Here is a 72089-nt window from a genome sequence, read left to right as displayed (position 1 = left end):
AGACCAGTAGCAATTCAGTAACTTTATTTGATTATCCTGATCAGGATTTTCAGGTCTAACGATTTCCATATCTGAAAATATACACATTTAATTATTTATATTTTATTTGCGCTCCCACCATATTTTTACTGAATTTTTGAAAAGCAAATAATAGTCTAGAAAACTAAAAAACACAAAATAAATAATAGTTTAAAAAAACTAAAATACACGCTTTTGTAACTAGCTGAACTAAGAGGTAAAAAATAATTTCTTTAAGTTCAAAAAAATCATTTTATCGTAAAAAAAGCAGAGGGTGCTTTTTTAATGACTTTATAATGACTTTACTTTTACCAATATCTTTCTATAAAATATTTACAATAATTTAAATTTAGCACCCTACGCTTTTTTACGATAAAATGTTTTTTTTTGAGTTTAAAGAAATTATTGTTGTGAAAATGAAAAAGTCTTCTAAGTGGCTGTGGAACTAACAAATTGGAATTACATAAAATAGACCACTAATAAAATTTGTGAAAAAATAATATGTTAAACATTACATTATATCAAAGTTTTCAAAGAATTCACCGAGTGGTGTTTTACGTGGAAAAACGTTACAATATTATACTACAATCAAAAAGCAAATCGTCAAAACAGAGAAATCCAATAATTAGATTTCAATAAATTTGACACCATTAAAACATCAGTTAATTTATTGCTAAACTTTCGTTTATCAATTTGCAGAAATTGGTGGCAGATACAAAGAGTCCTATAAATTTCGTTTCATTGTGTGCTCACGGTCTTCAGGGAGTATATTCGATATATGTGACTTTATAGTGTATATAGTTAAAGCATATAACTGATGTATAGGTACTTAATCTTGTCAGCATTAAGTGATTTTTCAATATCATTTCGGCTGCCTTTATTTTGTGTTTACGAACACACACAACATCCAAAAGAGATTTTTATTTTTATATGTTACACCAAAAAAAAAAGATTACATATTATGCGTTTTATATATATCTGTTATATGAAGCCCAGGATAAAATGGCTTATGTTTTGGGGAAAAAATATTACAGGTAAAGTAGTAGAACATTCGACGGCTTCCTTTGTTACATATATCAGAATGAAGAAATAGAAACTTTATAGATATAATTGAAATAGCGGGAGACTTCTTACTGTTTTGGCCTTGGGCAATTTCTCTTGGATTTTCATGAAAAACTGTTACAAGGCCCTTAAAATTTACTTAACTGCACGTAAAAGTCAAAAACTGTTAAAATCTGAAATTCAATAAAAAAAACATTTTCTCCCGAAAATTGAAGATTTTGTAGAACGTTAAGCTTTTGTCGGAAGATAAAGGGCCTTCTGACGGAAGAACGTTTCCGAAGGACGCAAAGCTAGAAAATTAAGACTATATTTGCATTTGTGGGCATACACTGCAATGGGCTATGTACTCTTGAGTGTAAATTAGATTGAAATGCTACTCAAAAGTAGTTTAATAAGAATACTTGATTATCTTCTTGGTGATATTAGCCAATAGTAGAAAGGCTGGTTAATTGATTTAAAAAAAAATGAAAACATTCCTCAGAAATGTATTAAGACGAGTGCGTCAAGTTAATCTAGCCCCTCCTGAAATGGGTTTCAAAAACTGAAAAGGTTTCAAAGTTTTAATACGAAATAAAGTGTCAAAGTAGCTTTAGATAATGAATTTATAGAACCAATAGGGAATATTCATGTATTTTTTTATATTTTTAATTCATTGTTTACACCGTTATAACAAAGTAAAAATATAAATACTGCTTAAAAATGCTGTATTTAAGTGTAAAAAAATATTTAAAATACATTATAATTTTGAGATATTTAAACGCAGTTTTTTAGCGCTCTCTATTTACACTTTAAAAAAATGAATTTACAACACAGAATTTACACTCGTTATTATTAAGTTTCCTAATAAAAAGCCGTAGAATAGTATAATTTAATAAAATACCATATAAAATGTCAGTAATTAATATCTGGATGACCGAGCTTTGCTCGGTTATTCGCCCATAGATGTCAGCAAGAGTCATATTTTTCACTTTAGACTACTCAAACGCCTCCTTTTTGTTATGTTATAATTTGCATTGTATTACATTAACTACGTTATACACCAATAGATGTCTGATGAATTTTTCATGAAAAGACGGATAAAACGACATTTCTGATAAATGAAACCTAGCTAGATCGACTTATCGCCCCAAAAAACCCCTACATACTCATTTTCATGAAAATCGTTGGAGCCATTTCCAAGATCGTTGATATATATATATATATATATATATATATATATATATATATATTTATATATATACAAGAATTGCTCGTTTAAATATATAAGATACAGTATGTCAACAAACTTGACAAGCCCGTACTATGAAGTCACGTCCGTATAAAAATTTGAATTTCCGTTTTAGAAATTTTTAAATGCCTACACTGAATTTGTACTTTTATTAATTAATTTTAAGTAATTAAAAAGATATTAATTACTAAAATAATGGTTTAGTTGAAATGTCTATTCATTAAAGTTACGGAAGAAAAATATTTCAACCAAATTTAAATTTCATGAATATTCCCTATTCAAGCCCATGACTTGGGTAAGTTTGGAGCTATTTTCTAAGAGTGATGGCCCTTAACCATTCCAAAATTTGTTATGAAAATTAAAGTCTATCTGAAATTATAGCATTCATATCAACTAATAAAATATGTTTGAACTTAAATTCGCCCTCGATGACTTGAAAGAGAAATACAAATATTTTTTTCAAAATATTATATTCTCCTAATCTATAAGTGAGTATTTTAATTTCAGAATATATAGAAAAATATTGTATTTATTTGAGCAGTGACATTATATTTTTTGTATTTGTAAGTTTTTAATTAAAGGAATTTTGTTGAATACTTAATTGATTTTTGTAATAAAAAATGATTTCCGTATGTTATGTTAATTATTAATTTTTTGTTAATAGGTAATTATAACTTTTCTGAATTAAAATCGACGGATATATTCAATGCTAACATACTTAATTATCAAATATCCGGTAAATTATTTTGGTTTATTGATTATTCGTTGAAAATAAATTTAAAGAAATAATAAAAGCTCTTTTACAGATTTATGCTAAAAAACATACCGCAATGCCTTGCGCTCTTATTGTATGAAAAATCTTAAAATAAGTAGGAAAAACATGCAGCTACGAATCAAACAGCGAATTAGATTAAAATCTGCGAAATAAATTAAATTCACTTAATGATAAATTTTTGTCCAGAATGCACTACGTTATCTAAGGTTTATCCAAATAACTTTAAATTTGTTAATATTTGTGTATCTTAACGAAATTAGAACAAAATACTACGTTTCTTTTATTTGTCTATTTTTCTGCAGTATATCTTTTATTCTTCTAGACAAGGTAGATATTTTTATATACAAGTTACCGTCCGTCCGTGTGTAGTGTTTGGTTGGGGTTGGAACTAAAACTGACAGTTGATTAAGTATTCTCTAGTGGTAGTGTAAATATCCTACTTGAGGGCTTGAACTCGCCATTTTAAGGTAACTATAATAATATAATAGTTTCTATACTATTGTCATTGTGTGTATACTCACCTATATAAAATACCGATAAAAAATATTTAACTCTGTAAGATTCTTTTTACCCCTATATATTCTTTTGTTCAGTTTGTAAATAAAGTCCTTTTTTTCTTTTCTGTTTTGAAATAGATTAATTACTACTTTTATGTCGATAAAATTTAGTTTAAACATGTAATGGAAAATTATTAAAATGGCCTTGAAGTTTTAAAAATACAAATAAATGTACTAAGGAAAGATTATTGCAATTTGGCACAACCAATTTAATACGGCAATATATTATCGTACAATTTTATTGATTGTAATTTTTTGCTTTAACTTTTGAACATCAAAATTCAAGCCTAAGGAAAATTTGTAACAACATATGAAACGAGAATAAATCACTGAGGAAAGTACCCAATGAAGTAATTTATATGATATATTTATTAATGATTATTAACGTTCCCTGCTTCCATCACCTTGTCAGATAGTTGTTGGAAAATTGATCTAATTGAAAATTTTCACTTTCAAAACTAAAATTTTATACCGATAAAATAAATAAAAAAAGTTGTAGGTACAATGGCAATTGTTTAATTGATTTTCAAATTTCTTCACAGAGGTTCATTTCCGTGCTAAGCTTAAACATAAACAAATTCATAAATAATTGTTCACTGACATCGTGGGCGGTTTTCTGTACCATAATCTTTTCTAAATTATAGAAACAGTCGGAAACAAAAAACAGTAAATCCATTCAAAAACAAATAGAATTAAAACATAATAATAACTTTTATATTTAAAATCTTCCACATCACGTATACGGGAGTAAGTCAAAAATATTGAGTCTGAGCCTTTTGTAAGTTTGAATTGAAAGGTTATTTTAACAGCACGAACACTGATCTGATGGTTATACTTTATATATTAAAGCCATATTTTTCTAAAAAAAAGGAAATAATATTTCTTTAATTGTAATCTTACAAGTGAATAACACAGTTAAGTTTAAATCAATAACTGATAAGTCAATTTGATTCCCGATGGACAAATTTTAAGACCGTTTCTTGTAAGATTGCTTTTGATTTCCTAAGTAAAACTTCGAATATAATCATTATTAATTTATCTAGTTAGTATCAAATTTTAGAGTTTTTTTAAACCAAGAGACATACTTTGCTCAAATTTTTCTGACTTAAGCCTTTTATACATGATGACAAAGAAATATAATAATAACTTTTATATACAAAAATATATAAAAATACATATTTATTTCCTGTTTCAAACAAAAATATTAGGTAATAAATACCATATACTTAAAGTTACATTCAATTTTTTATTTTATTTTGGTGAATACTTACCAGAAATAAGAAAAGGTCAATGTCTTACAAATGTCCTATTATTGTTCTATGTGGTGTGTAATGTACAGGAAAATTATTGTGAATGTTTTCTTAAAAAAAATTACATATTCAGTTTTTTGTCTATGTAGCCCAAAAAAATAGTACTCAGTGGTTTTTAATAATAATATTTATGACAATATTCGGAAAGTGGACAAACTATTTAAAGGTTCTGTAGATAATGGAATTACAAAAATTTATCTGCACGGACTCATTAAATGCGTTATTACCCTAATTGCAAATCTTAACAAACATCTTTCTCGACAAAAAGTTATGACTCACCGGTTTTTTTTAAAAGTATCCATAGAAAATAATAATTATTGGAAATTGGAAAATTTTTTTAAGATAAAATTGTATTTCAAATGCCTTGCATAATATATGTGCCGTTCTTTAACTTCCAACTATAGTAAGTTATTGTAAAGTTTCAACATGTCTTTACGTGTCATGGTTGGGACAAGGCATATCGACCGAACAAAAAATGAAATCGACTTCGTTGAGATGCCGATCGAACTTTTGATTATGGCGGTAAGTTATTTGCGTGGACATTCACAGTCGCCCGACTCTATCCACGTTTTATTACCGTTCCTTTTCTTATCTGTCTGTAGACTTACACTATCACACAAGCCCCAATGGATGCAGGTTTTAGTGCAAATAAACAAAATTAAATATGAGGAAATATCTTACTAATAATAAAAAACTAATTGGTAATTTATATCTTAATAAACCTGCATATATACTTTGCCATAATAAAATAAATTATGTATACAGTGACTGGATTTCCATATGCATCAGAATGTTCTACAAATTAAATGAGAAAAGGTGCCCAACACACATATATTCTTTAAATATGGAATCCTTCATACCAAAATCTTAAAAATATAACTATGACAAAACAATGATGTGATAATTATATCCAAATTAAGAAAAAACATTTACCGAAATTCTAAATTTGTTTTAAAAACTTTCTTCCTTTGTGTGACACACAATGCTAAATTATGTCTAAATTATTTAAATCATTAAAACTACAGTATAATAATTATTGTTTAAAGTTTCATTCATGAATTTGACTTTTTTTTTCTATAGAAAAAGGTACAAAGTTTTAATCGTCTTAAAGTTAAAGAGAAAATATAAATTTTTCTAACATAAAACGATTATTATTAGTTTGCAAAAAAGTTATGGTTTGTGAAAAAGCGTTCATACTTCCCACGTTATACGAAAAAATGCGCCAATTGAGACTAGCAATTGTATAATTTCCATTTGAATTTCTATCGAGTTGATGACATTTTCAAATTACTTGATGATATCGGATACAGTGGAAGATGATATCGAATACAGTGACATTATTTCCTAGAAGAACCACAATTAATATATGCGAAAGTGGAAACAGTGTTTTCAGATTTATGTAGCAATGTTGAAAAGTAAACATGATAAAAAAACTTCACGATCAAGAGCTAATTAGGATATTTTTTACTATTGTTTATATTTTATTAAAAGTGTAGTAAAAGTTTATAAAGCACAATTTTCCATGTTGAAACATTTGGTATTTGATGATATGGATGATACGTTCGAAAGTTAAAACTGAACTTCCTTATAGATAGTATCACATTTGATCAACAGATGGTAGCATATTGCTTGATCCTAGATCATTGCAATCACCTATCTTTAAAATATATGAAAAATTACACTGGCAAAGTTTGAGAATTTATAAATATTTCAAATAACATTGCATTTAAACATTAATTCAAAATATTTTTTTTAACATAAAACTTTTTTACGTACAATAATTAATAATAATTACCAAAACAAACATACATATTATTATTATTATTATTATTATAAAACATATTTTAATAACAAATGGATTTAGAAAAAAAAAAAAGGAACAAACAAACACTTCTTTTAATTCGGTGAATAATTTTTATTCTTATATACAACAAACTTTTGACAAATCTGTTTCTTCCGTTAATAATTAATTATATTATATTCATATGTAAAATATTTATGTAGCCCAAAATCATGAACCTTAAAAAATGGACCTTTTCTAATCTTACTTTTTAATAATAAAAAATATTAATAGATTTCGCTTTTTCTTTCTCATAAAGCGAAAATATGTGTTTGAAATTCAACGAAAAAAATATCAAAAGTGATGATTTCGTATCAAGAAAATCAGTTCGGAAAGAAGCCGTTTGATTGGGGCCGATGCCCCAAGAAAGCATTAAAAAAATAGAATTTACGTTTTCGGGTTTTAGTTGTTGTTACAATCAATACTATGCTTGCAAGAAAACCAATTATATAGTAAAAGCCCTGCTATATATGATAAATGATTCACAAGAGCTAATAACACTTGAGGCATCATTCAAGTTACAAATATCTTTAGAAAAAATCATATTATTTAAATTTGACTGACTGAAGTTTGTGTGAATAATTTTCAACTCATGACTGAAAATCATAATCAATTTTTTACAGTCTGCCAATGATAAAGGACAAATAAACATAATTAATGCGTAGTTAAAAGTTAACATTTGGTTGTAAATCAAAGACAAAAATCTTTTTACTCTCTGCCATTCATTTAAGTATAAGCCATGACTGTTTATGTGCAATCATTTTTTTTTTACCTACATTACGGACCAAGATTTCGCTTATATAGTCGTTCATATACCTCCAGTCAAATATTTAGTAAGATGTTGCCTTTTACCAGGATAGAAGACTAAGGATATATAAAAATCTAGAATTGAAAAAGTTACGTAAATATCAAGTGATGATTCATTCATGATTCACTGCGAAGCTCAGTTATTCTGGTTTATTCGCATGTTTGATAGTTTTGTCATACAAAATGATAAACAGTTTTGTATATAATTATTTATTCACAATTGTGTATAATAACTTATTCTCAAGTTTTTATTCAAAGTAGGTACATTTTAACTTTTTACACCATTCTTAATAATCAAAGAGATTAAATTAAATTTTTATGTCAATGAGAAAGAAAAATGTGCGATTATGGTAATATTACATTGTACTGCCTTAATGAATGATATTTTTTCAAAAAATTTCAGTAAAGGAATTCATTGAATTGATCGTTGAATTCAAAGACAGCTGCCAAAAAATTTAATCTAAAACATCGATTTGGGTCCGATATTATTTAATTTTCTTCCTTCATGCAGAATAAACAACAAATTATTAAATACTATCCTAGTGCGACAAATAAGTTGTTCACGCTTCATTGTGAAAAATTTTGCAAAAAGAAAGAACTTATTCTGCATTCGAACGAATATTCCAAAAAATTAAATTGTCAATTACACACTTGAGTAGTAAAAGTAGGCAATCGTACACAGAAAGAACATAAAAAGACAAAATTTTTTAAATCAAGGGAAAATTTTTGATTTGAGCATCAAGAAATTTTTCTGATGCCTGGTATATTTATCTCGCTTCAAAAATATTTTTTCACCCTTTTAAAAAGGAAATATTTTTTTGTCTAAGAAAAAAAATTTCTTGCGACCAAACCGGTATATATTTTTCTGCGCATGGTTCGTACTTCTTACTCCAGTCTCGTGTGCATCTCACAAATAATCGCACTTCTGGTAAAATTATTAATTAAATTATTTAAAGAAGCAATTTCAGATTGTTGGATTCAAATCATATTTCTTGTTATTCGCAACGTGCATGAGTTTTATTTGAGGAGTTTCCATGGTAATGACACACTATTTTATTAATATAATTTTATGGACGGACATATAAGTCTATGATTTGTATGTACGGTTTACATTCAAATGAGTTATTATATTTATTTAGATTTAAAAAGTATGATTTATGCAAATTCATCTTTTAAGGACACAATTTCTAATGCTTAATTAATTGTTATTATTCAATCATTTTTATTTGACATTTACCATACCAAATTACATGCAAAAAATTGAAAAATAGTCAAACTTTATAAAAACGTGTCATTTATTGCAATATTCAGCAACGCTACGATCGATTCAGTTGTCCTCGCCCCTCGACCTATTTTGATCCCAACGTTTATACCTACATATTTGAGAAAAATTCATCAATTCAATAAAAATTAATAAAACTGTCCCAAGAGTAGAAAAATTCTAAAATTAATGATGATTTTTTTTGCATGATTAGAACAAATAATAATTAATATCTATACAAAAATAACAATTACCTTTATATACATAATTTAATAAAAAGGTTTATTTCATCACTCATCAGATTCACGCATATTATTAATTTATTTAATATACACCGACGGTTACATACTAAATAAATAACTATAAAATAATAAAGAAATAGTTATAATTATGTAAAATTAACAAATACAAAAATTTGCATGTGTTTATAGATCGTGAGCCCATGATGAAGCGAAATTTCGATTTCAATTGTTTGTCATTTTAGTAAAAGAAAATGCGAGTCGTGGCTCGAGTGGCAAATTTATACAAATCGGTTTTTAGGAATTACTTGTTTCTTTACCATTTATTGTGTCGTCCGTAAATATTCAAGAATTTTATCGATACAACAAGTGAAAAATCAAGGAAATTTGGCACCGATTGAACGCGTTGACTAGACAAATACAATCAGTATCGCATTTACCGTTTTGGCTGCCTAGGCGGCCTCTTTGGGGCCTGCGCCAAAAAGTAATTCCATCATTTTTCCTGAAAAGAATTAGGCGTAATTGATTTAAGATATTTTATTCAAGAAATAAATTTTGATGAATCAAATTGTAAAAACAAACGATCTTTTTCAGTCGATTTAAAATAAACTTTTAATTTACAATTTTTCTTCTTTTCATTTATAAGGATTTGAATTCTCTAATAAGTGGGCCTCCACCAAGACACCACCCATGAGAAACAAAAGTTTTAAATACGCCACTTAATACAAAATAGAAATTGTAAAACATGAAAATTGTAAAACCGAAAAATGCCTTTCTCAAATCTTTTAAACGGTAGACGAGAAGAATCATAGAAATTTCGTTTTATTATGTACCCACGGTCAAACTCTTTTATATTAATAGAGCTATATTATATTTTTATTACTTATATTCACATGGAGTGAAGAAAAAATTATTATTTATTTATTATTAAAAAGAGTAATTAATATTTTAATAAATAATAATAATGATTATAAGTTGTACAAAGCAGGGTAATACGGTGAACAGATACCTGGAATTGTGAAAATTTCTAATAATTCTTCTACTTGCAAACGATTAACTGACTTTGTAGACCATAACTTAATTAAATAAATACGTTTATTAATTTATGAATATTATTATTAAGAAAACTATTTGTATTTTTTTTTCTTTTTTTAATTTTGCAGATTCAATTTACCTTTAATCTTGGGATATGCAAATTAATTGCTAAAATACTAAATATAAACTATATACAATAAACTTGTTTGAAAAACTGCTCAAATCGGACAATTTTATGATATTTTTCATGAAAAAATATTTCTTTCTTTTGTATCAAGTCAGACCAGTTTGTAGCGGAATATGGTCGATATGGAAATGTGTTCAATTCAAACACGCATAATTAATATACAATACCTATTGTATAATACTGTGTCCAAAAAATAAGGTGACATTTGAATTTAAACTGCGCGAGTTTGTTGTGCATTATGAATTGTCCCCCCCCCCCACCAAACAGTCAACAAGTAATATTATTTGAACGTAATGCGTCATTTGCGTAACGCTATCCGCCTAAAAAGGCCGGAATTGTGGAAAGACAATTCATGGTTTTTACACCACGATAATGCACCATCCCATACTGCACTCATAATTCGTGATCATTTCGTCGAAAACTCAACCCATATCGTTTCGAAACCACCGTATTCATTTGATCTGGCGCCGTGCGACTTCGTGTTTTGATACAATGGAGGAGTTTCAAGCCGCAGCGAAGCCTAAATAAAAAATTTTCAAAATAAATACAATGTCACCTTATTTTTTGGACACAGAGTATATTATTTTAAAATTCAAGTGAAGCAAAAAGTAGTCTTTTTTGAATTTCTATCGCCTGCAAAAATTTTTTTTTCTCATCTGTGTGCAGAAAGTGTCAACCTTTGCCCGCTGTGAAAAACGAAGTTGTCGTTTTCTGCCTCCGATGGGAAGAAAAATAGTATACACACCACGGGAGCAAGTAAAGAATGTCTCAGATCTCATGTTTATTCTTCCTTAGACGTGTAATATACGATTTTCTGTTAAAAAAAATAAATGCTTTATTTAAGTCTTGTAAAAGCTCTGATTCGAAGCAAAAGATATTGTTTTAGTTTAAATTTAAAAATAGATACCCGAACCAAGATATTCCTTTCGAGGTATTCATATTATTAACGTAATGTGTCGTAATTTATTTATTAAAAAATAATTTATTTTTAATATTAAATTTTTCTTTATAAATTTTTATATAATACATCAAAAAAAAAAAAAAAAAATGTGGAAAAATAAAAAGTAAAAAAAAAAATGACGTAAAAAAAAGAATAGTAGAGAGGCATTATTAAAAAAATATAAATGAAAATATATACCTCAAACTGCAGTTAATATTCATAGAGGAAATATGAAAAGTTTTGACAATGAATAAGCAATGTATGTGACACAAGTCATTTATAAATGTTTATAAAACACATACATACATAGGTACTACCTTTCTACCTACCATTTTTTTTTATTCTTTTGGTACCTCTATATACAGACTATAACAGGATCTGTGCATAGAAAATCCGTAATCAAACTTCTTCTTAATGCGACCATTTCAATTATATATGTCCTCTAACATGAAAATGTGTTTCTAGTGTTGGTAAGGTTAGGTTATATTGGCTCACCACGAAAGACACAATTAGGCTATAGAGCCCATTGTGATACCATATATGTGTTTTATCACTTTTCCGCTGATAATTTCATTTATCAGCTCCTCAATTTCAGAGGCTGGCGGCACCTCCTTCATGCATATACCATGCACTACACCAGTCCATCACAACTATTAATTAAATTAAATTAGTTGCAACGATGGTAATCGAACCCTCTACCCTAAGCATACCGCGGAAGGAATTGGTTACGCCTTAACCAACTGAGCTAATAGGGTGACTAGTTTATCTTTGTGGTCAAATGGTTCGGAGCCGTATGCTTATGGAGTAACGATTTTATGGTTAAAGATTAGTATTATGCAAGTTTAGATTGCATTATTGAATACAAAAATTTCAAAATGACTTTTTTATCATTCTGCTTCTTTCAGTGATGAATTAGCCCTCAAACTTTATCGTTAATAATATCATCGTTTTTCTTGATCAATATTTGGCCAAACTGTTTTGTGGACTTCAATCCACGGTAACACTTTTTCTGTTTTCCACCAAAATCTGATGTCCTTTCAATACGCGTTGACGGTCCTTTAACACCTAGGAATACTATTTTGAGAATGATTGGCTTAAGTCCCCAGTATAAATATAAATTAACACTTGAAATTGGAATCACATTGAAACTGAAACTGAAATTAGACTCACATTTTCATTTACAGAATAAAAAAATTAGTGTATGAACACAAGTTTTTTTATTTGATCTCAAAATTTTTCTTTCGTTCAGTCTCAATTTCATTTATACAAAATTTGTTTATTATAAACAAATTTTGTATAAATTAAATTGAATCTCTTGAGAATGAACGCAAGTTCGAAAAATTTTACAATACAAAAATAATAAAATAATTTTTTTTTATATTTTAATTATTTATTATAATATAGTATGTACTACCAAAAACCAAATAGAAATTCAATTTATACTTAATTTTCGATTATTTACGGCTATATACAAACATATTGGTTATCTCCATTAAATGGAAGTTGTACGGCTGTTTACACCAGATTTTTTAGTATCATTTCCATGTTTTTTTTCTCTGTGTAGATATTTCTCCATAGCTCTTGCTGGTTGCTTGTGATGTAAAATTATAATATACAAAAGAATAAGAGTAAAATATTATAAGTGAAAGACCAAATATATTTACTACGTAGGTAAGTAAGGTAGAGGAAAAGTGTACGTATCTACGTACATCGTATACACATATAATACGTATCCAGAGTATTCAAAAAGTTCGAACAACCTCTGAATTTTAGAAAATAATGACTAAAAAAATGATCAAGGCAAAAGTTATAGGATACTTAGTTCAAAATTATTATTTATTCAGCTCTTGTTTATTTGAGTTTTCACATAATTTTGTAAGAAATTAATGGAGAAGCAACCCGTAGTGCTCCAGAACAAAAACTCGGTGGGAACAATGATGTGAAAACATCTGACTATTAAATATATTTCAGTTCAAAGTTATCAAAATCATTCAGCAATTTTAATCTCGCATGATTTTACAGTGAATTCACTCAATCTTTAAATCATTTAAGAATATCATTTAAAAAATCGGGTTGACCTTGAAGTGACAACTTTCATGGTCAAAGTTTAGGTCAAATTCAAGGCCACTTGAATTTGACGTAGAAATTGTCTTTTGTCGTAGAAATTTGTTTCATTTACATTTTCTAAAATTCAACGTGGGTCTCAACTCTTTTAACCCCCGGTATAGCCGCTCGTTGTTTGATATACCTATTAAAAGCGTCCAAGTTTGTGCTTTTTTTGTGATGTTAAGTACAGAGTGGCTTTTGAAAAATTAATTGTTATATACACATTTTAAAAACCGTATTAGTAAAACCAAACAAACTCTGAGTTATGCCAATCTCAACTTCGATGATTTTCTTCTGATGGGTAAACTGGATACTTTCAATTTCATAACCAATTAATGTACTTAATGACACTTGCGCTGCACTAATTGAAATCTAGAAATTTGCTTAGAAATGAAATTTGTATGTTTAATAGGGCTGAATGGAGAAGAGAAATAGTGATTCATAAAATTGAAATTTGGTGTAGATAGCAGGCATTTTCCAACCAGTATTTTACTTGACACCCTCGAAAGGTACATCTTTGACAATAATCCAACCTAACTACTGGTTTTCAACTCTATCGCTCAATTTGGGGTGAATAAATCTAAAAGACTACAGAGAAAGAAAGGCCAACTAGCCCAACTAGCTAGAAAATGAGGTTTCAAGTCTCAGATATATTGCTTTAACACACTTTCATTTGTCTAGTTTAGATTATAAACCAAAATTTAGTTCCTTCATTAATTAATTTGAATGTAGAATCAACGTAGGTAAGGGAATCAAAAATTATTTTAACATATTTCGAGCTGAATCAATAAGACTTTCATTATATTTGATTAGTGAGAGTGCCACCCTATCTCATATATATATCCACTAGAACATAATATTTTAAATATACACTGTACTGTAACAAAACAAAAATAAATTAGTGTCGTAAATTTTATCTTTTAAAGACCAAACAACTACTGTTGCTAAACACGTGCTTATGAGTATTAATTTTTTGTAATTTTTATATTATTTTTTTATTTTATAATATATATATGGGAGTAGTAAAAGAGATATATTATTAATAATATTATACAGAAAGTATAAAGAAGATGCGAACACTTTTTTTTATTTCTTCATAAAATAAAATAAATTATTTTTTTACTTAAATGTTGCACAAAATCGTTTGATATTTTGTAATTTTTATTTATTTTGTACTTTTATACTCAATGAAATTATTCGATTTTGACACCTCAAAGTAAATTTTTCATATGAAATAAGCCAAATATTTTTGAAGATCATCTTAAATTACTTTCTCGATATTTTTTTTTTTTAGATAACAAGTTAAAAAGCTTTTCAAAGATGGCACTAATTATTTTGTAATAATGCAACTCTATAAGCTCGGTTAAAAATTTGTATTTCATTGTACACAATTTACAAAACACTGTTAAAGAACTCATAATTGAAATGATAAGTCGATACAAAAATCATCATTGTTTAAATTTTTTTCTATTATACCATGTATATGGGATCTACCAAGGTATACTATGTTTAGTCCCAAGTTTGTAACGCTTGAAAATATTGATGCTATGAACAAAATTTTTTTTATAGGTGTGCATAAAATCACCTAATTAGTCCATTTCCGGTTGTCTGTCCGGTTGTCATCACGATAACTCAAAAACAAGAGATACCAAGCTGAAATTTTTATAGCGTGCTAAGGATAAAAAAGGTGAGGTCGAGTTAGTAAATGAGTAACATAGGTCAATTGGGTCGTGGGTGCCATCTTGTAGGCCGTTAGTATAAAAGTTTAAATGTAAAAAAATGTTTCTTATAAAAAAGTAAACAACTTTTGTTTAAAACATTTTTTCGTAAACAAAACTGTTTATCCATGAGAGCGCAAATTATGCACAAATTGTATAGTATGTATTATATGAGAATATCAGTTATATGTATATGTGTGACATATATGTATGTGTAATGTGACAGAGTAATCAATACTATCTATACATGATATTTTAACAATTTACTCAGTCAATTGTTTGTTTTCGCCTGTTTTTATTTTCTTCACATACAAGTCATATACATATTCATTCGTTCTTAGGAATATCTAAGCCCAAAATGTATTTAGAAATGAAAGCTATAAGATACGTGAAGGCTTTTAAAACGAAAAAATTTACACTTTACGAAGAATATTTTTCCACTAGATTGTTTTACAATTCTACAGGAACATAACAAATTTTGTCTTTTATTTTTGACAAAATAAGTTGCTTTCGATGGTGACAACACAATTTCGTGTTTGCAATTTCTGTTCAACTTGCTTAACGAAAACAAGTTAAGGAGTTCAAAATTTATCTGAATAAATCTGTTTCCGTGAATCACTATACAGTAAATTGCCAATTTCCAAAACAGTCTTTACCTATTTCATTTAAGTCTCTGGACCGTTAAACTGATTTCAATAGAATTTTTTTCAAAGCTGGTTTAATCGGAATGGTTGTTTAATGAAACTCTGTTCAACTTGCTTAACGAAAACAAGTTAAGGAGTTCAAAATTTATCTGAATAAATCTGTTTCCGTGAATCACTATACAGTAAATTGCCAATTTCCAAAACAGTCTTTACCTATTTCATTTAAGTCTCTGGACCGTTAAACTGATTTCAATAGAATTTTTTTCAAAGCTGGTTTAATCGGAATGGTTGTTTAATGAAACTCTGTTCAACTTGCTTAACGAAAACAAGTTAAGGAGTTCAAAATTTATCTGAATAAATCTGTTTCCGTGAATCGCTTCATAGTTTCTTGCTTTTGTGTACGTACCTTCTAAATATTAGTTTATTATTTTACGTTGTGCATTTTTAAACTTAGCCAATTTCTACTCTAAATATTCTTGAAACAATTTTCAAATCAATGGATACCATCAAAATTTTTTTCAAAAGCTACACAATGTATGAATGAGTGAGTGAAAGTGGATAGAAATCAATTTTCTTTCTAAGTTAAAAATTTACTGTAACTGCCAATAAATTATGCATACTGGAATAATGTATAGACATGTAATAGCAAGGACAATAAATGATTGATCGCATATAATTCTACATAACACGATAGATGTATATCGAAGAACCAAAAATGTTTTCTAAAATTACAATAACTTACCGAAAAAATAGTGAACCTATACTTTTCTAATCTTTAAAAATGTATTTTTAATTAATAGTTCCATATTATAATACATGTAGGTATTACGTATTCTTATTACATAATTTAAAAAATTTTACTTAATTTATTTTTAATTAAACTTCAATAATACGTAATAAATTATCATTACATGATGCATGAAACCCTGTAATACCAACCTAAAAATAACAATCATAATTATTGTATTATAAGTTCAAGACAGGACCGCATTAAATTATTGTTATAACATAAGATATAGGTGTAGGAGCACCATTTATAGGAGACATGATTTATAAAACCATTTGCCAAAATGAAAATAATAATAATAATTGATTAAAAATTAATAATGCAAGAGCCCGGTCAAAAAAAATTCGTTGAATTTACTTAAGCTTATTATTTGAGGATTGGTTATAGTAGTTGTGTACACGCACTAACTGCGGTCAGTCAATCGTACGATGAAACAGGGATCAGATATATGGAATCGAAACGGTGAAAATTTACGTGATACTAAAATTAATTTAATAAAGCTGAAAATTGTTATACAGATTGTATATTGCATATAAATAACAGTTATAATTGTCAGTCAGTTAGGTGCTAAAACTCATTTAGTCACAAATAAGAGCTAAAAGCCAGCCCTGTTCTAACGTTGAAGTGACTGACTGTCATAACTGTTATCTATATGCAATATACATGCTGTATAACAATTTGCAGCTAGAATAAATTCATTTAAATACCACCAAAATCATAAAGGAATCTTATATAGTTATTGTTCATAAATAAGGGCTGACTGACCAGGACTGTTCTAACGTTGAACTCCGTTAGAACCCTCTTATAACGTTGAGTTATCCGTCCCCTGAACCTGAACCTAAATCAATATCTGAGGCAAAAAAATTCTGGTTTGCTCTCCTGTAAACCAAATTATCTGTGCGTCAAGTAAAAGTTTAGTAAAGTTTTTCACTTTCAGTTATCAATATTCATTAATTAAGAATCCATCCCTGTTGTAATTACACAATATTCTTTTTAAAATATATAACTAGGTCTCAATATACTAGCGTGATAATTTTATTTTCAAAAAAACAACCAAACCTCTATTCCACTCCACAATGTATTACATTATTCATGATATTATAAATAAAGATTATTAAATTCTCATTGATAACAAATTTTTGGTTAATTTTCTTTGCCAGCCATTTTGTTTTTTATAAATTGTATAGTGCGTGTTTTTGTATTTACTGCTGCGTTATACATATTCACAGACAAATTAAAAACCGTATATTATTGTTGTTGTTATATGTTTGTTATCAAATGTAAATATAATGAGATTTTAATAGGTCCCCCTAAATCTATCTTATAATAAATACACACACAAAAATAAAAAAAATTGTATTTATGTAAATGTTATTAGAGAGTAGAGCTGAATACATATAAAAATATGATACGCTTTTTAAATGGCGTTATTATTTGATGGTTCTTTTATAAATGTATCTTTATCTTGTATAATATGGTTTTTGAGATTATTATAATATAGGGTGGAATTTTTTTTTGTAACGTTCTGAAAGAAAGTTATTGTTTTAAATCGAAAATCAAAACTAATAAGTACCTATAACACATAACTTAAAAATTTCAAGAAACCCCCGACACAAAATCAAGTCTGAATTGAAATTTGATCGAGAATGATGCTCTCTGTTCTTTGGCAGGAATTTGAAACATACCTAAAGAGGAGCTACGATAACACAGACAGACACACAGGTACGCAGATAAAAACATAAACAGACTCACAGACACGCTAATACACAGACATACAAACCCGTTAAATTTATAACCCTCCTGTTTATTAGTCGGGGGTTAATAAAGAGTAATCGAAATGGATTCTAAAAAGCAAAAAAGCCAATCTGCTTGGTTGAATTAGGCAAGTAAATAGTAACCCTTAGCCATAACATATAAAATAGTTGAATGGCTCGTAGATAAAATAAAATATCTTTACCAGATTCAAATAATTTTCTACAGTAATTTTAAACCAGTTTTTCATTTATTTGTATTATATAAGGTAATTAAGACTCTATAAATACGAAAACTTGCCTAATTTGGCAACTCGATGAATATTTTTCAGGATATTTACAAAATTCATCAAAATCAAAATATTATCGGACGGAATTTTAGATAATATCTCTACAACTACTCATTTGGTCGCTAAATGAATCCGACTTTTGTAGTTTTTGGGTCAAACTTACCCTGTGTAAGAAGTTTTATCAAATTCTAATAGTTTTTGTCTCCGATATGGTTGAAAATTATATTCTAAATAATTTGACTCAAAAATAACAAAAATCGGATTCACTTTGTTTGTATTTCTCCGAACTGTAGATTGAATTTCGGAATAAATGCTCGTGAAAGTTAAAAAATTTCTCCAAATAAGAGAGATAGGTCACACGTGAAACACATTTGCCTTAAATGGAAATTGTAAGCACAGTGGTAGAAAATTAAACAGCAAAAGATAGAAAGCTATTGCATAGGGCGCCTAAACTTCATATTCACCACAACTCATGTTTTTTTTTCATGTTATGTTCATGTATTTTATTATTTTAATGATTTGTAACGATTGATGTTGATAATGTACTAATGATAATTTTATTTTGATTATAATATTATACATATATTTGTGATGAATACGTAATTATAATTATTCATTCTCTTATTTGATTGATTTGGTACTCAAAAATGTATTAAATTACTCACTTTCGTTGAATCAGACCTATAATCTTTTTAATTTATTATAAAATTTTTACAAAACTTATACCAAATTTACAAAATATTCGATACCACATTAACAAGTCAGCTTTGAACAGCGTCATTTGCAAAAGAAATTAAAAAAGATCAGATAATAATAAATTTTTACTACTCAATAAATTTTTATACGCAAAGACCATACTCTATCTGTTGACTTGTTTATCGAAGAAAAAAAGTAGTAAGACTAACGACTATCGTATTCTCTATTAAGCTCACCTTCTAACAAATCTCACAATCATTCAATATGGAAGTCATAAGCAGTCTTAAATATTATAGAAGTGGGAGTTGCCTATGAAATGACAAGACCATTTAAAGAGTGGGGTATTTTATATAAGACAGTTCATTCATATTTAAACAATTATATTATAAATTACTATGCTTTTTGAATATCCACCTTTCCATTTAACATTCGCTGAAACCAAATCAAAGTCTGTTATAGTAGTTCTATTATGAACCACGGATTTTACTAAAAGCTTTTTTATCTTTGAATTGGATGGCTACGCTTCCGCGATAATTTAAAAGCCAACTCCAATTTTGTCTAAATAAATACTCCTTTTTATGATACTAGAAAATTCACAATCTGATATATTGATGTGTTTAAATCGAAATTTAAGACTTGATTAAAAGTTAATTAAATTAATTTAAACAAAAAGTTTTTGACATTAAAATAACTTTTGCAAATGAAAAGCATTCAAAAAATTCACATATCCTAGGAATCGAACCGGGTTTTCTTGGATACATGCGGAGCGCATTATATTGTAATTTTTTCAACTCAACGAATGTATGTTTTTAATCCAAAAACATTGATGTTTAAATTTCTATACAAAAAAATTTTGTAAACAAACATAAATAAAAATTTTTTGAAAAAATGACAGTTGTCTTATGGAATTTTATAATAGGTACTAACTTAGTAAACTCTTCAAGTTGTTATTCCAATTTTCCGATTCTTTACATTTTCGTTATAATAATCTCATACGTTATAATATAAATATGATAAAAATGTACAGAATTTTAAAATTTGTACGTACACATGACATGTAGAATGTAGGTACACATTATACTTAGGTATATTCTATACATAAATAAATAGTATACACATTTATACATTTCATTAAAACCGTTAATAAAAATGTTTGTATTTAAATATTTAAATTTTTATAAAAATTCAAACATAACAAACTATATTATAATATAATGTAAGGTACATACATTCATTTTTTACTTAGTCCCTAAGCTAAAGTGTACACCAGATAAAGTATTAGTCAAAAACCTCTATGTATAGGCTAAAAGTGTATATTTTTTAGACTTTGGGGGAAACTTCATCGAAGCCCACAATTTTTATTAAATAAATAACTTGCAGACCCTAAATGTATAATATCTATATTATAGCTTGGTTCATTTACGAAAATACAAACAATCAGTAAAAAGTTTTACCTCTGATTTGGATTAAAACGCTTTTTACGCTTTTGACGGTATCAGTAGTTTCATAGATATGGGTTGTACAAGCGGGGTAATATCTCGATGAAAATTATTCAATCAATACAACAAAACTCGTCATTTAATCGCAAAATCAAGAAATTTAAATTTCGCAATTTAAAAGAAAAAACAAGAAAATCCAGCTCATTTGACGAGAAGGTAATTTTTGTAATATATTCAGAATTATTCCGAGATAAAAACTTTTCTAACAGGATTTTGTCGATAAACTGAAACAAAAACTGTACTCCCAATGATTAGGGAGCTCTTCTTTTTAAAGAAAAATTAATAAATCTTATAAAAACTCTGAAAATGTCCTTCGATTTAGATAAAAAGGAGAGGTGACGTGGGACATCCGGTAGGAACTATGCTCCTATTGTATCTCCGTACATTTTAAATACAGCGCTTTCTTTTATATTCAGATTATGCACATGTTCACTTTTGTAAGACAATTTTGTGCTTTTTATACCATGTATATATGAAATATACATAGTATATTAAGTTTAGTCCAAAGTTTGTAACGCCTAAAAATATTCATGCTACGAAAAACATTTTGGTATAGGTGTTCATAGAATCACCTAATTAGTCCATTTCTGGCTGTCCGTCCGTCCGTCTGTGGACACGATAACTCAAAAACGAAAAGAGATATCAAGATGAAATTTTTATAGCGTACTCAGGACCTAAAAACTGAGGTCAAGTTCGTAAATGAGCAATATGGGTCAATTGGGTCTTGGGTCCGTAGGACCCATCTTGTAAACCATTAGAGATAGAACAAAAGTTTAAATGTAAAAAATGTTCTTTATAAAAAAATAAACAACTTTTGTTTGAAATTTTTTTTTTGTAAACTTCACTGTTTACCCACGAGGGCGCTTATTAGATGCAAATTTTATAGTATGCATTAATATGGGAATATCAGTGTGTGTGTAGCTATTTAAAAGTGGATATCTTTTCTTATTAACGTGACGTCAAAAAACAAACGATTTCTTCATCAACACTGGCTATACATGGTATTTCAACAATTAACTCAGTCAATTGTTTGTTTTCACTTTTTTCTTCTGTCATAGTTTTTCAAATGTTCAGTGTGACTTGTAATCGATTTCTATAAAAAAAACACATATTTTCAAAATTCATGGCAAGCTGAATCGAAGCAATATTATTGAATAAGTTTTAGTTACCTGGGTAACATATATATGTTTGTTTTTGGGGTTGTTCTTAATTATTGCACTTTTTTTGGTTTTACCTCCTATCTACCAAATAAATGAGAACGTGCGATAAGGAACATAATTCCAATATATATTATAAAATAGTTAGGACCCCAAAAGGCATAAAATAAAACTCATTTGACGAATATAATATTATTTTTCAGGATCTCTTCAAAGCCGCTTAGAGATTAAATATTACCGATGAATTTTCTCCCTTGATTCTCAACCGCCCTTTTTCAATAAATGTGGCTCGAAAACGAAATGAGTCGATAGAAATTCCATGAAAACTTTGTGCCCCAAAACAATGTTCGTATATCCGGACTACCTCATAGAGGTCCTACGTTATTCATAGGTAAAAAAAGATGATATTAAGTATGTAACACATATATTGAAAAATATATGTGATTGCTTGCTGGGACATTATTTCTGATGAGCTCCAAGTGCGCGGCGGCCTTCGGATTATTATAATCAGGCACATACATTTTTTTTTTTCATTCTGTGTATATATCTTGTGTGTAGCATATTATACTATTCTTATTAATAATACATTCTGAAATAATCTTCCTTCTTATAATTTTATATTTATATTTCTATCCTTTTCATATATGTGAATAAACATTTTAAAAAAACGAAGAAAAAAATATCAACATAGTTCGCTTTACTTCCTTATAAACCATCAACCACACATAATGTATTCATTGTATTAATATAATTGTAGTCTATGAAATAAAAGTGTATGATTTTGTAAATAAATTTACGTCATGGTATACAATAAATATTAACGTTATAGCCTTTCATTCTTCTTACAGCTGTAACTAATATGGTCGCAAATAACCAGTCATGTAGGATAGGTACTTGCTTCAATTCTTTTTGAAAACATTAATTCTAGCCTGACTATGAGATGGCAAGAAGCGTAGAAATTCGCTATGTTTATTCAAAATTTAATTTATACTTGAAAGAAGAATAAACTTCCTTTAAAAATCTTTTAAAATCAGTGTTTTCAAATGGTTTTTGATGTCATTTTTTCGGATAGAAGAGATGATGGAGAAAATTAAGAGACTAAATAAGAACCAGAAAAAACTAAGGTTTTCGACCTTAAAAATTATCATATTTTGTCCTCTTTTTGATCTATATATAATATGTAATGTAATAAATAATTTGAAAAAGACCCGACTGCGTTAAATAACATCTAAAAAGAAAGAAAGAAGTTCAGTAGTTTATATAGCAACTTTAATAGTCGGTGCTCATTATGGGGAAGCTTTGATTCGGAAGATTTTAATGAACCCCGGCAGTTAAAGTCACTCTGTAAACTACTGGACTTGTTTCTTTTTAGATTTTATTTAACGTAATCGGGTTTTTATTTGTTTAGTCATTCATTTTATTTTAAACCTTTTAGTGTAGCACTTAAAAATCCCTCTTAATAACTATATTAAAACTTTAAGGTCAATTCATTATTCCTAATTAAATTTCTATAGGTTTTGTTAATTTTATTAATTAACGAATTTCTATTTGCTCATGCTATAACCTTGCTGTATCTTTTGTTAAACGGATTGAGTAAAAAGTTTAAGTCTATTTTAGAGGATCTAAAAATCTCTATCCTTACCTAAAAAACTAGGCAACAAACTCTAGAAACTGCCAACCATTTCCACTACTAATATTTTGATTCACAAGAAATTGCATATAAATTTCAGTACACCCTGTAACAAATATTTACGTAAATTTATAAACATGTCAAATCAAAATTAAATCATTTTTTAAACAAAAAGAAATTTTTTTTAATTCTAAAATTCAAAGTTTTTCAAAATTCTGAAATTCAGTCAAAAATAATAATTCCCCATGATTTCTTTTTTAATTCAATTATTTATATTAATTTTTATCGCTGCTAATGTATATTCAGATTTCATGTTGATTTGGGAAAGTTGTAAAACCGAGTTTAAAAAATTAGAAAATAATAAAGGATCAGAAATTAATAATGAAGCTTGCAAATGTTACGACACAGCAGCTGACGTTCCTAAACTTGAAGGAGACAAACTTTCTGGTGATTTTGAAGGTAATGATGGTTATGAGGCAGATATTGAATATGAAATTAACAGTCAAGATTTGACAGGTAAAAAAGAAACTTGAAATTACTTTAAAATGAATTCAATAATTTTTAATTCAATAAGTTTTATTTTAGATGATCCGTACTTAAAAGATTCCATAAATTTTTGAAAAAAAAATCAAAGTCTATTCAGAATTAAGCTCAGAAGCAACATGACAATTTGACGATAAAATTGAAGAAATGAAATTTGAATTAAAGAAAAACAAAATTTTTCGGTATCTTCGCATACGGATTCGTAATATATGTAAAAAATGCTTGAAAATGTTTTTTTTCTCGATGTTCTAGGATGATTTTTAAGAAAATGTGCTTAAACTGAACTTTTACCCAAAACTGTTTAGGTAAGCTAACGATCACTTCCCGATAAAACTATGAAGGGTGTAAATCAGTGTATGAAGAGGGTATTTTATAAACAGAAAAATGTTAGTTTTTAAAATTTTCGAAGGTTTTAGGGTGCAGAAAAATGATGATTACTTTTTGGACGCGAACTAGCAATGAGGGCCATTGTTAATTCAAACCAAGTCAACTCCAAATAAGCTAAGACAGGTTGGGTAAGCGCGAGTTTACTTTTCCTTGGCAGTTCACATTAGAAGACTCATATTCATACGAAATATAATATACATACATAACTTTTTAACAAGGGATGCCCGATTGCTAATTCGAACGGATTTACAATTAGAAAAACTCCTGCTATCATATTCCACGCATCAGCTATCACAGAGAAGTTTTACACCACTTATTTATCTAATCAAATTTTGCAATATATATCCCAAATATTTATTTCCCCGATTATATTAAATATAACAAAATATTATAGATTTAATATAAGTGTAAGTGAGATAGCATTTCAATATAATATTAAATATACGTTCCATCTTTGTTTAATTCTGTTTTTCAGTTTTGTACTATAGTAGTAGTAACAACAATATAGAATGTCGACTTGGTTTGGCATTGACGAATTGAACGACATTTGTCATCCACCCAAGCAAGACAAACAGGCAAGCAAGCTGTGCGCTACCGAGTTCGTTCATCGTATACATATTCTACCACCGCATACTACCGCCTTCTTTCACGTACATACAATTCTCTCTCTAGTCGTCGTCATCATCGTCGACGGGGTCTGTAAGTCTGTCAGTGTTCCGTACACATAGTATTCATCCCCTCGGGGTCGAACCCGGACCCCCAATTCTTCTCTCTGATGTGTCAACTAAACAATATATTGTATACGTTAGATGTATATATTATGAGAATATCCCAGAATGAAACCTAATGTTAATGTATAGCTGAGAGTATGAGAAAAAAAATTTTTTTTATAGATTTTTTCAAAATGAAAAAAAAAAGATTGGGTTGAAGGAAAAGATTTTAGTGTGGTTTTATATATTTTTTACAGAAATACTACTCACAGGACATAAAAAAAATACAAAAATGGAAACTTTGATTGATATCATTATTATATACCCTGTGTATATTTGTTGCAGGCAAAGTGAAATTTGGAGCAATAAACTAAAAACTATCATACGCAGTAAAAATAGTACATAACAAGATAATATATCCTTTTTCCTTTTTTCTTGCGATATTCTTGAATCAAGTTTTAATATCTTTGGTTCAAGGAAAATTTACTTTGTTATAAGAACATCAAGAGCCAAGTAAGTGTGTTTACTTTAATCCGTTTTTTTTAACTGTATAGCAAATTTTCTTAAAACTCCATTAATAATTTCTCTTACATCCTACGACCTTGATAAGTCAAGATAAGTCAAGGGCTTCACTAGAGTAATGCATCAAATTTAAAATTATCTTGCTCATATTCTGAAACAACCACGTTTTTCTCGGAATTTTCATGTTTGATTTTATGATAGAACCTAACATTTAACGGTTGGCTAAAAGAATATAATTGATAGAGGAATTGAAATAAGGACGAATTGAAAGTGTTTTAAAGAAAGTAATTGTCTATGGTGGTTTCCAAACTCCTCCGAAACGGTGCCGAGTTAATAAGGAAACCAAATCATTATCGCCTTAACGGTCTGTCTTGTCACATCGAAAATCTTCTATGGACATTATTAGTAAGATTTTTTTGTTTTTATATAAATCAATTACCAAAAAGGAACATTTCGCTGTGTATATTTTTTATTATTAGCGGATTATTAGCGAAAAATAATATGAGATCAGTTGCAAATATTGAGAAAAGAAAATACAGAATATGTTGGCGATAAACTATGGAGCCAATTTACACTGAACAAAAATACTTGCCAGAAAATATGTTCTTTACATGGTAGCAAGTAAATATTTTCTTGGTTCAAGAAAATTTATAAGCAGTCAAATACTTATTATAATGTAATTTTACAGATATATCAAAAAAAATCCGAGAAGTGCAGCTAAAAGACATGACTTTCAAATTGCATTCGGTATAAAAGAAACTACCCATCGGCAATTGTTACCCTAAATTTGTATTTAAAAACTTATTCGAGCAGTGAATTTTGTTGAAAAAAATTAAAGATTGCATATAAAAAAAAATGTTCTTACCGATTAGAATTATTTTTTTGTAGGTAGATACTATTGATTCCCAACAAACCTTATATTTTTGTTGATTAATTAGTGTCAATTAATATCAAAGATTTTTCGTAACGTTATTTAGTTTTTAATATGAATTGGAAAAAAATGATTACCCTATGGGAGGTAGAAACATGTTCCCTCAAAAGAATTAAGAGATACATAATAGTTAAGGTCGTTTGTGTAGCACATATACTCGATTAACAAAATTTCTAACCAATTTCAAAACAATAACTTTGTTTTTCAGATGTGTCTGTCTGTAACAGAGTTACAGACAGACACACATTAATATTGTGAGAGAATCAAATAACAATGTGCAAGAATTTGGATGAAAAACGCAGGAAATGAAGTTGGAGGTGCCAAATACGTTAGCGCTTTATCAGTTAGTTAAGATATTTAACAATTCAATAGAATCCATTTTGATCGTATGCAGTCCTTTGGATCTATTTTGACTATAGAAGGTTAAAATGCTATTATATTCAAATTAATATTCAGAAAAATCACTTTTACACAATACGTGAAATGGAATATCCGAAAAGCCCGAATAATACAAATCGCCGATCTTTCCCTTCTTTTCGGGTGCGTCTTTTCGCGTGCGTTTTACTTAGGTATAACACTTAGGTGTACTTCAAGATAAAATTGCTTCTTTTGATATTATGTGTACAAAACCCCAAAATCAATATAAAAAAAACATCTGAAAATCAGTGAGGATTCTTTAAAGTTTTAATGAACCCTTTTATTGCACCAACTGCCTTAATTAATAGAAATAATAGAGTGTGATCCATATTATTTATCATTATATTTACCAGTTGCAATCAGTGGAAGGAAGTAGATATGTTTGTATAAAATTCTATAACACATATGTTTTAATAAGTATTAGTGTAGTCTACTCTTTTCTGAAATGTTTTTCAATTTTAATTAATGTTTTTTATATCCAGGATTATTTTAGATATAAACTATTTGAATATGTTCATATTTTCTAAAGGATGATTCAAATTGAGTTTCCTTATTTCAATTTTTTTTAAATTTTTGATGTAATATTATCTTAGTTATATTTATCATATCTCCAATACTTACATTTTGCTGGAACCTGCCCACAATGATACGAATTGTTGTCTCAATACAACGATTGACTTAAGTATAATTTTCCGGTAACAGTCTGTACACAAGCTTTACAGAATTATTAATTATGTAGAACAAGTCAACAATTAGAGCATTGAGCGTTAATTGTACGATTCAAATCGAAAATAGATTGTTTTAAACTAGTATTCACAGCAACTCTCTCATTTACAGAGTTGCAACATAGAAAACTAACCTTGGATTACCCTTTATAACGTCGCCATATGGTCAGTAGGTATGTATGTTTGCGCGTTTATATTCTAAAAAAAGATATCTTCTTCAATAAAACATATCTATATGAAATGTACGGGGGTAGAAAAATCAAACAGTATTTCGTTTGCGATAAACTGAATTAATATAATTTTCCTACTAGTATTTCTGAATTATTTATAATTAGCGCAGAATCTCCTTTAGTTAAGATTTAGTCGAAAAAATTATATTTTACTCAAATACTAAACATTCACTTTAATCAAGTGTAAAGTTTTGAAAATTAAAAAATTAATGGTCGAATTTTCTTTTGAAAACTTTAATATATTATTATATTCTTTAATATATCAGAATCTTTAATAAATTTCGTAATATTGTCTTCCAAGGGGACGGTTACTCTTAACATATACTCAAAATTTACTCATATAGTGTGGGTTTACGGATATGCTACCTTATTAGACCGATTTTAGTTAAAACTATTGAAAGATGTCATTTAAAATGTAACACATTTTTTATGCTTATCAGTAAATATACAAGCCAATTATTATTAAGACATTAATCAATATTTTAAAAATAAAAAAAACACATTCAGAAGTGTCTTCAGTTCAAAATATAATTCATATGATGACATATTTGTATACCTAGAAACGCAAACAAAATCACCTTCAAAATTGAATAATAATATTAAAAAAAACTGTATGTAATTACCTTAAAATTCCATTTCCTTTATTATTTTGCCAATTACCAAACACCAGAAATCAAAAATTTATTAACTAACGTACTAATTTTTTTGTGATTCACATAATTATAAATACATTTGTAATCAAGATATTTAAGACGAAATACAAATTACAAAAAAAAAAAAATTATGTATGCTAATTTAAATTTAATTACACGTCTCTCTCTTAATCAACCAAAAAATTTTTTTTCGATAATACACTAAACAAAAAACATTGATTTTTTTTATGTAAAAAATGTATTAATTTTGTTGTTTGTTCAATGTGCAATGCTTGATCCACCTACAGGTATGCCTCTCTCATTTTTGAAAAATTACAAAAAACCTTACTGGAAGTTCAAATTTGTCATTAAATTTTTGTAATTTGTGAAATTCACCGAAGTGTCATTCAACAAAGATTTAGAAATCAAAAAAACGTGGCTTTTTTGGGAAAGAAATTGGTTAATAAATACACGTATTAATAAAAGTAGAAAATAATTTTTTCTATGAGTCATTCATACATGACTATAGTGAAAGCTTGAGGCGCTTAATATAAAATATCTTATAGAGCACCTCATCCACTCCACATACGTACTTATTTTTCGATTCATTCTTGATATTGAGGGCCTCAAATCTTTTACAAATAGAAAAATAATGAGTATGAGTGACTCATAGAAAAAATTTTTTTCTACTTTTTAGTGCAAAGTTTGTTCCTTAAAAAGTATTTTTTATTAAAATTTTTAAGACTTAAAAAAAACTTGTAAAAATAAAGATGTATCAAATATGATGGAACCGATGGGAACCCGGGACGCCACTTAACTTATCATGCATTGTCATCCAAACTTAGCTCAATCGGTTGACGATAACTGCTTCAAAAAATTGAGTTACAAGATTTCACCCGGGCAACATACATTCATACATACATACATACATTTTAAGTAAAATAAAAGCTTGTAATAATAACAAAGAATATTTTTACGACTTAACCGATTCCCATCTAATTTATAATGGTAGAATCAATTTACATTTTTATAGTAAACGTTTTAAACGAACTGAGCATTTTACTTTTTGTGTGTAAACGTCATAATGTTTAACGACATATCAGCTATAGCGACCAACATTCATTGAAATTGTATATATCCGATATATCGGATGTAAGGACCAAAATATGTATGTGCATACTTTTATTCCATGTACATAATTACACCATAATTTATGATCTCTTGAATGTCGTTAAAATCGATTTTGACCGATTGACATTTTGAACATAGATTTACTTATTTTTGGCATAGAAATGAAACCCTACATAGCTTTGCTTTTAAAGCTGTGATTTTTCAACATGTTATTACATAAGTTTGTACTAAATAAGTAATATTTTTATAAAAAGTTCATTAACATCATTATTACTTTGTGTGTTTGTACATTTCGTATGATAATTTAAACTAAATTAGGAAGTTAGCAATGCGTCCCTGAAATTATTATAAACTTTCTTATTTACAGTTATTAAAATATGTTCAAATGGCATGCTATATGTAAATTAACAAATTTAGGTGAAAAATAATATTTTGAGAAAATTAATTTATTTTTGTTTATATCTAATAATTATTGTATTAAATATCAATTTTTTTTCCTTTAGAAGAAAAAATTACCAGAATCGTATTTTTTTACTGAAATATATAAATTAAAATTTCAATTTGGACCGAACTTTACATCACAAAGTGTGCACAATAAGACAAGGACGAATAAACAACAGACAAGGACGAATAAACATAATGATGTAGTAGACTGCTTTGGTCTATTATGATGACGTATTAAAACAAAATTGGTCAATCGTTTATGAATAAGAATTATGGATACTTCTCGGAGCTCTAAGACAGTACCGAAGCGACATTTCTGTAATTTTTTTTATAAGAAAATTTTAGCCATGTTTTCCAAATATGTAAAAAGAAAGATTAATGATACTATTGGTGAAAATTTGTGGGTAGAAAGTCTTCAACTTGAAAAAAATTGTAAAAAAACAATAATAATAATTTTTAACTTTTTCGACAGTTGATATCGTCGAAATTTTTATGGAAATCTACGGGGAATATGGAATTTAAGGAGGTTTATTATCAAATATTAGAGTTTATTGAATTATTGATAAATACAATATAGTTTTCAAAAATGAATGTTTTGCCAAATTTTTGAGTACCTAAGTGTTAAAAGAGGATAGTATGTTGTACATAGTAAACAAAATTGGATTGAAGTAATAAAGACTGTTGACTGTTTATGTTATTAAAATCGGTAAATATTTCTTGAGTCAACGTTCTCAATACTTAAGCCAAAAAAGTAATAATTTGACTGCTTAAAAATTAAAGCATAACATTTCACTTGTAACCTTGTTAGGACCTATTTTCTGCAATGAGTACTTTTTTTACGTGCCTTCTATGTATCTTTTCACTGTAAGATATACAAGATCTATCAGAGACATTTTAAAATAACTCATTTTCATTTCCTCATGTGTTTAAGTTTTAGACTGCTATTCGATGAACTGCATATGCACCGTCGAATGTAGGCATTTGTCTACGAAACAGTAGTCAAACACACCTGGCTGAAGCGTTGAAGTTTGTTAAAGTTACGACTACAGGTAGTTTAACATATTGAAAAATTCTATGCAGTCCATCTGATGATATCAACCTTATTTTTAATTAGTAAGATTCAATCAATTTTATTTTACAATGAAAATCAAAATACCCAGCATTATATACCACCAAAAAGTAATAATCCAGAAATAATTATTTTGAGGTCTTGGTAGAACATTGTTTCTGTAGGTACATAGAATGTATTATATATTGTGGGTATTATTTAATAATAAAATAAAACGTATTTAAATGACTTCGTAAAACCAATGTAATTATTGAATGTAATTAAATTGATGTGTCATTAAATGTGCGGTTTCACCAAAGTTAATCATCATAGTTTTCTACAACTACCAACTCTTATGCAGTCACGTATGAGGTTCTAAGTTAAAAATATTAGTTTCGAAATTTATGTTTATTTTATCTCCAAAAACTCATAGTAAATATTCATGGATAATAGTTTAAAAAAAAAAAAAAACAAACTCAAAAACACGATTTTGTAACTACCTGATCTAAAAATTAGATAATAATTTCTATCGGTTCAAAAAAAAATAAATAAATAAATAGTATAGAATAGAATGATGAAGAAATCATTTTATCTTCAAAAAGCATGCGATGCCAGATTTCAATTATTGTAAATATTTTATTGACAGATATTGGTAAAAATCAAGTTGAAATAACCAAGTGAGTGGGTAACTGCCAGAATAATTATAATAGAACAAGATCTTACTTTTATTTGAAACAATCTACCTTCAACCAAATAAATTTGGCGAAAATTGAATTCAAGAATACGATGTCTGTATGGTAGATTGTATTCGTGCTGTTTCATAGTTTGTGTGAAAATCTCTTGGCTAAAACATTAAAATTTAATCTTATTTCTATCATGTTGAAAATTAAACACTTTAATAAAAAAAAATATTTTTTGAAATTAGACATTCAAATCAACTCCATTCTTTTTCAAAAATTTTAAGACTTTTTCTTATTAGACAGCTTTGGCTGAAGCAAAATAACTTCGTAAACAATAATTCTTAACCGATCTGATTGGCACCAAATTTTACAACAGTTAATTTTAATTAGCTTACGCAAAATGACCACTGACTTCATCCCTTATACTTGACGGCGGGAAACTTATTACTGCTAGATGCTAGTGTAGTGTCTAGTATATTCAATTTTATAGCATTTGAGCAGCATACATAGTGTTTTAACGTGTAGGTGTATGTAGATTTAAATATGACCATACGAGCGTGTACATGTTCTAATAAACACCAATATCTCTAAAACCTTTTCCAATGCAGTAATCAGACAGAGATAACAAATATAAACATTGACAAAATTGTTGTTGTTTTATGTTCATACAAAAACATATAATGTACTTTTCTTAACCAAAACTTTAAAAGTAGCAACTATTTTAAAGGGGCAACAATTAAAAAAAACGCCGGAAAAAATTGCGTTTAATAAATTTGTGATATAAAAATTATTGAACAAGCAAAGCTGTAGATAGCATTTTTTGCTTAAGGCGTCATTTTTTAGTCCAAGTTGGATAAGAAAGTTCATTACAAATCACCTACAAATTGAGGGGCTGGTTACACTGTTTTATATTGCTCTTGAAGCTGAACGAAATTTGTTTTTAAGAGAGCATTATTTATTTAAGTAAGAGTATTGAATCAAAATTTTAATTTTAATCACCATAGATTAGATTGTTTGGTAATATCATTGAATGGTATTGATTTAAGTTTATTTTAGGAAGGAATATACCTACACGGTGTTTTATAAGTTGGAAAATACCCACTAACAATGTGTGGTCAAAATATTCCTGAATATATAAAAATGGATATACCAAATTTCATTAAAATATCTGAGCTATATCACAGGAATTAAATTAAAAAGATTTTTTCTCAAAACTTAAATCACTCTATATCTTAGAATCGAAGCGTTTGTGGTGAACCTGTTAATATAAACTTTTCTACATTCAATTGGCTCATAACTACACATTTTACATTATATGTACTTGCTTAGAAAACATCCTGTATATTTATGTCATTTAATCGACTTATTTCTGTGGGCTTTTGCGATTCACTTTTGATTAAAATATACCTATTTTTATTATGAAATCAAAATTTCACGTTTGTTCCAATTTTTATATTCTTTATATAAGTCATACATTATACCTGTAATAACTTTTGCTATCTCAACACATTATACCACTTAACATATGAAGGACTTTGACTTATATAAAGTATACACAAAAACTTAAAAAAATGAAAAAATTTGGTTCCATAATAAAAATATATCATTAGTATCACTACAGGTCCTATGGTATATTAGGAGTCTGAAATGTTTGTTTGTCCTGCATACACAAACATACAAACATAATAATGGCACGTGGTTATATATAACTTGACTCACTTACATAGAATAGGATTGACGAAGCTGATTAAGTGATTACGTACTAGGTCAAATTTCTAGAGGACCCAAGTTCCAGTCCCAGCTTATGGGTACCCTTTTTCGTTTCTTTCTATTTTTACAAGTAAAAATACATCGGTTTTTGAACGTTGATCGACAGTGTATAGGTATATTTTAATTGGCATATACTATACAATAAAATCTTCACATAACATTTTATAAAGTCAGCTGTAAGAGAGAGTTAAGTTGAGAGTTTTTGGTAGATATCTATTTAAAGGTATAGAGTGGCGGTCTTAATGAGCTCTAAATGATTAATTTGTTGGTGTTTGAACGCGTCTCCATGTCAGCCAACGCCATTTCTCAATCGGTTACGTCATCAGTAGAATGTGCCCACATGATCATCAACATCTCATCTTTATATCGGTGTGTGTTTGTATAGTAACAACGTATAATGTGTACGACTATATTTATCTACATTATTACTAAATAAACGTGTTTTTTTTGTATATTTTTTACTTTTTTGTAGAAAAAGGACAACTGGATATTAATTAATATTCAAACATCTAGAAATTAATTTTTTTTTTTAAACTGGCTTTTATAATATTTTATAAGTAGGCTAGTTTTTTAAGTTTATAAATAAAATTATTGCTGTATATTTTAAATATGTGTATGTCATTTTTTTTATTGCAATGCTCAAACAGATCGAGAATCTTAACATCCGCTTCTATTTATAAGCTTAATATTCGTGTAAAATTTTACTCTAATTAATAATTTTAATCAACAAAATTAAAAACAAAAACACTGGGACTCGTATGACAATTGTGCTAATATGAATACTATTGGGAAAATTATTTAAATTATTAAATAATTTTTTAAATTGGGTCTCAGTAGAAGTTGTTCAGATTGATGGATATTAAGAAACCATAATAATTTACAACTATAATGTTCAATTGTTTCATTGAACTGATTGAAAATATTCCACTATTTTAATGGTCTTGTCATTGTTTTTTTAAGTTAAACCCTGCTAATGGCTACCATTTTAACAGCTTAATATCATTTGTGATTTTCCCAAAATTATTTACCTGATTCAAGCGAATTATTAAACAAAGCTTCTTCCATCATCACATTTTTGTCCAGATTTGTATAATGTCATATAAAATTCGATTGCAATTTGCTATTCGTTGTGAGCGTAGCCATGGTAAGGACAATAAAATCGATGCCAGCACTTCCAGTGAAAAGTTTTGGCGATAAAAGAGGCTGTTATGACTAATTTGCAATACTTTACATGTTAATGTTATAGAAAATGTCAAATTAAAATTATTGAGAAACACTAATTAATTAAACTTAATGCATTAAAAATTGTGAAAATAAGAAATCAAATTGCACAAATATTATTTTTCAAATGTAAATTATCATAATTATTTATTTAAATTTGTGAGACAATAATATTAAATTTTCAATGTAAGTCATAAATGCAATCCATACAATTATATATGCATCCATACAATTCTATTATTAAAGTAGTGTATCGTTACCATGTAAACGCCTCCAATAAAACTCACACACGGTGCGAATTGGTCGTTTTTTCTTTTATCGTTTACCACCTAAATATTGAAACATAATTGACATTTTCATATTACAGAAAAGAAAATTTAAATTAACTTAAGACCTCCGAGTGAGTATCGATATTGCTGAACAAGCCCTTGAATCATAACCATAGGTAAATTTTGTTGGGTAAATAAATCTTTTAATTTAGCTATACAAACATTGTTCTTTTTAAATCAAAATAAGTAGACAGATATTATTTTTATACTGTTAAATTCTTCGTTATTCTGCTCATGATGGGAAGAATCATTTCCACCATTCATATAAATACATTCTCGTATGTAAGAAAATTGGAACTAAAATGAATAAACATATAACATATGGCAAAATTTTAAAATCGAAAGAAAACTAATTATTTTTCATTCACTTTAATTCAGATTCTAGCTTAATTTACAACGAAACATATTACCCCAATTAAATATTTACTCAACATCGGTTATATTCAATAATTTACGGTAAAAAACTTTTGTTTTGTGGAATTTAGTAGCTTTTCAACAGTAATAATCAATTTAATGAATGATGATTCAAACGTGTTGTCTGAAACAAGTTATAACATCTTTCGAGATAATTTAAATAATCATATGTCATTTTTTTTAAGTTAATTAAAAATTTTAATTTATTCTAATTTGATTCATTTGGCCTGCTTCCAACCATTTTTGAAAATACTGTTAATTTGTCATATGTATGGAAATGAAAGTTCACTCCACTGTAAAATAAATTTTATGCCATCTGCATCGACGTTTCACTCATGAATTTTTTGCGAAAATAACTTATGTCCTTTTTGTACCCCGATGTCCATTTTCACTGAGTGAAAGTAGAAGAATTATCCTGTTAAAACTGTATTATCGTTATCTTTTTCTACTAAACTCAGTGGACGTCCCCGAGATGAAATTTACGAAAATTTTAATCAAAACAGAAATTTGAATGTCAATATAGGAAAAATCACTAATGACGTCATGCAGTCAATATAGCATTCATTAGTAGGTTTATAAAATGGCTATACCATTAAAAGAGTTGGTTATATGCATTAGATGATTCATTTATACGTTTGAGCAGTATTGTTATAAAATACTTTGGTTTCTTTATATTTGCCTATTGTTTCATCACCAGCTGAAATCTAGTTGAAGCCTGTTATGGTCGTTCTATTGTAACGCACCGATTGTTGCACTGCAAAATTATTTTCTTAATTTTTTTAAATTTTTGAAATTTGAAAAACATTTTCTCTCCTGTCGAAGAACAGAGGAAACAAGTATTTTACGCATTCATTTAAGAATTTGATCAAATTTAAATCTTAATTTCAGGAGAAGTGGACTAAGGTCAAATTGTAGTTCTTATAAATTTGATTTTAAAAAAATATATATTAAATGAAATAGGTACTCTTAAGAATTAAATCAAAATAATCATAAACATATCTTTTTTAAATATATTTCTTGCGTTGTTTTACCTTTTATAAGTGGTTTTCATGAAACAAAAAACATATTATGTTCATACAGCTTAAATATTACGAATGGATAATGTTTCAAGCGCTGTTTCATATTATTTGTGCATTTTATCTAACGTAAGTTTTGGACACAAAGATTCAAATGGCAATATAAATCTTCAAAATATTGTAAAAAACTTAGAGCCAGGCGTAAACTTTTTTCCAAAACGAATTAAAAATACCAGAAATTAAAAAAAGCACGAAAAAGGGGGTGCAAAAGATCGGAACTTGGGATGAAAATCGTCAAAAAACCGGGTAAAATAGTAAAATAAAATTACTTATGTGAAACTGTTTTTGTGAAATGATGGAGAAGGAAAACTATAAGGAAATAATTTATTACTAGCGATTAAAAAGTATTTTTTCAGATTTTTGGCCTCTGGTTGCTTATTAAAAATAAAAACTATATTCAAAGTGTAGACAAAATTTTCAAATATTTAGCCTGAAAATGAGCTATAACTCTACTATGAAAACAACTTTTGACTAATTTGTTCGAATTTTTTATCAATACAAAACTGAATGTGAATTTGAAACAAATTTTACAACGGGTTGGAAATGTGATCTTCCACAGAACAGCTGGGCACGAGTTTCCAAAAGTTTTCGGTCATTTTCGATATCAATTGTACTTTTTCGCTTTAATCGTCACCAAAATTAAACATTTCAGAAAGCTAGAAAGGTTTTTTGATGTTGTTTCCTGACATATTTTTTCAAACATATATTCCTATAGTTTCAATTTTAGTTTCATCTTACTCGGAGCAAACACTCGGTATAAAAACTACTTCTATTCATCTTACGTGTGATCTTTTCTTTACTTCGAAATCAATTGAAGTTATTTCTTTACAAGGCTTTTAATATTCTTTAAACAAGCAAATATTTCATGAGCTCACAATCGCTAACAATTCTAAATTCAAGTATATAAGTATTTGACTGCTACAAAATTCAAGTATGCAAGTAAGTAAACCATGACTTCTCCAGTAAAGCTCTGTATATTATTGTCCAAATTAAAATATCCAATCTATACAACTTTATTCAACATATATGAATATGATTAATGAACTTAGATATATAAAAGCTGGTTATATAAATGTACACAAAATGCGAAACATTCTTTATATTTATAAATATAAAGTGCAACTAAAAACAAAACAAGTGAAAACAACGAATTGACTGAATTAATTGTTGAAATACCATGTGTTGATTACACTGTCACATTACACATACATAACTGATATTCCCATATAATACATACCACACAATTTGCGCCTAATTTGTGCCCTCACAAGTAAACAGTGATGAAAAAAATGATTCAAACAAAAGTTGTTTATTTTTTATAAGGAACCTTTTTTTACACTTAAACTTTTGTTCTATCTCTAACGGTTTACAAGATGACCTATGTTGCTCATTTACGAATTCGACCTCACTTTTTACGCCCTGCACATGCATTAAAAATTTCATCTTGATATCTTTTTTCGTTTTTGAGTTATCGTGTTCATAGACAGACGAACGGAAGAACGGACAGCCGGTAATGGACTATAATTAGGTGATTTGATGAATACCTATAACAAAATTTTGTTTGTAGCGTTACAAATATTTTTAAGCGTTACAAAATTGGGACCAAACTTAATATACTATGATGTATTTCATATATACAAGGTATAAAAACATACACCAATTGTACTCAACTACCAACTCACAGCCAATCCACACATTAAGTAGTATATAATTCATTTGTTAATTAAAAAAACTGTAATGCATTTGTTTTGTTTTATGTTAATTAGTTATGGGTAATGATGATTTAGCGTTTAATTAGAATGAAATGTACATTATTATAAATATTTTCAATAATAATAATAATAATAATACCTACTTAGTTTAATATCTATCATGCGTAAATGGTATTTTTATGTTTTGCATATACATAATTAGGTAAATGAGTATATAGCTTCAACGGCTTCTATTTATATGTACAGCTTCTATAGTCAAGTTTTTCATATTATCTGTATTTAAAAACACGTTTTTAAACGTATGTGTGTTTTATTACCATATTTAGTAAGGGATTCTAGTTTAAAATTTGTACAATTAAGATAAAATTTTTTAAAATTTTATAAAATATATTACAAAATTGAAAATTCTGTCTATGATTGCTGCTTCATAAAAAGACTCACTTGTAGTCGGATAAAGGAATACATAAAGTAGCCATTCTTAGGGAGTCCTCAATAACAGCTCCGATTTTTATGAATTTTTTTTTCAAATTGATTCTTTTTGTATATTATTTAAAATCAGAAACATTTCAGAAAGGGGAAATAACCTGGAGGGGGAATAGGCAATGTCGCGACTGATATATCCAGCCCGAATCGCTAATGATAGAAGTTTGAAATTTCAAGTTCACTACCAAACTGATTTTAAAAATTCTTTCACGTATAAAATGCTACAGTATCAGCAAGTAAAATGGGCTATATTTTATTTTCAAAAGTATTAAAATTCCGCACCATAAATAAAAATCCAATAAAAAGTGAAACTGTCATTTTTGAGTTCACTACGTAATATAGCCCATTTTACTTGCTGATAATGTAGCATTCAATAGGTGAAAGAATTTTTAAAATCGGTTTGTTAGTGAACTCAATATGGTTTGAATATATATTTACATACAAACTTTCATCCCCTATTTCACCCTTGTAGGGGATGAACTTCGAAAAATTCTTTGTTATGTGACACCTACTGTATGAAATCAATATCTTCTCGAAATTTCAAACTTCTATCATTAGCTATTAAGGCTGGGCATCGATATATCAGTCGCGACATTGCTCATTCCCTCCAGGTTATTTCTCCTTTCTGAAATGTTTCTGATTTTAAATAATATACAAATAAGAATCATTTTGGAAAAAAAAATCATCCATATCTGAGCGGTTATTGAAGATTCTTAGGTAAAAACATTCATTGATACGACTTTTTAATTCAAAAATGAAATAAAAATTTGGTGGAAGCGCAAGGAAACATACTAAAGTGTAATACTACTTACATTGTCGTTCATGCTTTTTTACTTGAGTTTTTAACAAAAGCCAAAACTAACAAAACCAGCTTGCAAATATAACTCCTTTTTTAAGTTTAAACCTATAAACAACATATAATTTTCTTAGATATGCTACACTCTCACGGATCTCTTCTATATGTGTTAGCATTAGATGAAGATTGAAAAGTTTATATTTAATTATCAGACATTAATTCGGGCAATTAATTAACAATTAATTATTATTTAGCATAATTATCCAGTTTTCTTATTAAGGTAGAAATTTTAAGAGTATGTGTATTCCAAAACGTAAATAAAAGTTTCCTGTGCATATCGTAAGCTTTTTTTTTGTTCTTTGAAAGTACCAATAATGTATGCGCTCTTATTTGATTATTTTCCGACCGTCTGCAAAGTATTTCCATTATATGAATTCAACCAACTAGGATGAACACCGGAAAAATTTGAGGTTATAGCAATATATCATGAGTACATAAAAACTTCTAGCACTTCATATAACATTTTTCCATACATGGGAATATAAAAACTTGAATATAAAGTTGTCCCCAAAAATATATTTTAGTATTACATTTCAATGAAAATATCATTCAAAATGATTGTTTTTAAAATACGATACAGATACCACAAAATAAATGTTACATATCTATAGATATATAAAAAAAAAAAAACTTTAAATCCATATAAATATCGAAAATAAAATCGAAATAATAAAAATTGTATTAAATATTTATAAGTTTGTGCTTGTGTAACCACACAACACTACATACTAAAAATATTGTGCACGGGTTGTGTTTTTAGACAAAGCTACTGGTTTATCTATCAACATGATAGGTCCCATTCACTATTAAATAGAGTTATATCAAACCAAAGTGGCACCGAGCAAGAGAGAGTGTATGATGTATATGTATGTGCACTTGTATCTACAATTTCTCTTGCCCAGTGCTACTTTGGTTTGATAGAACTCTATTTAATAGTGAATGGGACCTATCATGTTGATAGATAAACCAGTAGCTTTGTCTAAAAACACACCCCGTGCACAATATTTTTAGTATGTAGTGTTGTGTGGTTACACAAGCACAAACTTATAAATATTTAATACAATTTTTATTATTTCGATTTTATTTTCGATATTTATATGGATTTAAAGTTTTTTTTTTTTTATATATCTATAGATATGTAACATTTATTTTGTGGTATCTGTATCGTATTTTAAAAACAATCATAGAAGCACACGTTCGTGTATATGAACTATTGCATCGTTAGCCCCCAATATATCACGTACATTTTTTAGTCAATTACCAAATGCTTCAAACTTCGTGAGTGGCTTCTTTTTTCTATATTCTTTATATTGTGACATTTCTCAGAAATGCTAAGTAATCATATCAATTTCACCATGTATTGATTATTTGCGTTTTATAATTATATGCCTAATTTGTCTAAATAAAAATTATTTTTCGATAAACTATAAAAACAAAGAAGATACAAGCTATCAAAGACGTTTTTGCATCTCCTCCTAACAAAACAGAATTTAGCCGTGAAGTTCTTATAGTAGACATAGTACATGACGTCAAATACTATGTCCGATTTCTCTACCTAATCTAATGTATATTTCTTGGTCGATTTTAATTTTAATTTCACTCTTTGTCATTTCTTTTATAGTATTTTCACGTTTTGTTAGAATGTTAAAAAACTCATGCATATATCCTTGATACAATAAATGAACCAATATAAACAAAAACTTTTTTTTATACTTTTTCTAGTCGGTGTAAAAATAGCCTATCATTAATTTCAAATAAAAACATATACCTTATGATTGAAAACACATCCAGTAGCTACCTACTTCTTGAAGACAAGTGTATAATAGCATCAATAATAATACTTCAATAGTCTAAAGTATATATCGATAACCAGTAATCGTTTGCCATCAACGATCATGAAGAAGATATACAATATATTTAGATATGTAGTTCTATATACATAGTGGGGTATAAGTATATATATAGAGATTAATTTTAAAAACAAAACTAGATATATGTAAGTTTTCAAATGGGGGGGAGGGGTAATGCTTTGAGCCTAAATTGATCGTTTAGTTTACGAAAAAACAATACACAAAGATTACTTTTGAAGAAAATTTAGTCTAATCCATAGAAGTAAATTGTACAAGCGCCAATGTTGTTCAATTTACCTATGAACTACGACCATATGCTGCTTGCTGTCTTCAGAGGAGCGCTAATTTGTTACCATAACTTTTTCTTTCTAAGGGACCCTGTTCTCGGTCACTCCAAAATAAATACCTAAAATTTACTTTATGATTTCATGAACGTTAAAAACTACCTATTTCAACAAACAAAGAGATATAATAGAAGTAACATCAATTCTGTAAATTACTATAAAAACTTCGTACAAAACACCGTTTCGCTAAAAATAAACAGACAATAATCTTTGAAAGATTATGGAGCTTGTTCGTTTTTAAATCACTTTTAATGAAATTTTCAATTTTATAATATTAAAAGTAGTTTTATAGATTGATGTGGCGTGTGGCAAATAAAGTATCAATCATCTTTTATTATAACTGTATATTCACTAACACCACACTCTGTATATAAGAAATAAGTATAAGGTATATGACATATATAACCATTAAATAGATACATATTTACTTCACTGTTTTTCAACTCAATAAAAATTTATATTATTATATTGGTAAAACTTTTATCTGTTTCCATAGAAATAAATATAAATATAAATCCTTTTTATAAAACAATATATTTTACATAAATATTTCTTAGTTGTTTTTATTCTTTTTAAAGTTATATAATAATAATCGTTGTTGTTGGAGACTTTTTGAACTCTTTTTAGTATTCCAAATGCTAAATGAAACATTAATAATAGCATGACAAGGTATTCAATATAAATTATCAGATCCTTTTTTAATTTAGCCGACGTTAATAGTTGTTTTAAAACCATATTTTGACTGTAGATCAAAGCATCATATACTTGTTACCATATACATTTATTGTCTCCGACTGAGAAGCAAGCAGTGCTCGTTTAAGTACCAATCTTTAGGTAGCACTGAGTACTGTTAAATTTCTTTAATTATTGAATACAGCAATAATTGAAACTAAGACATTTCGGCCCACTAACTGTAAAATTGAAATCAATATCAAAAATTAAAAATTATATTTATCAATTAAACACCCGTTGACATATACATCTTTTCTAAGAAATTCGTATCGCTTCTCATAAATCTTACAGATAATCGATATAAGTTTTTTGCAGAAGATACATAAACGAGTGACTAATTACTAAATAAAATATTAAATTTTTGGTAGTGATTTCAATTTTACGCGTATATTGAGTCTCAAAATACCTTAAAAAGATGTTTTGAATGCTATTTGTGATTACAAATTTTAAATACATTCACTGTGAATGTAAGAAAAAAAGAGAAAGAATCAACTTTTAATGATTAAGAACTTATAAACTTAAGTTAGTATTTAAGTTTGTAAATATTTCATCAACAATTCCACCGAAACATTTATAATTTATCATTTGTTATATCGCATGTCAAGGAAGATTGCAAAACATATAAACGACTTTTTATCGACGCTTCCACCAATTTTGTTGTATGAATTTAACGAAACCTAATTGAAGCCGAAGCCTAAATGATAAAAAAAAGATAAAATTTTTATATTTTTTTAATTCTCAACCTCTATCGCTATTACCTCGAAAATAAAGTGCGTAAAAAATGAACAAAAAATGAACCAAAAATCGCGGTTATTTCTCTCTATTATTCGTTTGATTTATAAGAGAGAAAATTATGGTAAAAAATTATACCTACTACTTGAATAATGGGGTATTGGTGTTTCCGTATTCTGGACAGTCAAAAGAATTTATATTGAAATTAATGCCCTCTTCTCGAATTTTCTATGGCTGAAGTAAACTATAGTTCAAGTTGCATTAATAAAATTAAAATAGGTGTGACGTGAATGAATAATTAATTCAAAAAAAGCTTTTAAAAGTTGAAATATTATAAAGTTAAAAGAGAATTCAGATTTCAGAATCCAAGTAGAATTAACATCAAATAATATATTCTTAAAATGTATATACTTAAAGTCTGCAAAATCCTCCATGACAAACTTCGCATAATATTAATTATTTTAAACCAACAATTATTTGAACTTTAACCAATTACACAACAAAATAAACCTTCAATTATTTATCGCAACATGTGAAAGCAATTAAAATGTTTCTTCCAAGCAACAACTAGCACATGAAAAAACCGTAGGTAATAACATCTTAATAAGTATGTTTAATATCTTGTAAATTACATAGAAAAAAAAACAAAGTGTCTCTTTCTAATATGTTTTTTATCGACATACTTATTAAGGTAGTTTACTCGTATACATACCCTTTTCTTAAAAATTTCTTTAATAAAATGAGTCATTGTGTATGGGAGCTTAATAGTTACCTTTGTGATAGGAAACTCTTTTTATTACCTACCACAAAAGCTACATGACTGATAATTTCATTATGGTCGCTAAGTGGAGATAAGTATAATGGTGGAAACACTGGAAAGGGCAGTCGAACATTTAAAAATATCCATATTTTGGTAGTTTTAAAATTACAAATTTCTCTATACTCCCATAGTATATAATCAAAAACGTTTTCGCGAGGTTATTTAAGGACTGTTGAATTTTAGATATTTCTTTTCTTATTGAACTTAATTAGGAATAATGTACGTCTTGCACCTGAGCACGCTTGAGTTAAGTAACGCGGAATGCACCAATGTATAATAACCAAATTTCTGCCCGGCAATTTTAAATTTAATACCGACATAATTTAATTATAAATATATAAAATTTGGTTCGCTTTTATGGGAGACATGTAGATATTTGTTTATGAAATTCGATTTTCACGATTGAACTTCCTTAAAAACAAAAACCTACACTAGAAAAATAAAAAAATACACACTGAGAAATACAGAAAAAAAACGTACACAGTAAGCAATTGTATAAAATGTGGTATGTTTTCTATAGTCATAGTCAGCCAGCCATGCGTGCTGCTTGGTATATCTGAAAACGATTTTATGTGTTATAAAAGCATCGTTTCTCATCTATGGTTGGTCAACACAAATGATGTTCTAGAACCGCCCATTCTTCATTAACAGGTGAATACATATTATATACAAGAGAGGGAGCATTCATACACACATGTTTTCTGGTTTTTTTAGTTTGTGTTCGTTGATTCTGTTCATCAGAAAACACAAAAACAAAAACAAGAAATTAAATACAGCATTGCTTGTTGCTCTGATCGAAAATTAAAAAATCAACTTTGATCGATATATTTTAAATAATAGATCAGACGATTTTAGCTGCAAAATGGAGCAATAGATTACAGATAGCCCTTTTAAAGATTAAAATATTAAAACATATACGGAACTTTAGTTTCTTAGGAACTAAAAAGATAGTGAGGTCAAAGGTAGATTAAAAGAGTGTAAAAGAAGTACTATTAGTTGGTAGAAATTATGTTCTTAATATGGGAGCAAGTAAATATATTATGGGTTCAAGAAATTTTATTTTTTATTTTAAATAAAAGGTTTATACCTGCTCATGTAGTTGTGCCAATCACCTAAGTATTTTGTTATTATATTAATTGAAAGTGGTAGAACCAATCAAAAAAGGATTGTTTAAAATAATATTTGAAATTTGTTAGACAGTATATTTATTACTTTCATGCAAACAACTCATTCGTTGTGCCAACTTCACCATTCAATCCCGTACGGTAGTTGTATCACATTCATGGCACCATTAGGCATATTTGATCTCGCGATGAGATGGAGACAACCTCATATCGGTTGGTATTAAGGATTTTTTTCAGTAACTATTTTTCTGTTCAAATCGCCCGATCTATTAAAATCAGTTTTGTTTTTCTGGTATAATTACAATCGTTTAACATTAAACATAGACAGCATCTTCGAACGTGTGGGCGATGAATAATTTTGTTAAAAATTATTGTCATTAAAGTAAAAAATACAGTAGGCCTTGTCCAATTATTTATACTTAATAGGAGTGAATCCATAATGAGAAGAAGCGGTTTTAATTAAGGATGATAAAATAAAAACGATGCAAAATATTTTTGACCATTTTTTAAGAATTCAAATACACAAAATTCAGAAACTGCAGTTGATTATTTCAAATCGCCTAGGGTCTAAGTATCATGAACAATGTATTACCTATTTCTAGTTGGCCACTAAAAAGAATTAAAGACAACAACTATTTTCTAGACGTAATTACCTTTCAAAGTGCCGAATTCTCAGGAACCTACAGTGTCCCTTGCACAAAATACTGTCAGCGGTGTTATGTTATTTACTGACTTCGAGGTTAGGGCCATAAATTAAACCAAATAATGAATTTGATTATTTGGTAAACAAATTATCATCCCATTTTCCCAAAAATACAGTCAAAAATCTCTTCCTAGAATTTCTCTCTTGTGTCTTATATCAGGATTCTACTCAATGTAAAACAAGCGACTTTTTAGTATCCTATCTTTTTTCATTTTGCTTGTTGTTTAATCAGCCCGTCCCTGTCAGCGGAGGAGGTTGTCTCCGAATCAGTCAACTACTCAGAATTTTTGTTTACTTGCAAATCAATCAATAATATGAGTAAGTTAATTTCATGAAGACTTAGCTCTGCCTTATTTTTGTCTGAATTGAGATACTAATAACTATCTTGAAAAATTTATGGTATGTGTGTCATGGTGAAATACTCATGGATTAACACACATAATACTTTAATTCATCTAGAACTCAATTCTGAAGTTCATACAGACAAACAATCTTTCCAGCCGCTTGATTTCTTTTAAATGACCATAAATTTAAAACTTATATTTCGACTGTTCCACTTAACATAGACTAAAAGACATTGTATTCTTGATAAAAGTCTGAAAAGTCTTCGGTACTAGAATGTACAAAAATGTCGGGTCGAAATCCACTTTCTTCCTCAGTTTATAGAACAACCTATAAAAGCAAATAACATTATGGTGTTATTTTCTTACATAATTTAAAAAAAATTATACACAATAATTTCTCTCACCCACACAAAATTTAAAATTCAAAAAACAAACATAACCAATAGATGAAATGCCTATGTTCGCTCATACATTATGTATTAGTTTTTTTTTTTCCAAAAAATACACGGAATAACGTAACACGAACAAAAAAAAACCGTAAACAAATAATGAATTCAAGTTTGAATTATTACGTACTGTCTAAATCACAAACAAGATAATAAAGATCACAGCTTGTCTTCAAAAAATCTCATCAGATACACAGCATGTCAATCAAACATGGTATATCATTTTTTTAAACCAACAATTTCTGTTTGTATATATAATGGACTAAGAGCCAGCGCCTGCCAGACACACATTAAAGTATAAAAGCTGAATTTTTTTTTGCGTATTCTCACTGGTGTAGGGACCAATGTTTGGGGGCTACAAACCTTGACTAACGGTTTCTTCGGTAGGTAGCAGGTAATCAGGGGCGCAGTACCCGAGCTCTCTCACGTTAAAGTATAAAAGCTGAAATTCACACAGAGTGTTCAAATGACCATTTTAAGTCAATATTGAAAAAGACAGATCAATCCGAAGGGGTTAACACTCCCCCAGACGTAGTAGAAGGTCAAATGCAAAAATACACAATTATCTACATTTTCTTCCATGATTATGAACTTATTTCACTGCAAGAGTTATTTTATTATTTAAATATGTTCAGTATCACGTACTGAATGTATAAGCACAAAATCCTTACAAAAATAAGCGGGGGAAGTGCCTCCATTTTAAGGAAAACCGTTTTAGGCTATATCTCCATAACCGTGCGCTTTAGACCAAAAATGGTAATAACTTTTATTGTAGATAATTAAATTACCTACTTTTTTGTAAACTAATTTTTTTTGTATCACTAACCGCTTATGGCTTATACAACTATGACGATTTACTTATTGAATATTTGACCGATATGTCTTCTAATGTTAGTTGGATGGATTGATATGTCTTTTTCAATATTGACTTAAAATGGTCATTTGAACACTCTGTGTGAATTTCAGCTTTTATACTTTAACGTGAGCGAGCTCGGGTACTGCGCCCCTGATTACCTGCTACCTACCGAAGGAACCGCTAGTCAAGGTTTGTAGCCCCCAAAGATTGGTCCCTACACCAGTGAGAATACGCAAAAAAAATTTCAGCTTTTATACTTTAATGTGTGTCTGGCAGGCGCTGGCTCTTACTCTATAAAATATATGTGTATCTGATTCGCATCATCATCTTTTCTCCAAATAAGTATATATAGTGTCATCTCATTTTCGCATTAAATGCTGTCTCATATCTCTAATAATATCATAGTGTACAAAAAGTGTGTCTCTATGAGAAATTTATTACAGTGAAAGTCAGATGTGATATACACGATGTGATGGACTGATTTTACTTGACACAAGAAGTAAAATTAGTCCTCGAATGCTTAAAAAGAGTCATATTGCAACGTTTATGAGTGAACTCCCTACTCCTAAAAGTTGGAGGCATTTAAGGTATATGTAACGACATGCGACTAAAAGTAGTTTTGATAAAAAAATTAAAAAAAAGTAGTTTTCAACGACATAAAGCTGTTGAAAATTTTTGGTACCATTGATCGTCTGCTTTAGGAGTCCATGAAATTTAGATTTTAGGCATTTTTGAACATTTTTAGTTCACGTTTTTACAGTAAAAAATAAATTTGAAAAAAAACTAGATATTTATAAATAAGCAAATTAGGGATGCTTTTAGCGCAAAAAGGATGTAATTGACCGTTAAGTAAACGAAAAACAATAAACAAAGATTACTTTTGACGAATATTCAGTCGAATAAAAAAGTGAATTGCACATGCGGCAATGTTGTTTAATTTATCTGATTGCTATGAGCGATATATCATTGTTACAGTCGTTGTAATGTTGATTTGTACTACGCTAATACAATTTCTATTAAGAGGAATATACTTTCTTTCTACGCTTAAACAACTCTTATTTAGAGAACTATATCTCTTTGTAAGATATTGCGTTTCTTTCGTGTTGTTTGACAAATCTTAAGCAAAAACTTTTAGTGCATTTATGTTCAGTAACAATGGAGATGTCTTTCACTGTATTTTATTAAAACTCACACTCTCATCAAAAAAAATAAAATTTTTGATCGCCACCTTGTTGTACGATGCCCACCAACATTGCAAATAAATATGACAAGTCCGGACGATTATATTGCTACTCTTTGTGTACCATACGTATATACCTATATGTCTATCATATCCATATCGTATCGTATCCCTTGTCCATTTATGTGTGTTTGTGTCATGTTTTAGTCCATAGAGAGTCGACAGACATACATCACTCATTTTTCAAAAAGGGCACATCATTCAATCTAGTACTTTAGACAAAACGATACAGGCGCAGGCATCGTTAAAGATGCCTGCTTATAATAAAAATATACAAATACAGGTTAGATTGAAAACAATGGTCTCCATAGTGGGGTGTCATCCTCACGAATAATATTCTAAATATTATTCTCTGTTTAGAAACTTATTTGCGAAGAAGACGAATAGTTTACTTACCATGCATACACTCACCACCACATTTTCGTTTTACTTCGCAATTATCCCTTTGGTAAGGCTGACATCAAAATGACTAAAGCTGCTGCGGTAGCTCCCTCTGCGTTATAAAAAAATATTTTGACTAAACTAAACAAGTAATCACGAGTATGTGGAGATGACACTAGCCTATACTCGCCAGGGTACCGCAAGTTGCTTTTCACTCGAATACAAAAAACTAATATTTTAGAAAAGTCATAGAAGTTTGATAAGGCGAGAAAAGACATCACAAGTATCACCTCCCGATTATCATTCCTCGACCGACTTCGTGCTTCTTCACGATAGATTTATAAAAAAGATTCCCACCAAATTTCAAAGGAATCGGTAAAACTTAAGATATTATGTCAACCACCTCGAAAAATGTAGTTTCGAGAAAAATGCGTTTTAAGTATGAGAGACAACTCAGGGAGAGTAACTCGCATAATAATATTACTCACTTTAGATTAATCGGTGACCCCAGATCTATTTATGGGCCCTTCTTCTACTTCATACACAATACCTTACAATGTTATTTCAGATAACGGATCTGTTCTGCCTTCTTTTGAAGCAGCAGAAGCTAAACTGTTATCAATGTGAACTTCTTTACCAGAAAATCCGCTGTACCTCTGAAAATAATTCGAATTTTATAAAATTCGTTTTAAAAAATATTCTTAAGGGACCTTTGAATATGCAATAAAAATCGATTTTATCAAATTTCTAGACTAAAATACCGCTTTCATCCATAACTAATTTGCAGTGCCGGATTAAGCCCATCGGGGGCCCTAGGCCAATAAAATTTTGGGGCTCCCCTTTTTGAATAATTGTAAAATTAAGCGTTATTTGTGTATTCATAGCATTCGTACAGCCTATTCATATCATTCCAAGGTTATAAACGAAATAAAATGAACAAGGTTTTTTTCAAAATAAAAAAACGTTACAATCAACCTGGAATGTTCTTGAAACCAATTGTTGACAGCCGATGTTGTTATTCTTTTCCAGAGAATTCAGATTCTCCGGACAAAAAATTCGCCAGCCAAACAAAAACACACCCAATTAATTTTGCATTGTTGTTAAAATCGGATTAAAAAATAAAACATTTTTCTCTTAAAACGGTTAACAAAGGAAGTAGATTTGATCGACGATGTTTTTGTGTATAGATAAAATATAAAACAGAACCTACCTTTCTTCAACAAACCCGTGCTTATCAATATGAATTACACGCAGAACCACAAATTCACATAAAACAACATCTCGATTTCTCACTCATTGTAAAAAACATTCTTTTTTATCGAGAAAACCGACCAAATGTGTTTTGCAAAACGACGAAGCACCAAATAGATTTGGGACGTTAAAAACACTGAATCGGTTTGTTTATATAAACAAGCTCGAGTTTTTAAGCGCTTTGTCGGGTCTAGCGCGCAATTTGAAATTTGAATTTCGAATCGTCATATGTATCTCTGACAATTTAATAAAAGACAATTAAAAGAATAAGTGAATAAACATTTTTGAGTTTCAAAATACATATTATCATGAAATTAATTGGTTGAAAAGAAATTTTTTTTTTTTCGAAATTTGAAAAAAAAAATAACTTGAAATTGAAAATTTTTGTTCAAAAATAATCATATCAGATTTTCGAGAAGCCCCTGCCCGTCGGGGGCCCTAGGCCATGGACTAGTCCGGCCTAATGGGTAATCCAGCACTGCTAATTTGTCATAGAAACATTATTCTCTGTTGAAATTCATTTCGACAGATCAGCGCCCAAATCAGCTAGCCTCTTGCTAAAACCTAGCTAGTAGCCTAGGTATGTGCACACATATATACATTCATATTGAGTAACAGAGTAAAATGTCTTTTCCAAAAATGAAAAATGATATGTACTTATTTTTATATAGATACATACTGTTATATGTATTTGTAAAATCAAATTATTCATTTTTTTTATATATACGTACGTGTGTGTGCACTTGGTTTGCTATATGTAATATTTTTTGACATTTTTCTGAATATTAATTACATTAGATTTTAATACAGAAATGGATTCCTGTAACCAATATTTGATATTATACAGAGTGAGTAGGAAGAAGCATATTTTTAGTACACAAAAACCAAAAAAAATTTAAATAAAAAATACTTTTAGTAGAAATAATTTTTCCTAAAAATTAATTCCTACCCGACTACAGTAAAAGCTTGAGGCGCTCGGAATAATCGATACTTTGAATTGAACTATGTCAACTTTTACATACAGTCAAGTATGAATGACTAAAAATTATTTTTTTACTGTTGAGTACAATAAAAGCTTTCTATTATTTTAATTTTTAATTTTAAACTGAAGAACGAATGTAAATCAAAAATGGTGGAAGCGATCACCAAGTCATCATAAAGTCGTTCAATTTAACATATGATTGCAAAATTTCAGCTCAATTGAATATATAATAAAGGATATGCAACATTTAATCATAATGGTTCTGACTGTCGACTGTCAAATATACGATTTTCTGCTTAAAAATATCAAAGCAAAGTTTTTCATTTTTTTGTAAATAACTGAATTTTTTAAGTTGTAACGTTTCGGTAATCAAATGATCAAAACGCCACCTTTGCTCTTATATAATCACTAAGTACCATTTTTAGTATGTCGATTATTGACATTCAAGCTATTTTTAAACCCTGACAAAGGGAGTTATTTTAAAATTAACGTATCTGTGTGCCTATCTGTAACATCATAGCTCCAAAAAGGATGAACCGATTTTGAATGTTTTTGTTTTATCCGTTTGGAAAAGTAATTATCTCGAGAGTGTTTTTAACTATGTTTCATGTCCGAGTTAGGGTCCATACCCATTAATAACTAGAAAAATGTTATGATCTGCAAACGGATGAGCAGATTTTCTTGAAACATAGCTAACACTCTTAATCAATTTACTTTTCAAACGAACAAACTAAACAAAAAATATCTAATGTAAATAATATTCTTACTTCATATAAAGCACACTCTTTTGCATGATATGGCCCTTAAATAGAAATTTACTCACCACATACGAACTCTACACAGAAAAAAATGGTCCTTGACTTGACTCAAGACTGTTTAAACGAATGCGAAAATATTTAAGTAGAAATTGTTTTGTCACACTTAAATTCCTTCTCGCTCCAAGAATATTTTTGTGTTCCTTTTAAATTTTCAGTTCAAGGACGAGGAAAATCAGATTACTTCCGTGAAGAAATTCTTTGTTTATGTATAATTTTTTCGGCTTTATTATATTTTGAAAGTTCGGCATAATTGTTAAAAATAATTGGTCGATGTTACTTGTATTTGCTCAACGTATTTTTTGTAAATATAAAAATGTGATTTATCACTTTTAATACAAAAATGCAGTATCAAAAATTATTTCGATATATCAATACAAATAAGATTTTATAAAAATTTTTTTAATTTACCAATATCAAAAATAAATACATCACAAATGTGATTGCAAAAACTAAGGGTTTACACTAAAAATTTAACTACTTATCGCTTTATTTCAGACATAGCACTAAAAATTTTTTGGTGAAATTCATTTCATTTTACTCTTGTTTAACCTTTTTTTCAAAGCATTAATATTGACAGTAAACAGCTATGTACAATTTTATATTAATATATAATTGAAGATTGGTCACTATAACCGATTTATGAGTTAATAATATTCAAAATAAAGTAACTAAGGCTCAAAATAGTATTAGACTGGTTACTGTTTCACTGAAAAAATATGTACATGCAAAAAAGTTGATACCCACTCTTTGAAACAACAAAAAGCAAAACGTAAATCTAAAAAATACATCTTATATTGAGGTTGTAAATAAAAAAATTAATAAAATAATAATTTTTATTCAAATCCTTTTTGCATATATTTATTAGCATGTCTTACATAAAAACCATATTTGATAATGAACAATCATAAATCATAAAATTATAATATACATAATCTGAATAAAATATATTAACAATTGTAAAACAAGTAGTAAAAAATGCGTAAACATATTTAAAATAAATTCAAAAATTTGTAAAAACATCAGCCCGTAGGTAGATTAGTTTGTTCAAACCATTTAAATACAAAATATTAACTAATTAGTGTTAACATTACCGTGAGTCAACATACATGCCTCACCAGTACGATAAACATACATTCAAACATATAAAAATTTTAATAATTAATTAATATAATATATTCAAAACATTTTCATAATAAATATAAATAAATATTAAAAATTACCCCCAAAAAATGTACATAATACATATGTAATCGTGGTGTGATCCAAGAGTCCAAGGTATAGTAAACCCTTCCTTATAGCACTAAAGTTAAATTTTTTGAAGCTTTGAACAAAATTTTGGTATTGATGTTCATAAAAGCACCTAAAGAGTCCAGTTTCGATTGTCCACCAGCAAGCAGCATTCAATCTTTTGCTTGATGGTACATTTGTAACACAACTTATGCTACAACGCAAAACATCTGTCATCTGAATTTTGCCGAAAACTTATTTACATAAAACTTCACCAGAAAAGATCACCAATGCATTCCACGGCGACTAGGCACATTGTTAAATTTTCTAAATGAAAATTTTATAAAAAATTTTCTTGCTTTAATATTAAACAAAATAATTCTTGTAATGCTTTATTTTGATCTTGGAAATCCATGCAACTCGTTCAATGTTATAAAAACTATCAAATAAATTAAACTTTAAACTTTATATGTGTTATCAGGCAGGGTTTACTACGATCAATTCTCCTACTATTCAAACATGTGTAGGGTGGTAGGGGGTGGAAACACGTGTTTATTTGTTAATATTATGTAGACAATTTAAAAATAATTTGAAAAATGTAATATTAAAAAAAATAATAATAATAATAATATTTGTATAAAAATATATATAAAGTTTTAACAAACACAAAAATATTAAAAAAAAAAAAAATTATTATCATCATTTTCAGAGAAAAAAAAATCATGATACACCATGAAACTAGGGGATGAGTTGTGGAACCTAGCGCGAACGTACATGCTGTATGGATGGGAGGGTGATGTACCTCGACGATAGTGTATCTTCGTTCACACTTCAATTTCTTAAAAAAATATTCTACTGATCCAAGATCTAGCAACACTTATTTCTTAAGGTGAGAGCTTCAAACAGATAATCGCGCCATTGATCACAATTAGCAGAATTAAATTTTGGAATTTTTAATTATGATTCTACAAGGACGGAGCGTTTCCACTGTTATAATTAAAAATGTTGTTGTTTTAAAAGACATGGAAATATAAATTGTTCACCCAGACATAGGCGATTACCCAAAAACGAAAAGAGATCAGGACTTGAAAAGTAAGGTCGAGTTCGTAAATGGGCAACATAGATCAATTGGGTCTTCGGTCCGCAGGACCCATCTTGTAAGTTCCGTTAGAGATAGAACAAAAGTTTAAATATAAAAAATGTTCCTTATAAAAAAATAAACAACTTGTGTTTTGAAACATTTTTTCGTAAACATCACTTTTTACCCGTGAGTGCGCAAATTATGTGCAAATTTTAAAGTATGTATTATATGGGAATATCAGTTATATATGTGTGACATGTATGTATGTGGAATGTGACAGAGTAATAAACACTGTCTATATATGGTATTTCAACAATTAACTCAGCCAATTGTTTGTTCTTGTTATATATATTTTATAATTTTGGAATTTTTAATTATGTTTCTACAAGGAGGGAGCATTTTCACTGTTATAATTGAAAATATTGCTTTTAATTGTTCATCCAGGTACAACATTCTCCCACGTACATTCATATACCGAAAATATTAACAATAGACCTCTAAAGGTGGGTTAGAAAACTTACTACAACAACATATATATATAATATAAAATACAAAAACATTTTGTTTAACTTTTTTTGTGTAGTATGTTTTTCAGTATGTTTCGCAAATGATAAACGAACCTGTCGCATTGCTTTTTTCCCAAACGAAAAAAAAAAATTGGGGAGGTGAATGAAAAAAAATCTTGTAACTCTCTCTTTTTCTCGCATAACATAGTATTATACTCTATATGTGTGTATTTTCTCTTTAAAAACATTTTTCCAACATTTTGAATGAATACGTGCAAATTTTGAGAGTTATGTAGCAAATACAACTTTCAACTACTGAATTCATATTCTCGTCCTAAGCTACATCTTTTTAGAGATCCACGCCTGTTGACAACAAATCTAAATTCACCTCAAAGCAAAGTAGAAATGGGAAGGAGGGGCAGGACTTCTATACGATTCAATAATCTACCCACTATTTAACAACGTACAATAAGGGATAGTCTCAAAGAAGTTATTTATAACATAGAGACTAAAAAGCATAGGAAACGCAATAAGTAAATTATTGACCGCTTAAAAAGAAACCGAAAAAAAGGACCCGCTTCCCTCTTTGTCTTGCAATTTATCAAAGCGCTATATTAATATTTTGAATGATTGTATAAACACGTGCAAGGGTGTGTATTTCATAGAGGTAATATAACACAGACGAAGACAGCTATGCACGTCCTTTTTTAAATATCTCTGTATAACGATCAAACGTTTGGAGGCCACATTACGGTTCTATATTATTAATTCAATGGATATTCTTGATGTTGAATTGGGCATATTACCCATAAAATTGTAAGACTTGATATCATGACAAAATTTGAAAGTGAAATTAAAATTGATTAAAAATTGAAGAAGTTATAAGCAATCAAAGATTGCATTCAAGGGTTCCTCATCTCTTTTTACAAAGCCTTTCAAAGTCTTATACGTAATCTCTATGGCGATACCCACGTATGACGTCGCCAGTGGAATCTTCCTCTTTGTTTAATCAGAAATTTTAAACGTTCATATCTAGCATACTAGTAAAGTTAGTTTTTAAAAAACTAACTTCACTTTTCTGCTCGTTTAGTGAGAGTTCTTCACCTGAAGTGTTACAAAAATATAGTCTGATCCACTATTTCTGTAGCAGGTTAATATTTTACATAATTTTACGAATTTTTGAATAGCCTATTCTTTATAATATGTATTTCACACACATACCAAGGCTAGCTCTTGCACTCTCCTCAACACACACACACACACACACACACACACACACACACACACACACACACACACACATACATACATACAATGCTTTTTCGTTCATTCATTTCAATGTGTATGTATGTGTATGGTATAGAGTTTGCTATATTATTCTTTACGTATATTTTACGAATGGCACTGAAAAATAGCATTAAATTTATCAATGTTCAAAAAACCTAGATTGAAACTCAGGGAATAGGTTACGTATTATATAAATATATATATAAGGAAAAGTGGTGTACCTTGAATCACAATTTACATTTAAATATTTTTTTAAAATTATTTTTAAAATATACTGTTTACAGCAATTATTCTTCTTGCAGACTATGTATTTGTTAAAAATTTTTATAAAACAGGTAGTAATAAATGATAAATTTTCATATTTTAATAATTATTGAAGGTTTAAGATATCAAAATGTACCATAGATCACTTTACGTTTTGTTTTAAACAGAAATATGGCAAAACAAAATACCCACAAATAACCTATGATTTTAATTCAACTTTAATAAATAAACAGCGTAATTTTTTTTGTTACTTTTTGCACTAAAAGCGTTATTAATATTTTACTTGAAAACAAAAGTACATGGAAAACCATTCTCTCCGTTGCTTGCTTTCTGCTAAGTAAACATAGTCTTCATATAGCTATTGTCAAGCATTGTCCTCATGTAGTTATTGTGCTTAGAATACATTCAAAAATAACAGCAATTATACGTTTTATTTTTGAAAAAAAAAAAAATATATATATATAAGTTTTAAATGAAAAACAAAAAATATTAGTTTTTAGCTATAGCTAAAAACTAATATTTTTTGTTTTTCATTTAAAACTTATATATATATATATTTTTTTTTTTTTGTTATTTAACATGCGTAAGAACAATTCCATAAAAAAAACTTAATGCTAGAAAACAGCAATTCGTGGAACAGGAATTATTGACCAATGATAGGTTAGTATATTTTTTTTGTCTATTTTATATGTATGGACAAGAAGATGATATTTCGAACAAAATTTTATCTGGTTCTTTTTGTTCTCGCCACTGAAAGCAACGTTACAGTGCATTTAAGAGCTTTCACCGTCAATTTGATGTAAGCATGTTGAAAAGAGATTTCATGCTGACGAGAGTGCTTTCAGATACAATTGTTGGTAGTGATTAAATGTAAATTTACTAGTGACCTATGGAACATTTTAATATCATACCTTCCTAAATGCTTAAAATATGAATATAGTTAATCAAAAGGAAAAAAAATTATTATACTCTTTTATACTCGCATAATATCATGCTTTATATTTTTTTGCTATGAATAATAATGTTTCCGCAAAAAAAAAATCAATCAAACACGTCGATTTTTCATCTTAAAACTGGAAAAATTCATTCAGGACGATTCAAAGTATATTTACCCTTGGTACAACAATTTACCTTATGAATATTTGTAATATAACGTGTATATGTGTGTGTATGCTTCGTTACAATGTTATGTCGATGCTTTTCTCGTGTTATTTTTTATCCATTGATGTATAAATAATAACTAGATTACATATCAAATTCTGTATATCAAATTTATGTAAATAATGCATAAGGCACTCACTATTGGATACTGTATTAGTTTTGTTCAATGATACGAACTTGGCACATGCGAATTTACCAGCAATGAGTCAGAACATATGAATATATGTTGGATAATTTAAGAAAAAAGTTTAATTGACAAAAAGGATAATTTGCAACTTTTCATATTATATAATAATTAATAATGAAATTTTACTGCCGTTTTTCATTCATGCATCTTTTACAGAAGCAGGGCTATCCACATCACCTTCTTAAAAATTTATTTTGTTTTTTGTTTACTTCTTCTTCTCCTTTTTTCGTGCTCGTTTTTAATCCGGGATTTTAAAGTAGGCAAGAAACGTAATGGCATATTTTGTATCAACCTGCAGTGAACTAAAGTATCACTTTTCGAATAAAATAATGCATTCCAAACTACATCCGTTTCATCTAAATATTAATTTTCTATGATAAAAAAAAAATTGCAGCCGTTCCTTTAAAGGACCAAAATAAAATAAATTTTTTCTGATTATTTTACTTGCAATTATTTTAATAGTAAGTATATTCTAAACTTAATCAACCTTTAATTATAAAGAATTCATGATCGAAATATTGCCATTTTCCAAGCACTTGAAATATTGTAATAACAAACACTAGATGCCCTTTTTATTTTAAGCTTACCCTGCGAGGATAGCCTTCATGCACTTATTATTTTAAGTAAAAAAGGTCCTTTTTTGTACATTCTTTTAGTCGTGAAAAACCCACATTATGGCCTTTAAATATGGAAATACAATAGTATTCAAACAACTTGACTGCAGCAAAGGACATACAAAAATTCGGTCAATGATAATTGAAAAAATTTTAAATCATTTTTAGCGCCCACAAAGAAAAAGAGTAGGAGTATACGTTTTATTTATGCAAATAAAATAATTCAATTTCTATGTTTCATTTCATTTTTATTTGACAAGAATAAAAAAGCGCTTGTGATAAAATCTACTCCAAAATTGTACCATCTATTATATTAATACTGAATTACTTTTATGAATGTTTAGAGGGATTTACACCAAAAATAATATCTAATGTGATTTTAGTTACGTTATGCTCATTAGTTTAACAAAATATAAATACACGAAATCCGTAGTATAAGAAGCAACTACAAAAAAGAATAAAAATTTTAAATTATTATAATTTTTTCGAAATTTTTATAGAAAAAAACAATTTTTATATATAAATTTTATATAAACTTCACATCGTAAGTAAACATTTATATTTCAAAGAGAAAATTATTGTGTTTCTCCCGAAAATCGAAATCGAATTTACATTCCCAAGCATATACTCAGAAAGTAGCAATCAATTTAAGGGAGTCAACTATTTAAAATATCTCGGTACTTCGAAAAATATTTGTTAAAATTTGCTCGATTTTTCGCATAAATATTTAGATAGCTACAAAATCCAGAAAGATTATAGATATTTCGATAGCTACAGAATCAAGAAAGATAATAAATATTAAAATAGCTACAGGAATTCGAAACAAACCTTTCCAACATGATTTTAGGCGATATAGCTAAAACTATGCACCTAGCCGTAAAATTAACCGGACGGATAATTATCCTATAGAATGAGTTTCATCCAATTCTGATGAGATAAATTTTTTTTGTCGTTTCTTTGACTTTTGAAAAAGATTTCTATTAAGAAAATTATAAAAATTTGAATAAATTTCAGTTCAGAGTAATTTTGACCAAAAAAACACAGAAACGGGCATATAAGATTCTGATATATCGATTAATTGACACTATTCAAATTAAGCAATTCTAAAGGACGAAGTTTTTCTAAACATCTACTTGAAATTTTATTTCATTCTGTAAATAAGTGGGTTTAGGGACGTTCTACCTTTAATCAAGTTTGAGATGTATGGAAAAGATGTATGCCATTGAAATCACGTAATAGTTTTCGAAATGTTAGGAGCATCTTCATATCTTATACCAACTTGTTTAATCACATACATATAAAAAAAAATACTAGATTGCAAGAAAATATCTAGGTTAACATGGTAGCACATAAATCTTTTCTTGGCTAAATAATAACGACCAAGTAAACGTGTTTACTTCAATCCAGTAATTTTTCTTACTCTTATAAAGTAATTCATCTGACATCTAATAGTCTTAGCCACTATGGCTTGTTTTCATAGGATATAATGTTTACTATGAAGAAACGTAATTATTTAATTTTTGTAAATTATGGTTGTTTAGCATCTAAACATGGAAAGAAGCGCAGAAATAAAAAAAATCATCAAACAAGTTTCTAATATAGATGTAAGAACGTAACGGTATAATTTATAGAATCTCAATTATTATTATATAAAGTGACTTTATTTATCATTTTCCCATGATTTCATGTTTGTCAACTCCATTTTTATAAAGCGATTTAATCCCACAACACACAGACTCACTTAATAAAGTCGAATACAAAGATCTTTATACACTAAACCTAGATTTCTTGGTGGAACTGAATCGATTAATTGAGTTTTTTACATTTGGACTATGCTTCATAGATAATTTATGAGGGCAGTTTATGAGATTGAGACTGTCCTGGAATGTCTATTTGGCAATTGAAAATTCGTACGAAAATTTAATTATCTTATTTGATGATTTGATTAATGGTGAAAACGTTGGAAAATTTAATTATCTTTTAATTTTTAAAAATATGTTTTTAAATTACCAATAACTAATAAATTATTCCTTCTATGAACGAACAATTTTTATAAATTCGACTTTTTCAAGGCATTTAGAAAATTTTCAACCATTTTTTCCAATTTTTGAGGAAACTCCTGATTGGCATAGAAATTAGACCCCAAAAACACAAAAATAAATTTCAGTGTATGATAGATTCATAAATTATTTATCAAAAATCATTTTCTCTCCACGATTGATTTTTAACGGATAATATTTCAAGAAATCATATATTATTGCCAACTAAATTGTTTGTGCCGCATTTTATATGACCATTTTTAGCTAAACGAGTTGTATTTTATTTCATGCTAAATTTATTGCAAATGGTAAAATTACAATGTAGCCAAAATTATGCTTTGAGTGTGCCGAAAAATGAAAATAGACATCAGGCAATTATAATTATTTTCCACCTGCCTACACAATATGCTACTTTCCACAAAACTTTCGTAATCAATGGCCTACAGCGTAGAATGCGAGCAGAAATTAATTTTAATCTAACCAATCATTAGTAAAATACATTTTTGGTATTTTTTTAATCAAATAATAGTAATAATAATACGCACATCTGCGCACAATTTATTTTGATTATTCTTCATTAAACTTTAATTCCATTAAATGCAAAGAATATAGTCTTGCGTTACAGAGAATATATTTATAAAATTGATGGAAGTTTTTTTTTTTCTGATTTAGATATCAATGGACTGGACATTAAAAATAAATGAATATACAATTATTTTTAAATATATTTGTTTTAAAATGCATATGCATACTAATTATTAAAAATATCATATTAAGCACTCATATAACCTGCGTGTGTGTAAATCTACTTCGTAAGTGCACCCTCCAGAACTCGTTATAGAGAGTTTGTATGGTCGCCATGTTTAGTCAATAGTTGTGAAACTTTAAACCACAGCTAATTTTCCTTTTCTTTTAATTTTACTATCTTTCGTTTGAGTATTTGTCAAAATTCATTCTGTCAGTGGCAAATACGCCATCATAGAAAGTATCATCATATCTGACATAAAATTCATTCCAATACGTGACTTCAAGAAACAATGGATAGCACTTTAATGGCGATTGAAGAGAGTATAAACATAATCCATAGATTATATCATCTATCTAACATCCTTCATAACTATAGTTTGTAGGTCGCTTGTAGCGCGCTTGGCATGAATCCAAGAGGTCCGGGTTCGAGTGTATTTTTTTCAATTCTCTTTAATTAAGATTACTAGACAAGATATTTGTCAATATTTAGTTTACGCTGTATGTATCATATTAAAAACATCAATTATAATCGAAGAGACCGTGTAAAAAAATATCGTATGCATGATTAAAAGTAAACAAAAAACAAAAAGTAATAAATAAGAAGAGATCATCTCAGTATTTTGGAGTCGCGAATTGTCGGTCATGGAAACAGAATTAAAGCTAATTCTTTATTTACCCAACAGTTTAAGAAATCCATTATATTTGCAGAAGGAGAAGAAACAATGACTCACAGTACTAATAAATATGAAAGTTAAAAACCAGTCATCACATTAAAATTAAAAAAATTAAATAAAAAATCGATTCCACCACTCTTTTATACCTTCATAAACTTTAATATTAATTAAAACAGTTTAATAATTTTAAAATCCAATTTATATTGTAATTTTTGTAATAAAAGACACCTTGATTATTGTAATTTTCAAAACGCAGGGGTCGGTCTTTTAGTATCGCATCGGTCACACAACATACATACAACCACTGACCAATTATTGTAAATTATGTCTATTTAATTATATTAAAAGCCACAGCACTAGACTATCATGGTATATATCATTATAAATGCGAATTTTATTCCAACGAAAAAGAGATATTGCATTCATGCGAATAATTTATACTTTACGTAAAGAGAAATGAAATTACTTTTTGAAAATAATTAATAAATACGAAACAGCTATGAATCTCCATGAAGACTTCATATAAAACTCTGAATTTTTTTAGAAAAACACGAATAATTATATGAAAGCTTACAACTTCTTCGATATTTAGCCCCCGACTAACATAGTCTGTGGCATCGTAGCTCCTCAACGGATGAGCCAATTAGATTTTTTTTAAAGGCAATTTGATCGAGAGTGTTTTTCGCTGCGGTTTAAGTTTGAGTATATAGGATTCCATAGCTGATAATAACAATAAACGAGGTGATGATTTTCAAAGGGACGAGCGAATTTGCTTGAAACATATCAGAGATTACTCTCGATCAAATTACTTTTAAAAAAACTCAAAATCTGTTCTTAAAATTTTTGATTTATTGTTATTATTCAATTTTAATTGTGATGTTAAAGATTTCAAAATTTTCTTATTTATCACATAAACATAGAAACTACAGGAATTCATTGTGTCAGTTTCTTCAAGTCCGTTTATTTGTAGTAAGTTATAATCATAAGTTAGGATTCCCCAACAAATGAAAATTTACTTAATATACGCAGCTTCTACGTAATGAATTATTTAATATTATTATAGTTTTTAAGTATATACTTTGCATGGTTTTTATTTTATTTTTAAATAATATTATAATGTAGCAAAAATTAAGTTGCTAACATGTTTATTATCTGGCAAATTGCATCCACAACGACATCCACCAACAAACACAAGCATGCAGAACAGTTTATATAAATATAAATTATTATAATGATTGTATTTATGAAAGTTAAATTATTATTATTACATAAATTTCAAAATTATTATTTTAATCAAAAATGATATAAAAAGGAATTTTTTTTATTTTCATTTTTACTTTATTATTTTAGTATGAATTTAATAATAAATTGTTGTAATAGAGAATAAAAAGCTTCAACAAAAGACGCTACACAAAACTTATGAAAAAATCCTTTCGCTAGTTTAAAAAACTGGATCAATGGCTTCCAGCCACGTAGGCTCCGTTTTCGAAAACAAATCAAAAATGATAGTTCAAACACAATACTTGCCTTCGGGAGTTCATAACTGGAATGTGGAAGCTCAAACGTATTATGAGTGCAGAAAATTACTGATTTAGAACTTACATAAAATGAAACTCAATGATCAAACTATACTTTATCCATATCTTAGGTATGATCTAAATTTCTAGAAAAATGAAAGAAACTATGAAAACGTTATTTTTGTAACATACTCGAATGATTTTCTGGCAAACTTGCTGAACATTGGGAAAATATAAACTTTCCGGATTTTTCAAGTGGCTAGAAAAATTTGTGGATGGGCTTCGACTCGACGATCTTCCACATGAAGAATGGACACAGTAACCACAAGACCAGGCCCTCATTTAGAACAATTATTATTTCAAGATAGCAAATTTAAAAAAAAAGTGTCAGTCAGTCTGTCTCGGACACATTTTTTGTTCCAATATTTTGATTCATTATTCAATTATTGTCTCATCAAATCAAATAAATCAATTTTTTACAAAAACGGGTATCGTGGAAATAATCAACAACTCTTGTACAAGTCGTTTATAGCATTTTTATTTAATCAGATAGAAATTTATGAATTTTTTTCTTTCGCCTTTCATATAGATTACATGTTCTCTGCAAGTTTTTTTTATACTTTAAACATAATGAATTATAAATTATATACTTAATATTTATTATTTAAAAAATTAATTTAATTTTGTGTCATCAGTTAATTATTAGGTTTGAATAGTGGAATATTATATCTTTTTTTTTTTTTTTTTGTAGAAATTGTTGAAAGATTGGAATGTTTACATAAAAATTTTAACCAGAGGGCAAAATCATTAAAATCCATGAGCTTTTTCAATAGAAACTTGCTTTCAACTTGCATTACGTTTCTATGCTAAAAGATTCATTTCAGTAATATTTTACTTATTTGGTGATTAGTGATTAATCGATATTTAGGACACAATGTCACTATATATAGTTACTATGCTACAATATTGTCGAAAATTTTTTGATTATACGCACTGTAAGACTGAGCTTGTAGTCAAATGAGGTATAATTTTTGTTAAATACTAGATCTGCTAGCGAAGACTTCACTCTCAGAATTCTCATTGATTTGAACAGACGTTTCTAATATTTTTACTACAGTTGTTTCTATTACAACCACAATTGTTTGCTATAGTTTTCTTGCCTACCAAATGCTTTCCATAACCCATCCTCTAAAAATTACTCAAATGTTTCATTTTTTTTAAATTTAATCTTAAACATAATCGCCCAATTTAAAATATCAAAAATGAATCGCAACGCCTCATCTACTTCACATGCCTAATTATTTTTCGATTCATCCTTGATATTAAGTGCCTCAAGATTTTACAAATAGTCGGGTATGAATGACTCTGATAGATAAAATTATTTTCTACTTTTTAGTACAATAAAAGCTTGTCCCTTAAAAGGTATTTCTTATTAAAATTTTTAATTTAATTAATTTTTAAAGAGTCAAAAAAATGTATATATATCATATATTGTGGAAGCGATGGGAAAATCAGGACGCCACAACCTTACCATTCATTGTCATCCAAACTAAATGCGCATGCAGTTCAGATTTCGCTTGTACCAACGCTAGTTTCCCATGCTGCTCGTGTAAAATCTTCCAATTTTAATCGCAATAATGATGAAAGCGGTGTGGTAAATCGCTTTCGAATGGTGAGTATTGAGTGAGCATTTAGTTACTAATTTTCAAGTTTTGTAAATTTCTTAATATATTGAAACTGTCTTAATTTTCAATTTCAAAAACGTATGAGTGATTTCTATTTTAATTTTTGTTCTATTTTAGTACAATTTAAGGAGAATAATTCCATGAAAATCGAATTGCAAATGTTTATTCAGAGACTATGTTCTACATTAAATTTACAGTCAGTCAATTCGGATCTCAAAAGAGATACTTCTTTCCCCAACTTTGAATTCTATGAGAAAACAGATAGAACTGTATTTCGAATAAAGGAATTTAATATAATGGCTGTTTTTTGTTGTCCTTATATTCATTGGCCACTTAGGAAAACAGAAAATTAAATTTTTTCTAAGTTCGCAGAAGAGGCGTCTTATCTTAAAGAAATTATAGAATTTATAATTTTCGTTGACCTGATATTCATTGATTTTAAAAGTGTATTCTTTGTCAATTGGGAAATGATCAGCCCATGTAGAGTTCAAACTCATAAAAAGTTACTTACTTATTCGTTTCAGTTGCAATTTGTTCAATCCACTTTTTATATATTCAAAGCATTTCTATGAAGTTAGCAAAAAAAGTGATTGAGAAACGCCATCATTTATTTCTGCGCATGATGTAATACACTATTTCTTTAGGAAGAATCGGACTACCTCAAACAAAAAATTAATTTCATATTTATCTAAAAATATTTTACATCCACTGAACCCTATATTTCAGAGGAAAACAATGAAAACAAATAAATATAATGAAACAAAAACTGCGTTTCACAAAACACTAAATCGGGGTAAAGAGATACCATTTTATAAGGTATTATTATTAAAATTTAAACCATATATAAATTTATTCTTGAATATTTAGTTATTGTTTTTGACATCAGTAGCTACGTTCAAAAAAGGGTGTTAAAATTTATATAAAGGTTGTATGTAAGTCAAAATTCAAAATGATTATACTGTCAACTGAACAGTTAAAATTGCGTTGAATGAAATGAGGATGAAATGACAAACTGGAGGCACAAGCAGTCAGGAACAACAAACAGCTATTGTGTCTATATGTCCGTATTACATTCGAACAAGCTGTGGTAGCTTTGACCTTTGTGAACAGATTGATAACTTTATTAGACGCATGATTCCCTTATACCCGATTAAAAAGAGGTATGTTATAAGTTTAATGTGCCAGTGTGTCTGACCGTGGCTTCGCAGCTTCGAAAGGGATGAGCCAACTTTCTTGAAACATAACTGAGAACACTCTCGAAATTACGTTTTAAACCAAAAATAAACCGGTTAATCCAATTAGGAGCCTCGATCCACTTAGGTATATTCTGTATTGTAATGTGGGAAAGAATTAGACACAGACCCTGGCCAAGATCAGAATCTAAATGCGATTTTTTTAATGTCTTTTTCTCCATGGAGGATAATAATAATAATAATAATAAGACAAAAGAGGGGGTACAGCAAGTGGGTCCCTAGCACCTAGAACAAGAGTCCTCTGTGCCGTTCTTGAGAACGTCCTGCCACCCGAACACGACGGGTGTTCGGGTCGGAGGCGCAATTTAAATAAGATGAAGATCAAAAATTCTGTCGAGGCCAGATGCTACACAGAAACTACAACTTCTCCGTCGAGATCTCTCCCAGGATCCATTTAGGATACTTTTAATATTATTATCAAGCCTACAAAATCCAATTTTTAAGTTCTCGCTATAACTGCAATTGTCTCTGTAAATATAAGATTGGCATAGAAAAAAGTCTAACAAATGGTGTTACACTTTACTTCCCAACCATTTAACGCTCCGAATAAATTGCCTAACCTCCATGACATTGAAGTGTCCCTAGGCACCCGTCAATAGAAATTTGATTCATCCTTACCATACTATCATGGAGGAAATCTTTGACAGCAGACGCTTAGGATAAAAAAATCCTCTTATCGTAAAGAAAATATAAAATTTATAATTTCGATTCAGAAAGCAATGACTTTCTACCAGAATGTTAAAAAGGAATGAGAAAATATTATACAATATTATTAGTAAGTATTGCTTGTTTTTGAAAAATTAATTGTATGCCATTTATCATGTAATGTCTTTTTTGTGTAGTGCGCCAATGTTTTTGTTGGCATTTTTGATTTGTTTTGAAAAAAAATACCATTCACGATTCATATTTTTAGAGATGGGTTCTAAAAATAGAGAATTTAACATAAAAGTAAATATAGAATTTTATAATAGAAAGATTTTAATTGTTATTTAAATTAATTTTTTGAATTTACGCATTATAATTTTGATCTTTTTTTTGTTGGTGTTCACATAAAAAAGATTAAAAGGGTTCAAATATTCTAATTTATTCACTTTCGAAATGGATTTAAAATGGTTGATCGACTATCAAAAATAACCATTATTAAATTCTGATAAAATTTTTATACCTTGTATATACATATATGAAATATATATCAAGGTATACAAATTTTTGTCCCAAGTCTGAAACGCTTAGAAATATTGATGATATCGACAAAATTTTTCCTAAAGAATTTAGATCAATATAGATCAAGTGGGTCTTGTGGGACCCATCTTGTAAACCATTAACCGTTATAAAAATTGTAAACCCTTAGAACAAAATTTTAATTTAAATATAAAAAATGTTTCTTATTAAAAATTAACAACTTTTATTTTGAAAAGTTACAGGTATAATTCTACCAAACCAAAGATGCACTGAGCAAGAGATACGATTGCACGTAAATATATATTCTTTTACACTTTCTTTGGTTTGATAGAAATCTAGTCTCAACACAGGTCTTGTATAAGATTATCAAAAAACAAAGTTGTAGTAGAATGTGATTTCCATTTTCGAGTTTATAAATTTTGATAAAGTATTTTTCTTACAGGTTGTGCTGAAATTATGTAATACAAACACTAAATTAGAGTGTGTTTAAAGCCTCCTGTTACAGTATTAGGTTTACAAAAATTATTCCTCATTTCACTACAAGCACATGTACTATTACCGTGCATATATTCCAGAACTTTTGGCCAATATTGTAGCAAGACAACTATCTTAAAGCTTTGTGTAACTAATATAATTTCAGTATGTTGAAACGGAAATTTGTTTCAAAAATAAAAACTCTCCCATGGTATAAAACTATTCCCCTTCACATCCTGTATTATTTTGAATATAAAATTTATGAAATCAAATAATTATATTTTATCCAGATAACAAATGTTGAATATGTAGATTAATATATTACAACACAAAAAGTAAACAAAATATTATAATAAACAACTATATTCATTTAAACACTGATAAACTAATTCTGTAGTAGCACAAACCCTTCTATTTTATGCAAATACTTTTAATTTGCTTCAAACACCGAACGAGTATAGTATAGATATCTGTAATTATATTTTGTTACGAAAATTATTTTGTGGTTTTTACTATGAAAGGGTTAAAAACTATATCTACATGTTTACATCTGTCTTAAATATTTACATATTTTCCATCATACACATTTTTTCTACCTATTCGCACCGTCCATGAGTTTTATTGGAGGTGTTTCAATAGTAACAATATACTACTTTATTAAGATAATTGTATGGATGCATATATAACTGTGTGGATTGCATTTATGGCTAACATTGAAAATCTAATATTATTGTATAACAAATTATTTGTGCAATTTGTTCTCTCATTTTCACAGTTTTAATGCAACAAGTTTAATTAATTGTTATTTTTCAATAATTTGACATTTACTATAACATTTACATGTAAAGAATTGCAAATTAGTCATAACAGCCTCCTTTAACAACAAAATATTACACTGGAAGCGCTGGCGTCGATTTTATTGTCCCTACCATGACTAGGCACACAACGAATACTGAATGTGATAGTAGCTTAAGGACTATACATGATCCACCGTGAAGACAGTTCAACAGTTAAGCCATTTTTATTTTAAATACCTACATATAATTTTGTGTTTTAAGATGTGCACTTTATCACAATGAAAATAAAAAAGTGATTCAATTTCATTTCCCCATGTTTACAACTCTGTAAATTAGAATGTTTTGAAAACTTTAGCTTTAGTTTAAAACATTCCATTTACGATATGAACTGTTCATCTAGCGCTAAAAAATGCGCAAATGTAAAATTATTCACTTGTGAAAGGATAAGACGTGAGTATCATTGTAACGTGTGCCCAGCCAAGAATACGCCATTAGATTTTTTTATGGGATTTTCTTGGAAGAATGGTGTCTATATCAACAAATCGGAAATTTTGACGTACTTAAAAGCTAACATCCGCCTAGTTTTAGCTAAAATAAGGTCCAGAAGTAGCCATTTGTAACATTATTAAAGTTGGTAAAAACAAAAAAACACATTTCGTGTACTCCGTGCAATTTATAATCTCCATAAGTGTCAAAAATTAGATAACAATCGAAGTTTGGTATGTTAATATAAGATTATTAGGTAAGTTTGTGATATGACATAGAATGGCAGGTTAACAACTGTTTGCCTAACGCAAAACATCGTGAGGAATAAGTTAAAAAATTCGCTACGCCGTGAAAAAATTCCAGTCCCCCCCAGAAAGGTATATGGTAACAAATGCACAAAAAAATAATGTCCAAAATATTTTTTTTAATAAGATGGAAGCGATGAATATTGTCGAGTCTTCAAAGTCAACGCTAATAATATTTTAAAAAATTGTATGTAAGTTTTGTATTTTTGTTATTGGTCCTTGTTTAATCAAAATATGTCAATAAAATGAAAAAAAAAAAAACTAAATTGGTAAAAATATTTTTAAATCGAACAAAAAATTAGCGTGAATTTTGTATGTCAAATAAAGCCGTCTTTGACGGTAACAAAATAATTAATAATGATTGAACAAAACTTTTAATTCATGAAATAGTTTCCGACACTTTTATGGCAGAACTCTCATTAGTGCGTACTCATAATTTTTATTTTTATTATTTTAGAGTATTTTATTTGCGTGTGAACTATGACGAATAATAAGGGCTTATAACTGAGAGTTAAGTTTAAAATTTTATGTTATTTTTCACTTTTAGAATGATTTCTTTCAATCACTTCCAACTATTTCGATGATAAAGGATATCAATAATTTTTCAACAGGTTTCATTAAAATATGTTTTATTCTAGTCATTATTCGTTAATCATAATGATTTTAAGTATTACAAAGACAATAATAACCCAAAACAATAATTTCAACAGAGCCATAGTATAAAATATAAGAGAGCGTCGTACAGCAGGGGATGAGTTGCGAAAATTTTCCTTGAAGAAAAAAAGCAAAACGTATAAGCGAAGTAAGCAGAAGAAAGTTCAGTATAAGCATGAACAATTCTCTATCTATATACCAAACATTCTCCGCCACCTCCTCTAAATGAGAGAAATATGTTGAAGGATTGAGAAATGAATGATACTCCTGAGGGTATATTTTTGAAGCATAAAACCCCATCCTAGCAATATAATAATATTATTGTGTTATACTTGATTGTAGCAAGGATGAGTGTGCAAGAAGAAGGTATATGTGTATAGTGTTCGAATAAAGTTGGTACAACTGTAAGTGGTGTTGGTAATGATAGTCAATTAAAAGTTTTCGTTCCTCTTCGAAAATGTTTGTTTGTTGTTCAAACTCTGTGTAACTATTTGTTTGTTCTTCTAGAAAATATATACGAACTTCGAGTTGTTACATTATAAGTATTTCGAATTGTGTTTATATACGATACTGTTTCTTTCTTTGTCGATTAAGACGATTGTCTTTATCAACGTTTTTGTATTTTCTTGTAATTTTTCTCTTCGACGAGAATTAATTTTTTTACAGTTAGTAGGAAGGAATGATTCGATTTTGGAAAGGCTAGAGAGACAACCTAGTTGAATATTATATCTTCTGTTAAAATTACTCGAGTCATACTTTGATTTGTTCCGTATCAAACTCTACAAGTCATACAAGTTATTCAGTACGAAATTTAAGGTAATTGTAAACCTACAGTACTGTAAAAAAAATTTGGTTTATTGCACGGTACACACATGTAAACCAAATATATGCTTCGTAGTCAAGTAATGAGTTTTTTTGGCTTTACAATTCCACGCAACTACAAAAATATATAATATATTGTATGCAAGTGATGCGTATAAATTTCATAATATGTTCGTCTCTATCATCAAATGATGGATCTTAAATGAACTTATAAAAACAAAATTTTTTAAATTAAAATTTTTTATAGCATCGGCAACTTTATATTTTTATGGTATTATTATAAACTACAAGATCGTCTAAATATTTAAGATAGTTTTTTATCACACAATTGGAAAGGATAACCTATATGATTCATCATTTTTTCAGCCAACTTTGAACGATCAAAAAATAATAAAAAGCCCGGTAACCTAGGAATTTTTTGTGATTTTTGTTAATTAACAAATGTATTTATAAAGTTTCATTGAAGTCCCTAGTATTATCCAATCATAGTATATCTCCTTAATAACTATTATATTATAATAATATTCAAAATAAAATTAATAAAACAATTTTTCCTAGTCAAAATATGTAAAAATGTATATAAAATAATTCTTAAAGGTAGGTGTACTTTACTTAAGGTAAGTAGATACATACGTACATTCATTCTATATAACTCTGACTAATGACAAGTGATTTCTATAATGATTTCTAAGTTTCATTTAACAGC

The sequence above is a fragment of the Chrysoperla carnea genome, chromosome 1, assembly GCF_905475395.1.
Source record: "Chrysoperla carnea chromosome 1, inChrCarn1.1, whole genome shotgun sequence".
In the NCBI taxonomy this organism is placed as follows: Eukaryota; Metazoa; Arthropoda; class Insecta; order Neuroptera; family Chrysopidae; genus Chrysoperla; species Chrysoperla carnea.
The sequence above is the reverse complement of the archived record's forward strand: the minus strand, read 5'-3'. Positions refer to the sequence as shown.